Here is a 72,089-nt window from a genome sequence, read left to right on the forward strand (position 1 = left end):
CAAAGATGATTAAGTTTCCTGACCATAGACATGTGTTGTCATTTGATGAACGGGATCACATAATTAGAGAATGATGTGATGGACTAGACCCATCTGTTAGCTTAGCATAATGATCATTAAGTTTTACTGCTGTTGCTTTCTTCATGACTTATACATATTCCTTTGACTATGAGGTTATGCAACACCCGAATACCGGAGGAACACCTTTTGTGCTATCAAACGTCACAACGTAACTGGGTGATTATAAAGATGCTCTACATGTGTCTTCGGAGGTGTTTGTTGGGTTGGCATAGATCGAGATTAGGATTTGTCACTCCGAGTATCGAAGGGGTATCTCTGGGCCTTCTCGCTAATGCACATCTGATGAGGACATCCCTACTCCTTTACCATCATTTTCAAATAAAGATGATATTGCACAAGACAAGTCCAATGAAATCAGAATTGGAGCAATTACAATAGCACATGCAAAACTATTTGAACAACAGGTGAATTCACTTTTAGTTGAATCTGACATTTGTGTTAATCAGAATTTTATACTGCGTAAGTCTTTGCATATTTGTATGATCAAATTTGAAGGGAAGGCAGGCTTGGCACGTGGAGATGAAGAATTGCAGCAAGAAGAACTTCTACTGATGTCTAATATCAGCAAGTGCACGAGGGAGGAGAGGGAGACAGGTGCACAACATAAACAGAAGGAAAATCAGAACCGGACTCGGATTGACAGCCAGGAGGCCCGCAATTGATATACGTGCAGAATCCGTGTCCGTGCTCCAAATAAGGAGTTTAAATACAATTTGGAAAGCTTGACTCGTGTGCTTTCCAAATTGTATACTCGCAGCCCATGATTCGCGGTGACCGAGTCGCAGTCACCAAAACAATACGGCGGTTGTTTCTGCCAGTTTTTCCAGATAGATTCATTTAAGTTAGAAAAGTTAGAGATAAGTTGGATTTCGACCCCAACACTATGTTGGACGTCCAGGGGTCTTTATATACACTTGTAAGTCATTGCTTTTAGGGTTAGACCACGTTTTGATTAAACTCATATCAGACTGAATTGCTTTAAGCATTCCTCTGTACTCATATTCCTCTTTGCATCGATCAGGAATATTTACCTACACCAAATTTGTTTCGATAGGGTGTATTTGCTACTGAAAGTCATGTGCTATCTGTCGTTCCACTGGGAATTGGGAGATTGCAAAACCGCTTCATGGTCGGCGGCTACGTGCGCAAGTGTGTGGTGTTGCGAATATCCATAGGGTTGAAGATCTGTTGCATTGGCAACGGGGGAATAGCCGGAGAGTTCGAGAGCATCTCACAAGTTATCCTGCAAGTTCAACATCGACATCCTCCGCTCACTGAGAAGATCGGGCCACCCCCTTATCATCTTGGTATCAGATTTCCAGCGTTATCTCGGTGAGCATCCACCAATCCCTTAGATTAGTTTTTGTTTTCGTCCTACACAGAAAAAGCCATACAAAAATATTAGGGTTTAGAGTTTTTGCCATAGCCTAGATAGCATCGGTTCCAAGTTTTAGTTGCTGATCGTAGTCTTTTATTTGCGTAACTTACTTTCTGATCTGGGTCGTTGTAGATTGTCTTGGTTCTCCTTTTCTCACGTCGGAGTCGTTTGGTTGCTGTCAAGTCTGTTCGTCCGAGTCAGATTTCGTTTGGTTCGATTAACTATCTGAATCAGATTGTGTTTCATTTGATAACCATAGTCAGCCTTTCTTCTTTTGCGTAGTACTTTTCTATTGAGACTAGCATATCCTTTGCTCTACGGGCTGCTCATATAGGAATTTGGAGAGTGCATCTTTTCTTTTGGAAAAATCAGATTGGTTACTAATTGCTCAGGTTACTGATACAAAAAAAGAAAAAAAAAGAGAAAGAAAAAGAAAACAAAAAAAAGAGGAGGAAAAGAAAGCTATCATGGAAGTTGCATATATTTTTGGCGAGTTTGTCAGTTTTTCTACTACGTTCATTGCACTAGTAGATTGAGCAATCTCGTGCCCGTATAAATTGAGCAATTTGCTACCGTCTCTCCTGTGCATTTGCAACACGAGGATTACTCCGACATTCTAGAATTTTGAGCTCAGTTTCAGAGTTGCATTTGCCCCACTTATCTCCACCGTGTGTGTTTCCGTGGGTCTCTATCATACGATCAGCACTAGGATTTGTGAATTGGTGTTGATCTGTATTCCAACCAAGCCCCACCATATACCCTATTTGTTGTGTGATAGTTTTCACCCTCGGTATTCGCTACATCACATCCGTGCACGTTCTGCCCATACAAGTTGGTAAGCTTTTCTAATTCACTTTGGAACGGTAAGATACCTTGTTTCTTTCGGTTTTGAGTGAGTTGAGAGTTTTCCACATACACTATATTTTCTGTGAGTACTAATCACCTAATCATGTCCGACGAGTCTTTTGATATACAACAGAAAAAGGACCCTAAATCCATGGTGCATTGGAATGAATATGAAGCTCTTCGTGATCATCTTCAGCGACAAATTCAGTGTGCAACCGATCCTATAAATGAGAATGTGCAGAACATGGAGTTGGACCTCAAGGATGCCACAGAAACCATCACAGCTACACAACGTCAGGTTACTAAAATTCAGGGGACTCTAGTTAACTTGCAGCAAGCTATGGCTGCGTTGCAACAGTCCGTTGATCGCCAACATAATCAGCAGCGTGATGATGATGGTGAAGCTAGTGTTCATGGTGGTAATGAGGGTGTTGTAGCTGCTAATGCTGCCAATGTACAAGGGGCTGCAGCACATCGTGCATAATTACAACAAGCTAATCAGGACCAGCAAGCTCCACACGAACCAGTTGTTGCTGGTCAAGATGGTGGTCGTGGTAATTGAGGCCGTGGTGGCGGCCGTGCTGCTGCAACGCCCGTAGGTCGTGGATTTGCTCCTCTTGGTGCGCGCCGTCGATTTGATAATGATGCTTTTGCACAACCAGCCAACCGTGATGATGATGGTCTGGGCAAATCAAAGTTCACCGTCCCCAAGTTTGTTGGTTCTACTGATGTTGAAGAGTACCTCAATTGGGAGCTGAAGGTGGAAAAATTATGGCGCATGCATGAGTACACCGAGGACAGAAAAATAAAACTTGCATCTTCTGAATTTGATGACTATGCTTTGCTTTGGTGGGATAATATGGTACAGTCCAGAATTGAAGATGGTGAACGTCCCATTGTTACATGGAGAGCTATGAAGGAAGAGATGCATGCTCGCTTTGTTCCATGCAATTATATTCGTTCTCTCTATGACAAATTGCAGAATTTGAGGCAAGGTACTTCTTCCGTGGATGAATATTTTCAGGAGATGGAGCTTATTATGCAGTGTGCTAGAGTGCGTGAAGAGCCTGAACAAACAATGCAATGATTTCTCTCCGGTCTGAACTATAACATCAAGCGTATTGTTCGTCTTCACCAATATTATGACATGACATATTTGTTACACCAAGCACGTGAGGCTGAATTGCAAGTGGCTGAGGATGCTAAGTTTACATCTCGCACAACAATGAGTAGAGGACGTTTTACACCATGAACAACACCTAGTATGGAGCCTACTCCTAGTTCCACTTCTGGTTTTCGTGGTAATACTTCTTCCAAATCAGATTCGGTGATTTCTAATGCGAAGAAACCGGCGCAACCTGCTGCTAGTGCTGCTGGTTCTACTAATTCTACAGCAAGAAATAGGGACATGAGTTGTCATACATGTGGTGGAAGGGGTCATTTTAAGAGAGATTGTCCCAATAAAAAGGTTATGTTGATTAATGAGGATACAACAGAATATGAAATCGGTGATGATGCTGACCCTGATTCTAAAATTTGGGAGGAAGATGAAGATGGTTCAATAGATGCTTATGCTACACACTATCCTACAATTGTTTGCTCGCGCAAAGTGCTAAATGTTACGCCTAGTCCTGCAGAACAGCGGTGCAATTTGTTTCAAACAAAGGCCGTTGTTGGTCCTGGTAAGGCATGCAAGGTTATAATTGATGGTGGTAGTTGTCACAATTTGGCTAGTAAGGAGTTATGCCAAAAGCTGAAATTGAAATATTTACCGCACCCCAATCCATATTTTATTCAGTGGTTAAGTGATAGTGGAGAGATGAAGATCAGCCACATGGTGCGTGTGGAATTTCAGATCGGACCATATAAAGACACCATTGAGTGTGATGTGGTTCCTATGACCGTGTGTCACCTGTTGTTGGGACGCCCATGGCAGTATGATAGAGATGTCTGCCACAATGGGAGAGCCAACACATATCATTTAAATTGGCGTGGCAAGGAGGTTACTTTGAGGCCTATGACACCGTAGCAAATTGTAAATGAATCTCGTCAAAAAATTGAAGTGAATCTTGAAAAAGAGAGTGAGAGATTAGATGGGCGAGAGACTACACTTCCGGTGAGTGAGAGCCACAAGCCAAATCTAAGTGGTCAAAATAAAAGTGAGGGAGTGAATTCCTTAGTTATGTTAGCCACCAAATCTGATTTGAGAGAGTTTCGTGAGGATCCCACTGCTGTACCACTTGTGCTGTTGTGCAAGGGTCAAATTTTGGTTTCTAACGACATGACCCCTCTCTCAATTGCTGTTTCTAATGTATTGCAGGAATTTAGCGATGTGTTTCCGGAGGAGGTACGCGCTGGTTTACCACCATTGCGAGGTATAGAGCATCAAATTGATTTGATACCAGGAGCATCACTGCCCAATAGAGCTCCGTACCGCACCAACCCCGAGGAAACAAAGGAAATTCAGAAACAAGTACAAGAGCTTCTAGACAAAGGTTATATTCGCGTGAGCTTAAGTCCTTGTGCTGTTCCTGTAATTTTGGTTCCTAAGAAAGATGGTACATGGCGCATGTGCGTAGATTGTAGAGCTATAAATAACATCACTATTCGATATCGTCATCCTATTCCACGTTTAGAAGATATGTTAGATGAATTGAGTGGTGCTGCTGTTTTCTCCAAAATTGATTTGCGTAGTGGTTATCATCAAATTAGGATGAAAGAAGGGGATGAATGGAAGACAACCTTTAAAACAAAGTTTGGTTTATATGAGTGGTTAGTCATGTCTTTTGGGTTAACTAATGCACCTAGTACTTTCATGAGATTAATGAACCATGTTTTGAGGCATTTCATTGGTAAATTTGTGGTTGTATGTTTTGATGATATACTTATTTACAGCCGCAATGAATCTGAACATAGTGATCATATTCGATAAGTTTTGCAAGTGTTGCGTGATGCTCAGTTATATGGTAATCTTGATAAGTGCACATTTTGCAAAGATAAGGTCATATTTCTCGGATATGTTGTTTCTAAGCATGGAGTTGAGGTAGATGAATCAAAAATAGAAGCTATTAAAATTGGCCTACTCCTCTGAATGTTAGTCAAGTACGAAGCTTTCACGGTCTTGCTGGTTTCTATAGATGTTTTGTGAAAGATTTCATTACTATTGCTGCACCTTTGAATGAGCTCACAAAAAAGGGTGTTGATTTTGTGTGGGGCGTATCCCAAGATAATGCTTTTGATGAGCTGAAACGTCGTTTGACTATTGCACCTTTTGCTTATACTTTCTGATTTCACTAAACAATTTGAGATTGAATGTGATGCTAGTGGAATTGGTATTGGAGGTGTGTTGATGCAAGAGGGTAAACCGATTGCATATTTTTCTGAAAAACTTAATGGTGCACAATTGAACTATCCTGTTTATGATAAAGAATTGTATGCTCTAGTTTGTGTCCTTGAGGTTTGGCAACATTATTTGTGGCCAAAAGAATTTATCATACATTCTGATCATGAGGCTCTGAAATATTTGAAAAGCCAATCCAATTTGAAAAAACGTCATGCAAAATGGGTTGAATTTATTGAATCTTTCCCATACATCATTAAATACAAAAAGGGTAAAGATAATGCTGTTGCTAATGCTCTTTCTAGGAAAAACATGTTGTTGACACAATTGGATGTTCAAGTTCCTGGTTTAGAGAGTTTGCGTGATTTATATGCCACTGATCCTGATTTTTCAGCACCATATAAATTGTGTTCAGATGTAAAAGCATGGGAAAAATATCACATACATGATGGCTATTTATTTAGAGCTAACAAACTATGTGTTCCAGAATCGTCCGTGCGTTTGCTATTGTTGCAGGAATCACATGCCGGCGGTTTGATGGGTCATTTTGGATGTGAGAAGACTTTGCTTATGCTTGCTGATCACTTTTATTGGCCTAAGATGAGGCGTGATGTGGACAAATTTGTGAAGCGTTGCATTACTTGTAATAAGGCAAAGTCTAAGCTGAAACCTCACGGTTTGTATACTCCTCTCCCTGCTCCTACTACACCATGGGAAGACATAAGCATGGACTTTGTGTTAGGATTGCCTAGGACCAGGAGAGGACATGATTCAATTTTTGTGGTAGTTGATCGTTTTTCTAAGATGGCACATTTTATTGCCTGCCACAAAAGCGACGATGCGTCGCACATTGCTACTCTGTTTTTCAGGGACATCGTGCGCTTACATGGAGTACCAAAGACGTTTGTTTCTGATCGTGACATGAAGTTTATGAGCTATTTCTGGAAGACACTTTGGGGAAAGCTGGGGACAAAGTTACTATTCAGCACTACTTGTCATCCCCAAACAGATGGGCAAACAGAGGTGGTCAATCGCACACTATCCACGTTGTTGCGATCCATGATAGAGAAGAACCTGTGTGAAGGGGAGGAGTGTTTACCACATGTAGAGTTTGCATATAACATGGCGGTACATTCCCCAACTCAGTTTTGTCCATTTGAGGTGGTCTATGGTTTTAAGCCAATTACACCACTTGATTTGCTGCCCCTTTCAATTCAAGAGAGAGTGAACATGGATGCATCCAAGAGGGCAGATTTCGTGAGGACGATACACGAGAAGACCAAAGAAGCCATTGAAAAGAAGGGCAAGTACATGACCGATCGTGTTAATAAGAAGAGAAAGGAGGTGTTGTTTCAGCCGGGCGACATGGTGTGGGTACACTTGCGTAAAGATAGATTTCCTGAACGGCGCAAGTCCAAGTTGAAACCAAGAGGTGATGGGCCATATAAAGTTCTTGCCAAGATTAATAATAATGTATACAAAATTGATCTTCTGACTGAAGAGTTTGGCGTGAGTAATACGTTCAACGTCGCTGATTTGACGCCATATACTGGAGAAGACCTTGGTGCGTCGCGGTCGACGCCTTTTCAAGGGGGGCAGGATGATGAGGACATCCCTGCTCCTTTACCATCATTTTCAAATAAAGATGATATTGCACAAGACAAGTCCAATGATATCAGAATTGGACCAATTACAAGAGCACGTGCAAAACTACTTGAACAACATGTGAATTCACTCTTAGTTGAATCTGACATCCGTGTTAATTAGAATTTTATACTGCCTAAGTCTTTGCATATTTGTATGATCAGATTTGAAGGGAAGGCAAGCTTGGCACGTGGAGATGAAGAATTGCAGCAAGAAGAACTTCTACTGATGTCTAATATCAGCAAGTGCACGAGGGAGGAGAGGGAGGCAGGTGCACAACATGAACAGAAGGAAAATCAGAACCGGACTCGGATTGACAGCCAGTAGGCCCGCAATTGATATACGTGCAGAATCCGTGTCCGTGCTCCAAATAAGGTGTTTAAATACAATTTGGAAAGCTTGACTCGTGTGCTTTCCAAATTGTATACTCGCGGCCCGTGATTCGCGGTGACCGAGTCGCAGTCATCAAAACAATACGGCGGTTGTTTCTGCCAGTTTTTCCAGATAGATTCGTTTAAGTTAGGAAAGTTAGAGATAAGTTGGATTTCGACCCCAACACTATATTGGACGTCCAGGGGTCTTTATATGCCCTTGTAAGTCGTGGCTTTTAGGGTTAGACCACGTTTTGATTAAACTCATATTAGACTGAATTGCTTTAAGCATTCCTCTGTACTCATATTCCTCTTTGCATCGATCAGGAATATTTACCTACACCAAATTTGTTCCGATAGGGTGTATTTGCTACTGAAAGTCAAGTGCTATCTGTCGTTCCACTGGGAATTGGGGGATTGCAGAACCGCTTCGTGGTCGGTGGCTACGTTCGCAAGTGTGTGGTGTTGCGAATATCCATAGGGTTGAAGATCTGTTGCATTGGCAACGGGGGAATAGCCGGAGAGTTCGAGAGCATCTCACAAGTTATCCTGCAAGTTCAACATCGACATCCTCCGCTCACTGAGAAGATCGGGCCACCCCCTTATCAACATCACAATAAGCCTTACAAGCAATGTGACAAATGAGTTAGTTGCGGGATGATGCATTACAAAACGAATAAAGAGACTTGCCGGTAACGATATTGAACTAGGTATGGGGATACCGACGATCGAATATCGGGCAAGTAACATACCGATGACAAAGGGAATTATGTATGTTGTCATTACGGTTTGACCGATAAAGATCTTCGTAGAATATGTAGGAACCAATATGAGCATCCAGGTTCCGCTGTTGGTTATTTACCGAAGATATGTCTCGGTCATGTCTACATAGTTCTCGAACCCGTAGGGTCCGCACTCTTAACGCTCGATGACAATTTGTATTATGAGTTATGTTTTTTGGTGATCGAGCATTGTTTGAGTCCTGGATGAGATTGCAGACTTGACGAGGAGTCACAAAATGGTCGAGAGGTAAAGATTGATATATTGGACGATGGTATTCGGACACCGAAATGGTTTGGGTATTTTTCGGAGTACCAGGAGGTTACAGGAACCCCCCCCCCCGGGGAAGTAGTGGGCCTACGTGGGCCTTAGTGGAGAGAGAGGGGAGCCCGCAAGGGGTGGAGCCCCCCCAAGGGAGTCCGAATTGGATAAGGGGGAGGGGACACGACCCCCTTTCCTTCTCTCCCTCTCCCTCTCCTTCTCCTTCTCCTTCCCATTTCCCCCCTCTGTAAAAAGGAAAGGGGACCAACTAGGATTGGGAGTCCTAGTCGGTTTCCCCCCTATGGCGCGCCCCCTGGCCGGCCTCCTCCCTCTCCCTCCTTTATATAGGTGGGCAAGGAACCCCTTGGAGACACACCAATTGTTCCAAGCTGTGTGCGGCGTCTCTCTCCACGGTTTACTCCTCTAGTCATACTCACGTAGTGCTTAGGTGAAGCCATGTGCAGATCACATCACCATCACCACGGAGTCGTGCTGACGAAACTCTCCCTCGACACTTTGCTGGATCAAGAGTTCGAGGGACGTCATCGAGTTGAATGTGTGCTGAACTCGGAGGTGCCGTACGTTCGGTACTTGATCTGTTGGATCGCGAAGACGTTCCACTACATCAACCGCGTTAACCTAACACTTCTGCTTTCGGTCTACGAGGGTACATGGACACACTCTCCCCCTCTCATTGCTATGCATCTCCTAGATAAATCTTGCATGATCGTAGGATTTTTTTTTGAAATTGCAAGCTACGTTCGCAACAATAGTGTCCTAGCAACTCCGAAGGAATTTAGAAGTGAGTCCATCTGGCCCTAGTGCCTTGTCGGTGGGCATATCCTTGATCTCCCTCCAATCTTATCCTCGAAGAAGGACTCATCAAGGCAAGCAAGATCGAAGTGGATGGGGTGCAAACTGTCATGCAGGATCGAGAATGCATGCTCCTTGGATCCTAGGATGACGAAGAAGTGGTCATAGGCGGCTTTAGCAAGGTCAGTGTACTCGGAAACCACATATTGCAAACCTTCAATGCAAAGATGTGGTTTTATTTTTTGGTGGTGAGAAGTGCGAATATGGAAGGAGAAACTTGCATCCTCTATTTTTCAAGCAGACAAAACAGGGGCGATATCTGGCTACGGAATAGTCAAGTGAAGCAAAGGCCGAGGTATGTGGCTTTCAAGCGACAGCAAATCCAAGCTTTATAAGGCGATAGCACCTGATAGTCCTGGGCGGCATGGAATCGAAAAACCAGCTCACACATGACCATCACCTTCAGGGCGATGTGGCCGATGGATTTTGCGCTCCATCTTTGGAGGGGCCTGATGAGTCCCGTTGATGTAATAATTTGCCTCCTTATGTTTTGGAAATTGTTGTCATAAACAGCAAGGGACTGGTGTGTTTACTGGTGCACATAGAGTGACATGTCTCTAAAGTCATGAGGAGTTTGGCGCAAAATCCAAAGATAATCTCCTGCGTGGCAGCAAAGATTATCACCGAAGATTATGCTGTTGAGAGTGACCCCAAAAATTATTGACACAAAGCAATTGGTTCGTTGTTTGTCACTAGCCGAGAGGTTGAAAACGAAGAGACGAGGTAGCATTTATTTCGTTGTTGTTCTTTCTCTATTAAGTCATAGGACCACCGTGAAGGAAATATGTCCTAGAGGCAATAATATAGTTTTTATTTTATATTTCCTTATTCATGATAAAGGTTTATTATTCATGCTAGAATTTTATTGATCGGAAACTTAAATACATGTCCGAATACATAAACATATACTATGCCCCTAGTAAGTCTCTACTAGACTATCTCGTTGATCAAAGATGGTTAAGGTTTCTTACCCATAGACATGTGTTTTCATTTGATAACGGGATCACATCATTAGGAGAATGATGTGATGGACAAGACCCATCCGTTAGCTTAGCATGTTGATTGTTTAGCTTATTGCTATTGCTTTTCTTAATGTCCAACAGATATTCCTTTGACTATGAGATTATGCAACTCTCAGATACCGGAGGAATACCTTGTGTGCTATCAAATGTCACAACGTAACTGGGTGGTCATAAAGATGCTCTATAGGTATCTCCGAAGGTGTTTGTTGAGTTGGCATAGATCGAGATTAGGATTTGTCACTCCGAGTATCGGAGAGGTATCTCTGGGCCCTCATGGTAATACACATCATAAGAAGCCTTGCAAGCAAAGTGACTAATGAGTTAGTTATGAGATGATGTATTATGGAATGAGTAAAGAGACTTGCCGTTAACAAGATTGAACTAGGTATGAAGATACCAACGATCGAATCTCGGGCAAGTAACATACCGATGGACAAAGGTAATTACGTATGTTGTCATAAGGTTCGACCGATAAAGATCTTCGTAGAATATGTAGGAGCCAACATGGATATCTAGGTTCCGCTATTGGTTATTGACCGGAGAGGTGTCTTGCTACCTCTTGAGCACTGCGTTGGTTTTCCCCGAAGAGGAAGGGATGATGCAGCAAAGTAGCGTAAGTATTTCCCTCAGTTTTTGAGAACCAAGGTATCAATCCAGTAGGAGGCTACGCGCCAGGCCCTCGTACCTGCACAAAACAAATAAATCCGTGCAACCAACGCGATAAGGGGTTGTCAATCCCTACACGGCCACTTACGAGAGTGAGATATGATAGATATGATAAGATAATATTTTTGGTATTTTTATGATAAATATGCGAAGTAAAATAAAAGCAAAGTAAAAGCAATGGAAATAACTAAATATTGGGAGGTTAATATGATGAAGATAGACCCGGGGCCATAGGTTTCACTAGTGGCTTCTCTCGAGAGCATAAGTACTCTATGGTGGGTGAACAAATTACTATTGAGCAATTGACAGAATTGAGCATAGTTATGAGAATATCTAGGTATGAGCATGTATATAGGCATCATGTCCGAGACAAGTAGACCGACTCCTGCCTTCATCTTCTACTATTACTCCACTCATCGACCGCTATCCAGCATGCATCTAGAGTATTAAGTTAATGAAAACAGAGTAACGCCTTAAGCAAGATGACATGATGTAGAGGGATAAACTCATGCAATATGATGAAAACCCCATCTTGTTATCCTCGATGGCAACAATACAATACGTGCCTTGCTGCCCCTACTGTCACTGGGAAAGGACACTGCAAGATTGAACCCAAAGCTAAGCACTTCTCCCATTGCAAGAAAGATCAATCTAGTAGGCCAAACCAAACTGATAATTTGAAGAGACTTGCAAAGATGACCAATCATACATAAAAGAATTCAGAGAAGATTCAAATATTGTTCATAAATAGACCTGATCATAAACCCACAATTCATCAGTCGCAACAAACACACCGCAAAAAGAAGATTACATCGAATAGTTCTCCACAAGAGAAGGGGAGAACATTGTATTGAGATCCAAAAAGATAGAAGAAGCCATCTATATACTGACTATGGACCCGTAGGTCTGAGGTGAACTACTCACACTTCATCGGAGGGGCTATGGTGTTGATGTAGAAGCCCTCCGTGATTGATGCCCCCTCTGGTGGAGCTCCGAAACAGGCCCCAAGATGGTATCTCATGGATACAGAAAGTTACGGCGGTGGAATTAGGGTTTTGGCTCCATATCTGATCGTTTGGGGGTACGTAGGTATATATAGGAGGAAGGAGTACATCGGTGGAGCAACAGGGGGCCCACGAGGGTGGAGGGCGCGCCTGGGGGGGCGAGGCGCGCCCCTACCTCGTGGCCTCCTCTTTTGTGTATTGACGTAGGGTCCAAGTCTCTTGGGTCTTGTTCGTTGAGAAAATCACGTTCCTGAAGGTTTCATTCCGTTTGGACTCCGTTTGATATTCCTTTTCTTCGAAACCCTAAAACACGCAAAAACAACAATTCTGGGCTGGGCCTCCGGTTAATAGGTTAGTCCCAAAAATAATATAAAAGTAGATAATAAAGCCCAATAATGTCCAAAACAGTAGATATATAGCGTGGAGCAATCAAAAATTATAGATACATTGGAGACGTATCAAGCATCCCCAAGCTTAATTCCTGCTCGTCCTCGAGTAGGTAAATGATGAAACAGAATTTTTGATGCGGAGTGCTACTTGGCATAATTTTAATGTAATTCTTCTTAATTGTGGTATGAATATTCAGATCCGAAAGATTCAAGATAAAAGTTTAATATTGACATAAAAATAATAATACTTCAAGCATACTAACAAAGTAATCATGTTTTCTCAAAATAGCATGGCCAAAGAAAGTTATCCCTACAAAATCATATAGTCTGGCTATGCTCCATCTTCACCACACAAAATATTTAAATCATGCACAACCGCGATGACAAGCCAAGCAATTGTTTCATACTTTTGGTGTTCTCAAACTTTTTCAATCTTCACGCAATACATGAGCGTGAGCCATGGATATAGCACTATAAGTGGAATAGAATGATGGTTGTGGAGAAGACAAAAAGGGAGAAGATAGTCTCACATCAACTAGGCGTATCAACGGGCTATGGAGATGCCCATCAATAGATATCAATGCGAGTGAGTAGGGATTGCCATGCAACGGATGCACTAGAGCTATAAGTATATGAAAGCTCAACAAAAGAAACTAAGTGGGTGTGCATCCAACTTGCTTGCTCATGAAGACCTAGGGCATTTTGAGGAAGCCCATCATTGGAATATACAAGCCAAGTTCTATAATGAAAAATTCCCACTAGTATATGAAAGTGATAACATAGGAGACTCTCTATCATGAATATCATGGTTCTACTTTGAAGCACAAGTGTGGTAAAAGGATAGTAACATTGTCCCTTCTCTCTTTTTCTCTCATTTTTTCTTTTTTTATTTGGGCCTTTTCTCCTTTTTTTATGGCCTCTTTTCTTTCTCTTTTTTTATTTTTCGTCCGGAGTCTCATGCCGACTTGTGGGGGAATCATAGTCTCCATCATCATTTCCTCACTGGGAAAATGCTCTAATAATGATGATCATCACACTTTTATTTTTCTTACAACTCAACAATTACAACTCGATACTTAGAACAAATTATGACTCTATATGAATGCCTCTGGCGGTGTACCGGGATATGCAATGAATCAAGAGTGACATGTACGAAAGAATTATGAATGGTGGCTTTGCCACAAATACGATGTCAACTACATGATCATGCTAAGAAATATGACAGTGATGGAGTGTGTCATAATAAACGAAACGGTGGAAAGTTGCATGGCAATATATCTCGGAATGGCTATGGAAATTCCATAATAGGTAGGTATGGTGGCTATTTTGAGGAAGGTATATGGTGGGTGTATGATACCGGCGAAAGTGCGCGGTATTAGAGAGGCTAGCAAAGGTGGAAGGGTGAGAAAAGTGCGTATAATCCATGGACTCAACATTAGTCATAAAGAACTCATATACTTGTTGCAAAAATCTACAAGTTAGCAAAGCAAAGTATTACATGCATGCTCCTAGAGGGATATATTGGTAGGAAAATACCATCGCTCGTCCCCGACCGCCACTCATAAGGAAGACAATCAAAAAATAAATCATGCTCCGACTTCATCACATAACGGTTCACCATACGTGCATGCTACGGGAATCACAAACTTTAACACAAGTATTTCTCAAATTCACAACTACTCAACTAGCATAACTCTAATATCACCATCTTCATATCTCAAAACAATTATCAAGCATCAAACTTCTCATAGCATTCAACACACTCATAAGGAAGTTCTTTTACTATTCTTGAATTCCAAGCATATTAGAATTATTTAAGCAAATTACCATGCTATTTAAGACTCTGAAAATAATCTAAGTGAATCATGAGAGACCAATAGTTTCTATAAAACAAATCCACCACCGTGCTCTAAAAGATATAAGTGAAGTACTAGAGCAAAACTATATAACTCAAATGATATAAGTGAAGCACATAGAGTATTCTAACAAATTCCAAATCATGTATGGCTCTCTAAAAAGGTGTGTACAGCAAGGATGATTGTGGTAAACTAAAAGTTAAAGACTCAAATCATACAAGACGCTCCAAGCAAAACACATATCATGTGGCGAATAAAAATATAGCTCGAAGTAAAGTTACCGATAGAAGTAGACGAAAGAGAGGATGCCTTCCGGGGCATCCCCAAGCTTTGGCTTTTAGGTGTCCTTAGATTATCTTGGGGGTGCCATGGGCATCCCCAAGCTTAGGATCTTTCCACTCCTTGTTCCATAATCCATCAAATCTTTACCCAAAACTTGAAAACTTCACAACACAAAACTTAAAGTAGAAAATCTCGTGAGCTCCGTTAGCGAAAGAAAACAAAAGACCACTTCAAGGTACTGTAATGAAATAATTCTTTATTTATATTGGTGTTAAACTTACTGTATTCCAACTTCTCTATGGTTTATAAACTATTTTACTAGCCATAGATTCATCAAAATAAGCAAACAACACACGAAAAAGGGAATCTATCAAAAACAGAACAGTCTGTAGTAATCTGTAGCTAGCGCAAGATCTGGAACCCAAAAAATTCTAAAATAAATTGCTAGACGTGAGGACTTTATCTATTAATCATCTACAAAAAGAATTAACTAAATATCACTTCCCTAATAAAAATGGCAGCAGTTCTCGTGAGCGCTAATGTTTCTGTTTTTTACAGCAAGTGTAACAAGACTTTCCCCAAGTCTTCCCAACGGTTCTACTTGGCACAAACACTAATTAAACACAAAAAACACAACCAAAACAGAGGCTAGATAAATTATTGATGAGGACATCAATACCATTGTTACACCCACAGCCCCTGCTGCTATACATACTGGACCAATTACTAGAGCTCGCGCACGCCAATTGAATTATCAGGTACTTTCGTTTCTTGGTAACGATTCTAATGTGCATGAGAATATGATGCTGCCTAAATTGGATACATTTGTTTTGCTTACAAATGAAGGGCCTAGCTTGGACAAGAATGATGAACCTTGGAGCAAGTTCAAGCATGGAGATGATGGCATGCGCAAGGGGAACAAGAACGGAGTTACAAGTGATGATTCCAGGACTCTGAAGCCACCATAATGAGTGCATGAAACATGGGACAAAATATACAAGATGCCACTTCATAAATTTCGTCCAGAGGCTATTTTAGGTGCTGCGTCACCTTATTATTGGGCTAGGCCCATGTATTTTCGAAGTACTTAAGTATAGGCTGTTTTTAGAGTCCGTATGTGTGGGGAAACAAGAGTTAGGGTTGGTTTCGGACCCCTTCACCAAGGGCCACGAAATTCCTCCTCTATCCTCCATATATATAGCACTTAGGGCATCGTTTAGACTTTGGGTTTTGTTTAGATTAAAAGTTCGCCATAGCTGCAACTTCACGTACTTTGTTTGTGTCCAACGACCAGACCAAGATGTCACAGAACCCCACCTTGATCAATAAATCTTTCATCTTATATTCGCAATATCCAGATTGCAATCTCAGTTTCTTGCTTGTTCTTCGTTTGCTCGCAGGAAACAAACCCTCGTGGTCAGGTTGATCGTGCTCCGGCGTGGTCAATAACCCCTCGGAAGTTGGTTTAGCGACTGCTAAAGCATGACGTCTCGCACGTTCATAGTCGGATCACGCCATACTCCGAGTCGTGACAGAGTAGGACTCCCGAGATTACGTGCTACCCGCAGAAGAAAAATAGTTCCATACTAAAAAAAAACTAAGTCTGGAAAATTCTGGCTAGGCAGTTTTTAGACCATTTGTAGACTTTTTTGAAAAAATTTGTTGCGGAGCAAAAAAAGAGGAAAAAAGTGCAAAAAAAGTGAAAAAAAGAAAAAAAATTCAGAGTGTGCTCCTCCATTGTTCACGTGCGGCGCCGTGATTTTGTTAGTGTTCTTGGCTCGCGTCTCTAGCACGGTCTAGCCTAGGACCAGCACAATACCGTCGTTGAGCGTTTATTCAACTTTGCATCTCTGAATTAATTATTGCTGACCCTTTTTGCTACCATATTATAGGCCTTCCCAGCTCCACATACATCGACGTCGTGCGTTTGACTCTCCCTGGTAATCGCTCTATCCAAGCTTTGAGAGTTTTGACTACAACGGTTGCCGATCTCCGCCTGCTGCTGGGTAAGAACTGGTAAGAATTTGAGATTTGCTTGACAGATTTGTGACACCACCACCACCTCTTGTTAGTAGTTTGTAGGATCATATTCTTGTGTGTTTCTATTGTTGCTAACCATGGCAGGATCACAAGCCGACGAGACTGACTGGGAGAACATGACGAATAAGGAGTTGCATGATAAATTTCAGCACATGATGAGTGGACAGGTGCAAGATGTGCTAAACAGATTTGAAGAGGCCATGGAGAAGATAGATGGCATGGAGAAGACGTTCGAAACAAAGCTCGATAACAGGTTTAATGAATTGCTCGCGCGTCTTCCACCACCACCACCGGCTGCACCTAACGCACCTCTACAACAACAACAACGACTACCTACACATCGCGAAACAGCCCTCCGCCGAGCGAGCCGTCTCCCTCTTGCACCTGGCCAAACTGTTGGTGCTGCTGTTGATACTTCTATGGCTCCTGCTGCTGATGCGGAGAAGGATGATTTTGTGGGAGATTATGAGGATGAGGTTGATCAAAATCAGAACTACGTGCCACCACCAGCACAACAACCACCAGGTCGTCCACATGCAAATAATGGCAATGGTAGGGCTCACCCTCAGGTATGAGATCATGACCATCTCCCTAAACTAAAATTGAATATTCCACCATTTGAGGGTAGATATGTTCCTGATATATATCTTACTTGGGAGTTAGAAACTGAACAACGATTTACATGTTTACAATATCCCGAGGAGAGACGTGTTCCTCCTGCTGTTTGTGCTTTCACTAGTTTTGCATGTGTTTGGTGGTCTGAGCATTGTAGATTATATCCTATTCCGGCTACTTGGGCTGCTTTGAAAACTACTATGCGTACTCGTTGGGTTCCACCATATTATCAACGTGAATTACTTCAAAAATTGCAGCGCTTAAGACAGGGAAAAAATTCTGTAGAAGAATATTATCAGGAATTACAAACTGGCATGATTAGATGTGGTATTGTTGAGGAGAATGAAGCTATGCTTGCACGTTTTATGGGTGGATTAAATAGAGAGATTCAGACGATTCTAGAGTATAAGGAGTATACTAATATCACTCGTTTATTCCATCTTGCTTGTAAAGTTGAACGTGAAGTGCAGGATCGACAGGCATTGGCGCGAACTAACTTTTCTGCAGGTCGATCTTCATCATGGACACCACGTGCATCTTCTACTTCCACTCCACCAGCACCTCCATCACGTGCCACCTCCAGCCCTGATACAAGAAAGCAGGCACAACCACCACTATCTGCCAAGAGGACACCTCCCGGGCCTGCGCAGAGTTCTTGTTCTTCCATGGCATCAACTGGGCACACAAGTGATATTATTTGTCGTCATTGTAAGGGAAGAGGACATTTTGTGAGAGAATGCAAATCTCAGCGTGTGATGATTGCTACTGAGGATGGTGGGTATGAGTCCGCTAGTGACTATGATGAGGAGACTTTGGCTCTTATTACACGTGAAGAACACGGTGGAGATGATTCTGATCATGAGACGCAATACATGGCTCCTGAAGATGCTGACAGGTATGAATGTTTAGTTGCTCAATGTGTTTTGAGTGTGCAGGTCACACAAGCTGAGCAAAATCAGAGGCATAATTTGTTCCATACAAAGGGAGTTGTGAAGGAACGTTCTGTTTGCATCATCATAGATGGAGGGAGCTGCAATAACTTGGCTAGCATGGAAATGGTGGAGAAGCTCTCACTCACCACAAGACCACATCCACATCCTTACTACATCCAATGGTTCAACAACAGTGGCAAGGTTAAGGTAACACGTACTGTTCGTGTGCATTTTAGTATCTCTACATTTGTTGATTATGTTGATTGTGATGTGGTACCTATGCAAGCATGTTCCTTATTACTTGGTAGACCATGGCAATTTGATAAAAATTCTGTACACCATGGTAGAAACAATCAGTATACTCTTGTTCATAAGGATAAAAATATTACTTTGCTTCCTATGACTCCTGATTCCATTTTGAAAAATGATATTAATAGAGCTAATAAAGCAAAACAGGAGAAAAATAAAAGTGAAAATCAGATTGTGGTAAAAGAATTTGAGCCACAAATGCAGCCTAATAATAAACCATCTAGTGTTGCTTCTGAAATTAAATTGAAAAGTACATGTTTACTTGCTATGCTTTTGTGTGCAAAGAGGCATTATTTTCATTCGAGGACGTGCCTTCCTCTTTGCCTCCTGCTGTCACTAACATTTCGCAGGAGTTCGCTGACGTCCTTCCACAAGACGTGCCACCGGGATTACCACCGATTTGAGGGATTGAGCATCAAATTGACTTAATTCCCGGTGCATCATTACCCAACCGTGCACCATACCGTACCAATCTAGAGGAGACGAAGGAGATTATGTATCAAGTACAAGAACTGCTCGACAAAGGTTATATATGTGAATCCCTTAGTCCTTGTGCTGTTCCTATCATTTTAGTGCCGAAAAAGGATGGTGCGTCGCGTATGTGTGTTGATTGTAGAGGCATTAATAATATTACTATTCGTTATCGTCATCCTATTCCTAGGCTAGATGACATGCTTGATGAATTGAGTGGCTCTACAATATTCTCCAAAGTTGATTTGCGTAGTGCATACCATCAAATTCGTATGAAATTGGGAGATGAATGGAAAATGACATTTAAAACTAAGTTTGGTTTATATGAGTGGTTAGTCATGCCTTTTGGGTTAACTAATGCACCTAGTACTTTCATGAGACTAATTAACGAAGTTTTACGTGATTTCATTGGACGATTTGTGGTAGTCTATTTTGATGATATACTGATTTATAGCAAATCTTTGGAGGAACATTTGGAACATTTACGTGCTGTTTTTATTGCTCTACGTGATGCACGTTTGTTTGGTAACCTTGGAAAGTGCACCTTTTGCACCGACCGAGTATCTTTTCTTGGCTATGTTGTTACTCCACAGGGAATTCAAGTTGATAAAGCCAAGATTGAAGCTATTGAGAGTTGGCCGCAGCCCAAAACAGTCACACAAGTGAGGAGTTTCCTTGGCCTTGCTGGTTTCTATAGGCGTTTTGTGAGAGATTTTAGCACCATTGCTGCACCTCTCAACGAGCTTACCAAGAAGGATGCGCCTTTTGTTTGGAGTACCGCACAGGAAGAAGCCTTCACGGTATTGAAAGATAAGTTGACACATGCTCCTTTACTCCAACTTCCTGATTTCAATAAGACTTTTGAGCTTGAATGTGATGCTAGTGGAATTGGATTAGGAGGTGTGTTATTACAAGATGGCAAACCCGTTGCATACTTTTATGAAAAATTGAGTGGGCCTAGTCTGAACTATTCTACTTATGATAAAGAATTATATGCTCTTGTTCGGACCTTAGAAACATGGCAACATTATTTATGGCCAAAGGAATTTGTTATACATTCTGATCATGAATCTTTGAAACACATTAAAAGTCAAGCAAAACTGAACCGTAGACATGCTAAATGGGTTGAATTCATTGAGACTTTCCGTTATGTCATTAACCACAAGAAGGGTAAAGAAAATGTTATTGCTGATGCATTGTCTCGTCGTTATACTATGCTTTCACAACTTGACTTTAAAATATTTGGTTTGGAGACCATCAAAGATCAATATGTGCATGATGCTGAATTTAAAGATGTATTGCATAATTGTATGGAAGGGAGAACTTGGCGTTCGTTCTTAACGATGGATTTGTGTTTCGTGCTAACAAGCTATGCATTCCAGCTAGCTCTGTTCGTCTTTTGTTGTTGCAGGAGGTGCATGGAGGAGGACTAATGGGACACTTTGGCGTGAAGAAGACGAAGGATGTACTTGCTACACATTTCTTTTGGCCAAAGATGAGAAGGGATGTTGAGCGTTTTGTTGCTCGCTGCACTACATGTCAAAAAGCTAAGTCATGACACAATCCTCATGGTTTATATATGCCTTTTCCTGTATCTAGTGTTCCTTGGGAAGGTATATCTACGGACTTTGTTTTAGGTTTACCTCGAAAATATACAAGATGCCACTTCATAAATTTCGTCCAGAGGCTATTCTAGGTGCTGCGTCACCTTATTATTGGGCCAGGCCCATGTATTTTCAAAGTACTTAAGTATAGGCTGTTTTTAGAGTCCGTATGTGTGGGGAAACAAGAGTTAGGGTTGGTTTCGGACCCCTTCACCAAGGGCCACGAAATTCCTCCTCTATCCTCCATATATATAGCCCTTAGGGCATCGTTTAGACTTTGGGTTTTGTTTAGATTAAAAGTTCGCCATAGCTCCAACTTCGCGTACTTCGTTTGTGTCCAACGACCTGACCAAGACGCCACAGAACCCCACCTTGATCAATAAAGCTTTCATCTTATATTCGCAATATCCAGATTGCAATCTCAGTTTCTTGCTTGTTCTTCGTTTGCTCGCCGGAAACAGACCCTCGTGGTCAGGTTGATCGTGCTCAGCCATGGTCAATAACCCCTCGGAAGTTGGTTTAGCGATTGCTAAGGTGCGACGTCTCGCACGTTCGTAGTCGGATCGTCAAGGTCGACTCCCACAGAAACGATAGCCACCATCTCATCGAAACATCGGTACACCTTTGCCTCTATCAATTATTTATTACTAAAAAGGAGCAAAAAGCAAGGAATAAAAATAAAATTGGGTTGCCTCCCAACAAGCGTTATCGTTTAACGCCCCTAGCTGGGCATAACAAGCAAGGATAGATCTAGGTATTGCCATCTTTGGTTGGCAATTCTTCAATGAGGCATCTACTATCCTTAGGAATTTCTTTCTTTTTATTGATTATCAAACTTTTAGGCACAAGATCGAAAAATTCATTTGTAACAAATGGTTCCTTAATGATAGCAAAGAGATTGGGATGAATACTTATAGATTTTAGATCCGCAGTTTCCTTACTAGAGGATTCACCCTTATTTTTAGGAACATACATAAGCTTGGCAATTTTAGTGGGAGGACTTGGAGTATTCTTTACGGAAGAAAAAGCGGTTCCCAAGTTGGTAATAATATCCTCAAGTTTACCGATCCTAGTGGAATCGTGATTTAATTTCTCATTAACTATGGGTTCCTTCTCTTTAATATTTTTCAAAGTGCCTCCTACTTTAGATCCATATTGAGAGATTCAGTTGTGGATCTTTTTATCCAAATTTTCAGCTAACTCTACGGTAGCAACCTTATTTTCAATAATTTCGAGCCTTTGCATTACATGCTCCAAAGTTAATATAGTTCCGTTAACCAAAAGAGGGGGTGAGCCAAACAAATCTATCATAGCATTATAAGAATCAAAAGTATGGCTACCCAAGAAGTTCCCTCCAGTAATAGTATCAAGGACATATCTGTGCCAAGGAGTAATGCCTACATAAAAATTGTGAAGAAGAACAGAAGTAGATTGCTTCCTGGTAGATCTATTTTGAGCATTGCAAATTCTATACCAACCGTCTTTTAGATTTTCCCCTCCCTTTGCTTAAAATTTAGAATTTCGTTCTCGGGAGACAACGGAGAAGATAAGGGACTAGCCATAACGACAAGCAAACGAACTAACACACAAGCAAACAAAAAGCAAGCGGGCAAAAAGAGGCAAATAGAGAAAGAGAGGGAGGATAGAGAGAGAGAGGGCGAATAAAACGGCAAGGGTGAAGTGGGGGAGAGGAAAACGAGAGGCAAATGGCAAATAATGTAATGCGGGAGATAAGGGTATGTGATGGGTACTTGGTATATTGACTTTTGCGTAGACCTCCCCGGCAACGGCGCCAGAAATCCTTCTTGCTACCTCTTGAGCACTGCGTTGGTTTTCCTCGAAGAGGAATGTATGATGCAGCAAAGTAGCGTAAGTATTTCCCTCAGTTTTTGAGAACCAAGGTATCAATCCAGTAGGAGGCTACGCGCCAGTCCCTTGTACCTGCACAAAACAAATAAATCCTCGCAACCAATGCGATAAGGGGTTGTCAATCCCTATACGGCCACTTACGAGAGTGAGATCTAATAAGATAATATTTTTGGTATTTTTATGATAAAGATGCCAAGTAAAATAAAAGCAAAGTAAAAGCAATGGAAATAACTAAATATTGGGAGATTAATATGATGAAGATAGACCCGGGACCATAGGTTTCACTAGTGGCTTCTCTCGAGAGCATGAGTATTCTACGGTGGGTGAACAAATTACTGTTGAGCAATTGACAGAATTGAGCATAGTTATGAGAATATCTAGGTATGAGCATGTATATAGGCATCACGTCCGAGACAAGTAGACCGACTCCTACCTGCATCTACTACTATTACTCCACTCATCGACCGCTATCCAGCATGCATCTAGAGTATTAAGTTAATGAAAACAGAGTAACGCCTTAAGAAGATGACATGATGTAGAGGGATAAACTCATGCAATATGATGAAAACCCCATATTTTTATCCTCGATGGCAACAATACAATACGTGCCTTGCTGCCCCTACTGTCACTGGGAAAGGACACCGCAAGATTGAACCCAAAGCTAAGCACTTCTCCCATTGCAAGAAAGATCAATCTAGTAGGCTAAACCAAACTGATAATTTGAAGAGACTTGCAAAGATAACCAATCATACATAAAAGAATCCAGAGAAGATTCAAATATTGTTCATAGATAGACTTGATCATAAACCCACAATTCATCGGTCTCAACAAACACACCGCAAAAAGAAGATTACATCGAATAGTTCTCCACAAGAGAGGGGGAGAGCATTGTATTGAGATCCAAAAAGATAGAAGAAGCCATCTAGCTACTAACTATGGACCCGTAGGTCTGAGGTGAACTACTCACACTTCATCGGAGGGGCTATGGTGTTGATGTAGAAGCCCTCCGTGATCGATGCCCCCTCCGGTGGAGCTCCGGAACAGGCCCCAAGATGGTATCTCGTGGATACAGAAAGTTACAGCGGTGGAATTAGGGTTTTGGCTCTGTATCTGATCGTTTGGGGGTACGTAGGTATATATAGGAGGAATGAGTACGTCGGTGGAGCAACAGGGGGCCCACGAGGGTGGAGGGCGCGCCTGGGAGGGGGGGGTAGGCGCGCTCCTACCTCGTGGCCTCCTCTTTTGTGTCTTGACATAGGGTCCAAGTCTCCTGGGTCTTGTTCGTTGAGAAAATCACGTTCCCAAAGGTTTCATTCTGTTTGGACTCCGTTTGATATTCCTTTTCTTCGAAACCCTAAAACGGGCAAAAACAGCAATTCTGGGCTGGGCCTCCGGTTAATAGGTTAGTCCCAAAAATAATATAAAAGTGGATAATAAAGCGCAATAATGTCCAAAATAGTAGATAATATAGCATGGAGCAATGAAAAATTATAGATAAGTTGAAGACGTATCATGTCTCGGTCGTGTATACATAGTTCCCGAACCCATAGGGTCCGCACGCTTAACGTTCGTTGATGATATCTCTACTCCTAATGTCTGAGTTGGTAGGATTGCGTCCACGGCTTTTTTTCGTCCCACCACTTTCGTCTGGTTTTTTTCGTCCCCTCACCCCCACACCCACCCACCCAACCCCACCCACGCACGTAGCCCAAAGAAACAGCGCCGCCTGAGTCCAGCGGGATCGCCCTGCTGCCAATCCCCAGACCCCGCCGGATCTCGCCACCTGATTCCATCTGGATCGCCACCGTCGTGCGATCTGCGCACTCGACAGCGCCGCCGCCAGACGGATCTCGCATCCACGTTTCTGGATCGCCGCCACAGACGTAGGAGCTCCCGTCGGCGCCGCTGGGGACGCAGGGTGGTTTCAACCCTAGGTATGCTATACGGTTTCAACCCCAGGTATGAACATGGGTTTTGTTTGTAAGGTCTTCGTGTACAAATTAGGGCGATCCTGATGGACTCATGTTCAATACCTGCTAAAAGATCTACGAGACTACTCATGTTTCTAGGGTATTCGTGTACAGATCTGCGCTTCAAACAAATGACTGAAGTTCTTTCTGACGCCCATATAGTTGCTTAACAGCAAGTTTTTTCCATGACTTCTCTGAGTTTTGTATATGCAGATGTATGTCAGACTGCAAATAGCTGCTATATAGTTTAGTACAGGTCACAGAAACAAACTACAAACAACCAAACATACCAACAAAGTTGTAGGCAAATCGCAATATGAGAGTTTGAGCACCTTGCAACCCAACCGTGCCTTCATGATTTCGCCCCCTTACCATTGCCAACATCATGAGTTTCTGTAAAATGTAACAAGCTGCCCTTATGTGTTGAAATCATGTACAATAGCAAGCTGCCCTTGTGATCTTCGACGGCCTTCATCTGGCTGCAATCAGATGAACAGTTCATCTTAGCATATTGAATTTTTAACATGTAAATCAACATAGTCAGTTTACAAAAAATTGAAAGGTAGCAAAGTCTGTTGGACATGTCTTTTTATTTTGATATGTATAGCAAAACTCATAAATCTGTAACAAGCTGCCCTTATGGACTGAATTTCTGTACAATGGGAACGGGCCTTTAGTACTGTTGGTATTTCACGTGATCTGCTTGCAAAGTCAGTTTACATGTATTTGCGGGATACCTGAGTCTGTTGGACATGTCTTTTTTTAATAGTTCCACACGGGGACTCCACACAGCAAGCCAACGGAACAGACGACCTCATCACATGTACCTCCAGGTATATGTTCACCTATAAATTGTGCTACACAAGTCAAACACCATCCCAGGAGACTGAATGTGTTGCAGGCCCGATGGAGGGGACAAATGTTGACGACTCTAACGAAGGGATCATACCCGTAGCCGATGATGTTGACAAAATTTACCCACGTAGTCCAGGTATAAGGCTGTGCAAATATACAGAGCTTAATTTTATCCTTTTTATGTGATAAATCATACCTAATAGACTTGGGCACAACCAATTCTAATGTATCAAGCGTGTGACTTGTAGGAGTCCATATTACTCCCTCGGAACGGATGATATTTGAGACCGATGGTGATAGCACATATGATACACCAGGTATATATGTACCTCCATGTATATGTTCAGCTACATATTTTCTTATACATGTCAAACACCATCACAGGAGATGTTGCAGGCCCGATGGAGGGGACAAATGTTGACGACTCTAACAAAGGGGTTATACATGTAGCCGACGATGTTCACAAGATTTACCCAAGTAGTCCAGGTATTAAGGCTATGCATATATACAGAGCTTACATTTGTGCTTTTTATGTGATAAATCATACCTAACAGACTTGGGCAGAACCAATTCTAATGGATCAAGCGTGTGACTTGTAGGAGTCCATATTACTCCCTCGGCATGGATGATACTTGAACAGACCGATTGTGAAAGGACATATGTTCATCAACCTTCCCATCTGATTACGGGTAAGTATTATGTTGCTGAAAGGTTAACACCATGTGCCTACAACTTTGCCTTATTTCGGTCCAATATTTTGTTATGTTTACATGATACAGACAGCCACCCAATCTCATTCCTATATACTGTAGATTCATTGCCGGCTCTCAGTAATCTGACAAAAGAACTAGCTACACGCCCAAGACAAAAAGGAAATCCACAGATTGCCCAACCACAACAAGGAACAAAACATCTTCTCCTCGAGAGGAAAAGGCAGGGGGGAAAGGTAGGCAGAGCATCGAGATGAATCGATTCTTCTAGCCGACGAGCTAGCGAGCCAGCCAGTCCATTCGGAACAGAGCCCGCATGCACCCGCAGAAGAAGCGCGGAGTGAGGGAGGGGGGAGGGAGGTGGTAGCAGGAAGGGGGAGGCGTACCCGCACTTGTCGCAGAGCACGGCGAAGCCGCCGGATCGTAGCGGTCAGTCCTTCCTCCACTCGCCCACCCCGCCGCCGTCGGGGCGGGCGCGCCGCACACCGCGTTCATGCACCTCGCCGCCACCTCCGCGGGAGATGAGGGTGCGCGCACCTGATCGACGTCGGATGAGTGGAGGGGAAGGGATGAGAGGGGGCGGCGGTGGGAGATGAAGTCGCGGTTGTGGGGGGGAGCGGAGGGAGTGGAGTGGGTGAGATCTAAGGACTGTGCGGGAATGGAGAGAGTGAGGGAGACTGGTGCTGGTTGGTTTTTTTTGGAGTAATACTATTTTTTAGGGGTTTTGAGTAATACTGTTTTTTCTTTATAACTTGGAGTAATACTGCTGGGTTGGGTGCTGGTTGGCCGTGCTGGTTAGCCAATTTGGGCCTTTGACGTTTTCTCTTCGAAGGAAAAATACACTAAAGTATATACATTGGATCATATGAATAAATGTTTTTTATACTTATTACATATATTCAGAGTATCACAAAAAAATCAAAATTTTGAGAAAAGAAACCGAATATACTTGGTTTATGTTGGATTGCTTGCATGTTTTTAAGTTTTGTCAGACAATTTTCCTTAGCCTATAAAAAATAATTAAAAATTATCAAAAGAATATATAAATAGATTAAAATGATTTAAGAAATTTCAGATGACATATTATTTATATATGAACATTATAGTTGGTTGTTTGCTCCGAAAGAAATGCAACATCTTTTTTGTAATAATATGAAAAATAGTTTTTCTTTTTACAAAATAAAACAGTTGTGTTTGTTTCACTCTTAATTTTATTATACTCCCTCCGACCGAAAATACTTGTCCTAGAAATGATTGTATCTAGACTTATTTTAGTTATAGATACATCCATTTTATCCATTTCTAGGACAAGTATTCCGAACGGAGGGAGTATATTATATTGAGTCTTATTTCGTGCAGTAGCAAATATCATTTATATTTCATCACAGATAAAAAGTGATGGGTTCCGACATACACATTGATCTAACGATGACAGGCCGGACTGAAACACGACGAGAAGAGGTATATAGCTAATCATTCTTTGTCTGTGCCTTATACATGATAACACAAAATGTTTATTTTTTACATATTATTATTTTTCAGAATATAGGAGACATAGATATGGATTTTGGAGATGCACAAAAAGAATGCATCAACAAGGGTTCCGAAGCGGTGACGCTGAAAGGGGCCGAAAATTCACCAAGTTTTTCACAACAAAATGATGTGGAGGCGGTGATATCTCATAAAAAACAGAAAAGGATGCCAATTTACATGTTATCGCACAAGGTATTCTTTTCAATGTTTTGGAACGAAGGTAGTATATAATATAGTAAAACATAGATATAATCTAAATGCGGAATTATAGGTGATAAATGCTTTACATGTATTGCATGCTGGCTCACAACTATCTACGAGATAGGGCGGGTGAAAAGTTACATATTATTAGCACGTTCGTTTCTGGCCAGATGAGAGAAGACGGAGAAAAAGACATAGACCCATCAAAATATCGTCACTTCTTACAACATGTTAATACTTATCTACAACAAGATATTGTTAGTATCGCCTCATTATCCATGCATATCATGATGTATTTTTTTAATTAATCCATGTGTATAATAATTTATTATTTTTTATATCTAATTGTGACTACGACTTATATGATATTTACACCAGTTGTTCATGCCAATTAACATGCCTTGGACTCATTGGTATCTGGCAATCGTCAATGCCAAAAAACGTGAGATTATCAGAAGAGGACTCACTTGGTTCTCGGATCGAACGGAGTGAGCTTACTACTACGGTAACTATTGTTTTTTGGTCCTCTTAACATATGTTTTGTTTGCCTTAACCCCTATTATTTTCCATATATAAATTAGTTACGAGGACTTGAAAAGCATTTGAAACTTGGAGAACAGAGTCCAGAGTTTAACAGAGATCATAAGTGGCTCAATCTCAATGTTACAAAATGGAATGTCGTAGAATAGTTTCATGAGGCAATACAAACGGATCGGTAAACACTTGTCACAAATTGAAAAATATTGTGTTTGATACTCTCATGAACACAAAAAATATCATACAGTAGAAAATATTGATAGTAAAATGTCGTACTGTATCTATTAGTTGATGAAGCAGTTTTTATTATACTTGCTCAAACATTGTGCAAATGAAGGTAAAGACAACTTGTTTGATATTGTGAGACAATTTTTTAAGTGCATCAAGTAGTTCTCAATACTTTGTAATAGATTTTTAGTTGGATCATTACTTTATATGTATATATTGTTATTGTGCTATTTTGTTATCACCTTACATTACAAGTTAAGCGGACTTCAATTATTATGCAATTGTGACCCTGATATATTGTCTCTATCTGTGACTATTTCAAAAGCCCGTGGCAACGCACGGGCATTCTACTAGTAATTGTATATGAGTTACATGATTTGGTGACCGAATGTTGTTCGGAGTCCCGGATGAGATCACAGACATTACGAGGAGTCTCGAAATGGTCGAGAGGTAAAGATTGATATATAGGACGGTGGTTTTCGGACTACGGAAGAGTTTCGGAGTGCACCAGGTAGTCATCGGGTCACTAGAAGGGGTTCCGGACACCCCTGGTAAGTGCACTGTTCAAGATATATTCCGATATTTCGATAAATCTGCCGATTTATCGCTTACCGGTGTCTGATCGATAAGATAAATTGGCCGATAAATCATCTGATATGGCGATAAATTGGCCGATATACCGATAAACTGTCCAATTTACCCCTTATCATGGGTCGGCCGATAAGTTCCCGATAAGCGATATCCCCAACATTGGGTAAGTGTATGGGCCTAATGGGCTAAAGGGGTGGGGGACAAACCAGCCCACTAGGGGGCTGGTGTGCCCTTCTACATGGCCGGCCGGCCCTAGGGGAAGTAAAGGGGAGGAGTGCCCCCTCCTGCCTTTCCCTCCTCAGGAGATAAAGGAACGGGGGGTGGGAGCGCCACCTCCTCCTTCCTTCCTGAGGATGTGGTTGTACTAGGCACCCCTTCCCACATATATATAGGTGGGGGAGGAGGGAGCAGCCAGGAGGCACCTCCAAGTAGGTCAAATCCTATTTGGGTTCTGCCCCAAGTGGCGCCCCTTTTCCTTATTGGAGTGCGGGAGGAAGGAAGGAGGAGGTGGCGCTCCCACCCCCTTTCCTCCACCTCAGCTGGGAGTTGAACTTCTAGTTGATAGTGTTATTGATAGAGTTCTTCAATCACGGCCACCAAGCTACAAAGGCTTTGTAATGAAGTATAAATATGCAATGGATGAATAAAACGATTCCTGAGCTCTTCACAATGCTTAAGGCCACAGAGGTAGAAATCAAGAAGGAACATCAAGTGTTGATGGTTAACAAGACCACTAGTTTCAAGAAAAAGGGAAAGGGAAAGAAAGGGAACTTCAAGAAGAATGGCAAGCAAGTTGCAACTCCCGGGAACAAACCCAAAGCTGGACCCGACCCTGAAATTGAGTGCTTCTACTGCAAAGGGACTGGCCACTAGAAGCGGAACTGCCCCAAATACTTGGCATATAAGAAGGATGGCAAAGTGAACAAAGGTATATTTGATATACATGTTGTGACGTGTTCCTTACTAATGCTCGTAGCAGCGCCTGTGTATTTGATACTGGTTTGGTTGCTCATATTTGTAACTCGAAATAGGAGATGTGGAATAAACGAAGATTGGCTAAGGACGAGGTGACGATGCGCGTCGGGAATGGTTCCAAGGTTCGGCATGCTACCTCTATATCGACCTTCGAGATTAGTTTTAGATCTGAATAATTGTTATTTGGTGCCAGTGTTGAGCATGAACATTATATCTGGATCTTTTTTATTGTGAGATGGTTATTCATTTAAATCGGAGAATAATGGTTATTCTATTTATATGAGTAATATCTTTTATGGTCATGCACCCTCGATGAATAGTCTATTCTTGTTGAATCTCGATAGTGATACACATATTCATAATATTGATGCCAAAAGATGCAAAGTTGATAATGATAGTGCAACATATTTGTGGCACTTCCGTTTAGGTCATATTGGTGTAAAGCGCATGAAGAAACTCCATGTGGATGGACTTTTGGAATCACTTGATTATGATTTATTTGATACTTGTGAACCTTGCCTCATGGGAAAGATGACTCAAACTCCGTTCTCTGAAACAATGGAGCGAGCTAATGACTTACTGGAAATAATACATACAGATGTATGCGGTCCGATGAGTGTTGAGGCACATGGCGGGTATCGTTATTTTCTGACCTTCACAGACGATTAGAGTAGGTATGGGTATATCTACTTGATGAAACACAAGTCTGAAACATTTGAAAAGTTCAAAGAATTTCAGAGTGAAGTAGAGAATCATTATAACAAGAAAATTAAGTTTTTACGATCTGATCGCGGAGGCGAATATTTGAGTTACGAGTTTGGCCTCCATTTAAAACAATGTGGAATTGTTTCACAACTCACGCCTCCTGGAACACCACAGCGTAATGGTGTGTCTGAACGTCGTAACCTTACTTTATTGGATATGGTGTGTTCTATGATGTCTCTTACCGATTTACCACTATCATTTTGGGGTTATGCATTAGAGACAACCGCATTCACATTAAATAGGGCATCGTCTAAATCCATTGAGACGACACCGTATGAACTTTGGTTTGGCAAGAAACCTAAGCTGTCGTTTCTTAAAGTTTGGGGTTGCGACACTTATGTTAAAAGGCTTCAGCCTGATAAGCTCAAACCAAATAGTAGAAGTGTGTCTTTATAGGATACCCTAAGGAAACAATTGGGTGCACCTTCTACCATAGATCCGAAGTCAAGATCTTTGTTGCCAAGAATGGAACCTTTCTAGAGAAGGAGTTTCTCTCGAAAGAAGTGAGTGGGAGGAAAGTAGAACTTGATGAGGTAATTGTACCTTCTCTCAATTTGGAAAGTAGCACATCAGAGAAATCCGTTCCTGTGAGGCCTACACCCACTAGAGAGGAAGCTAATGATGATGATCATGAAACTTCAGATCAAGTTACTACTGGACCTCGTAGGTCTAACAAAGCATGTTTCGAACTAGAGTGGTAGGGTAATCCTGTCCTGGAAATCATGTTACTAGACCATGGCAAACCTATGAACTATGAAGAAGCTATGATGAGCCCAGATTCCGATAAAATGGCTTGAGGCCATGAAATTCGAGATAGGATCCATGTATGAGAACAAAGTGTGGACTTTGGTGGACTTGCCTGATGATCGGCAAGCCATTGAGAATAAATGGATCTTCAAGAAGAAGACTGACGCTCATGGTAATGTCACCATCTACAAAGCTCGACTTGTCGCAAAATGTTTTCGACAAGTTCAAGGGGATGACTACGATGAGACCTTCTCACCCGCAGTGATGCTTAAGTCAGTCCGAATCATGTTAGCAATTGCCACATTTTATAATTATGAAATTTGGCAAATGGACATCAAAACTACATTCCTTAATAAATTTATTAAAGATGAGTTGTATATGATGCAACCAGAAGGTTTTGTCGATCCTAAAGGTGCTAACATAGTGTGCAAGCTCTAGCGATCCATCTATGGACTGGTGCAAGCATCTCGGAGTTAGAATATACTTTTTGATGATGATGAGCACATCAATACCATTGTTACACCCACCGCCCCTACTACTACATATACTGGACCAATTACTAGAGCTCACGCACGCCAATTAAATTATCAGGTACTTCCGTTTCTTGGTAATGATTCTAATGTTCATGAGAATACGATACTGCCTAAATTGGATACATTTGTTTTGCTTACAAATGAAGGGCCTGTCATGGATAAGAGGGATGAACACTGGAGCAAGACCAAGCATGCAGATGATGGCATGCGCAAGGGGAACAAGAACGGGGTTGCAAGTGATGATTTCAGGACTTTGAAGCCACCATAAGGAGTGCATGAAGCCTTGGACGAAATATACAAGATGCCACTTCATAAATTTTGTCCAGAGGCTATTCTAGGTGTCGTGTCACCTTATTATTGGGCCAGGCCCATGTAATTTCGAAATACTTAAGTATAGGCTGTTTTTAGAGTCCGTATGTGTGGGGAAACAAGAGTTAGGGTAGGTTTTGTACCCCTCCTCCAAGGGCCACGAAATTTCCTTCTCTTTCCTCCATATATACAGCCCTTAGGGCATCATTTAGACTTTGGGTTTTGTTTAGATCAAAAGTTCGCCATAGCTGCAACTTCGTGTACTTCGTTTGTGTTCAACGACCAGACCAAGGCATCACATAACCCCACCTTGATCAATAAAGCTTTCATCTTATATTCGCAATATCCAGATTGCAATCTCAGTTTCTTGCTTGTTCTTCATTTGCTCGCAGGAAACAGACCCTCATGGTCAGGTTGATCGTGCTTCGGCATGGACAATAACCCCTCGGAAGTTGGTTTAGCAATTGCTAAGGCGCGACGTCTCGCACGTTCATAGTCGGATCGTCAAGGTCGACTCCCACAGAAAATGATAGCCACCATCTCATCGAAACATCGGGACACCTTCGCCTCTATCAGATGAGGTGATCCAAGCATATGGTTTTATAAAGACTTATGGTGAAGTATGTACTTACAAGAAAGTGAGTGGTAGCTCTGTAGCATTTCTGATATTATATTTGGATGGCATATCATTGATCCGGAATGATATAGAATTTCTTGATAGAATAGAAGGATACTTGAATAAGAATTTTTCAATGAAAGACCTCGGCGAAGCTACTTATATATTGGGCATCAAGATCTATAGGGATAGATCAAGACGCTTAATAGGACTTTCACAAAGCACATACTTGATAAAGTTTTGAAGAAGTTCAAAATGGATCCATCAAAGAAAGGGTTCTTGCCTACGGTACAAGGTGTGAAATTGATTCACACTCAAAGCCCGACCATGTATGCTACGCCGTGTACTGGACCTGATGTGTGCCTTGCCATAAGTTTGGTGGGGAGGTACCAAAGTAATCCATGTGTGGAGCACTGGACAATGGTCAAGAACATCCTGAAGCACCTAAAGAGGAACAAGGATATGTTTCTCGTTTATGGAGGTGACGAAGAGCTTGCCGTAAATGGTTACGTCGATGCTAGCTTCGACACTGGTCCGGATGACTCTAAGTCATAAACCGGATATGTATTTTTATTGAATGGTGGAGCGGTCAATTGGTGCAGTTCCAAGAAGAGCATCGTGGCAGGATCTACGTGTGCAGCGGAGTACATAGCTACTTCGGAAGCAGCACATGAAGAGCCTGGATGAAGGATTTCATATCTGATTTGGGTGTAATACCTAGTGCATTGGGTTCAATGAAAATCTTTTGTGATTACACTGGAGCAATTGCCTTGGCGAAGGAATCCAGGTTTCACAAGAGAACCAAACACATCAAGAGATGCTTCAACTCCATTCGTGAAAAGGTCAAGGATCGAGACATAGATATTTGCAAAATACATATGGATATGAATGTGGCAGACCCGTTGACTAAGCCTCTTCTACAATAAAACGTGATCAACACCAAGACTCCATTGGTGTTAGGTTCATTACAATGAACTCTAGATTACTGACTCTAGTGCAAGTGGGATACTGAAGGAAATATGCCCTAGAGGCAATAACAAAGTTGTTATTTATATTTCCTTATTCATGATAAAGGTTTATTATTCATGCTAGAATTGTATTGATCGGAAACTTAAATACATGTGTGAATACATAAACATATATACCGTGTCCCTAGTAAGCCTCTATGATAGAGGCAAAGGTGTCTCGATGTTTCGATGAGATGGTGGCTAACGTTTTCTGTGGGAGTCGACCTTGACGATCCGACTACGAACGTGCGAGACGTCGTGCCTTAGCAATCGCTAAACCAACTTCCGAGGGTTATTGACCACGCAGGAGCACGATCAACCTGACCACGAGGGTCTGTTTCCTACGAGCAAACGAAGAACAAGCAAGAAACTGAGATTGCAATCTGGATATTGCGAATATAAGATGAAAGCTTTATTGATCAAGGTGGGGTTCTATGACGTCTTGGTCTGGTTGTTGGACACAAATGAAGTACGCGAAGTTGCAGCTGTGGCAAACTTTTAGTCTAAACAAAACCCAAAGTCTAAATAATGCCCTAAGGGCTGTATATATAGAGGAAGAGGGGGGGATTTTGTGGCCCTTGGAGAGGGGTCCGAAACCAACCCTAACTCTTGTTTCCCCACACATACAGACTCTAGAAACAACCTATACTTAAGTATTTCGAAAATACATGGGCCTGGCCCAATAATAAGGTGACGCAGCACCTAAAATAGCCTCTGGACAAAATTTATGATGTGGCATCTTGTGTATTTCGTCCAAGGCTTCATGCACTCCTTATGGTGGCTTCAAAGTCCTGAAATCATCACTTGTAACTCCGTTCTGGATCCCCTTGCGCATGCCATCATCTCCATACTTGAACTTGTTCCAAGGTTCATCTTTCTTGTCCAAGCTAGGCCCTTCATTTGTAAGCAAAACAAACGTATCCAATTTAGGCAGCATCATATTCTCATGAACATTAGAATCGTTACCAAGAAACGAAAGTACCTGATAATTCAATTGGCGTGCGTGAGCTCTAGTAACTGGTACAGTATGTATAGCAGCAGGGGCTGTAGGTGTAACAATGGTATTGATGTCCTCATCATCCTCCCCTTCTTGAAATGAAGTTGTCCTCGATAAAAGTTCATCGTCCTCACCCAAATTAGGCTTCAAATCTGCAATTTTAAAAGTGGGACTAACCCCAAAATCTGCAGGCAGCTCAAGTTTATATGCATTATCATTTATTTTCTCTAACACCTTAAAAGGACCATCAGCACGTGGCATTAGCTTTGATTTGCGCAAAATAGGAAATCTATCCTTACGCAAATGTAACCAAACAAGATCTCCAGGTGCAAACACAACATGTTTTCTACCCTTATCTCCAGCAAGTTTATATTTAGCATTCATACACTCAATGTTTTCGTTAGTTAACTCATGCATTTTTAAAATCAATTCAGCACGTTCTTTAGCATCAAAATTAACCTTCTCCGAAGATGGAATAGGCAACGAATCAATAGGTGCACGAGGTAGGAAAGCATACACAATTTCAAAAGGGCACATCTTAGTAGTAGAATGCAATGAACGATTATAAGCAAATTCAATATGAGGCAAGCATTCTTCCCACATTTTCTTGCTATTCTTCAAAACAGCCCTAAGCATAGTAGACAATGTTCTATTGACTACTTCAGTTTGTCCATCAGTTTGGGGGTGACAAGTAGTACTGAAAAGCAGTTTTGTCCCCAACTTAGCCCATAAACATCTCCAAAAGTGGCTAAGAAATTTAGTATCATGATCTGAAACAATAGTATTCGGCACACCATGCAAGCAAATAATTTCACGAAAGAACAAATCAGCAACATTAACAGCATCATCGCTTTTATGACATGGTATAAAGTGTGCCATTTTCGAGAACCTATCCACGACAACATATATGCTATCCCTCCCCTTCTTTGTTCGAGCTAAACCTAAAACAAAGTCCATAGATATATCCTCCCAAGGAACACTAGGTACAGGCAAAGGCATATATAAACCATGAGGATTGAGTCATGACTTAGCTTTTTGACATGTAGTGCAGCAAGCAACAAAATGCTCAACATCCCGTCTCATCTTTGGCCAAAAGAAATGTGTAGCAAGTATATCCTCCATCTTCTTGACGCCAAAGTGTCCCATTAATCCTCCTCCATGCGCCTACTGCAACAACAAAAGACGAACGGAGCTAGCTGGAATGCATAGCTTATTAGCACGAAACACAAATCCATCATTAAGAACGAACTTGTTCCAAGTTCTCCCTTCCTTACAATTCTGCAATACATCTTTAAATCCAGCATCATGCATATATTGATCTTTGATGGTCTCCAAACCAAATATTTTAAAGTCAAGTTGTGAAAGCATGGTATAACGATGAGACAAAGCATCAACAATAACATTTTCTTTACCCTTCTTGTGTTTAATGACATAAGGGAAAATCTCAATGAATTCAACCCATTTAGCATGTCTACGGTTCAGTTTTGCTTGACTTTTAATGTGTTTCAAAGATTCATGATCAGAATGTATAACAAATTCCTTGGGCCATAAATAATGTTGCCATGTTTCTAAGGTCCGAACAAGAGCATATAATTCTTTGTCATAAGTACAATAGTTCGGACTAGGCCCACTCAATTTTTCAGAAAAGTATGCAACAGGTTTGCCATCTTGTAATAACACACCTAATCCAATTCCACTAGCATCACAGTCAAGCTCAAAAGTCTTATTAAAATCAGGAAGTTGGAGTAAAGGAGCATGTGTCAACTTATCTTTCAATACCATGAAGGCTTCTTCCTATGCGGTACCCCAAACAAAAGGCACATCCTTCTTTGTAATAACAGCCAAAGTCTCCTCATCATAGTCACTAGCGGACTCATACCCACCATCCTCAGTAGCAATCATCACACGCTGAGATTTGCATTCTCTCGCAAAATGTCCTCTTCCCTTACAACGACGACAAATAATATCACTTGTGTGCCCTGTTGATGCCATGGAAGAAGAAGAACTCTGCGCAGGCCCGGGAGGTGTCCTCTTGGCAGATAGTGGTGGTTGTGCCTGCTTTCTTGTATCACGGCTGGAGGTGGCACCTGATGGAGGTGCTGGTGTAGTGTAAGTAGAGGATGCATGTGGTATCCATGATGAAGATCGACCAACAGAAAAGTTAGTTTGCGCCAATGCCTGTCGATCCTGCACTTCACGTTCAGCTTTACAAGCAAGATGGAATAAACGAGTGATATTAGTATACTCCTTATACTCTAGAATGGTCTGAATCTCTCTATTTAATCCACCCATAAAACGTGCAAGCATAGCTTCATTCTCCTCAACAATACCACATCTAATCATGCCAGTTTGTAATTCCTGATAATATTCTTATACATAATTTTTTTCCTTGTCTTAAGTGATGCAATTTTTGAAGTAATTCACATTGATAATATGGTGGAACCCAACGAGTACGCATAGCAGTTTTCAAAGCAGCCCAAGTAGCTGGAATAGGATATAATCTACAATGTTCAGACCGCCACACACATGCAAAGCTAGTGAAAGCACAAACAGCAGCAGGAACACGTCTCTCCTCAGGATATTGTAAACATGTAAATCGTTGTTCAGTTTCTAACTCCCAAGTAAGATATATATCAGGAACATATCTACCCTCAAATGGTGAAATATTCAATTTTGGTTTAGGAAGATGGTCATGTACCTCAGGCGGTGGTGCAGCCCTACCATTGCGATGATATGCATGAGGACGACCTGGTGGTGGTGGTGCTGGTGGTTGCATGTAGTTCTGATTTTGGTCAACCTCATCCTCGTAATGGTCCTCCACCTCTGCAGTAGCAGCAGGAGCGGCAGAAGCATCAACAGCTGCACCAGAATTTTGCCCAGGGTCAATGGGAACGCGCTGTGCTCGTCCCACTTGATTTGGAAAGCGACGTTGTTGTTGTTGTTGTGGAGGTGCGTTAGGGGCAGCCGGTGGTGGTGGTGGAAGACGCGCGAGCAATTCATTAAACTTGTTATCGAGCTTTGTTTCGAACGTGTTCTCCATGCCATCTATCTTCTCCATGGCCTCTTCATATCTGTTTAGCACATCTTGCACCTGTCCACTCATCATTTGCTGAAATTTGTCATGCAACTCCTTATTTGTCATGTTCTCCCAGTCAGTCTCGTCGGCTTGTGATCCTGCCATGGTTAGCAGCAATAGAAACACACAAGAATATGATCCTATAGACTACTAACAAGAAGTGGTGGTGGATGTCACAAATCCGTCAAGCAAATCACAAATACTTACCAGTTCTTACCCAGCAGCAGGCAGTGATCGGCAACCGTCGTAGTCAAAACTCTCAAAGCTTGGATAGAGCGATTACCAGGGAGAGTCAAACGCACGACATAGATGTATGTGGAGCTGGGAAGGCTTATGATATGGTAGCAAAAAGGCTCAGCAATAATCAATTCAGAGATGCAAAGTTGAATAAATGTTCAACGACGGTACTTTGCTGGTCCTAGGCTAGACCGTACTAGAGACGCGAGCCTAGAACACGAACAAAATCACGGCACGACACGTAAACAAGGGAGGAGCACTCTCTGATTTTTTTCCTTTTTTCCACTTTTTTTGCACTTTTTTTCCTCTTTTTTTGCTCCGCAACAATATTTTTCGAAAAAGTCTACAAATGGTCTAAAAACTGCCTAGCCAGAATTTTCCAGACTTAGTTTTTTTAGTTTTGGAACTGATGAGGACATCCATACCATTGTTACACCCACAGCCCCTACTGTTACATATACTGGACCAATTACTAGAGCTCGCGCACGCCAATTAAATTACCAGGTCCTTTCGTTTCTTGGTAATGATTCTAATGTTCATGAGATTATGATGCTGCCTAAATTGGATACATTTGTTTTGCTTTCAAATGAAGGGCCTAGCTTGGAGAAGGATGAACATTGGAGCAAGAACACGCATGAAGTTGATGGCATGCGCAAGGGGATCAAGAACGGAGTTACAAGTGATGATTTCAGGACATTGAAACCGCCATAAGGAGTGCATGAAGCCATGGACGAAATATACAAGATGCCACTTCATAATATTCGTCCATAGGCTATTCTAGGTGCTGCGTCACCTTATTAGTGGGCCAGGCCCATGTAATTTCGAAATACTTAAGTATAGGCTATTTTTAGAGTCCGTATGTGTGGGGAAACAAGAGTTAGGGTTGGTTTCGGACCCCACCCTCAAGGGCCACGAAATTCCCCTCTCTTCCTCCATATATACAGCCCTTAGGGCGTCGTTTAGACTTTGGGTTTTGTTTAGATTAAAAGTTCGCCATAGCTGCAACTTCGCGTACTTCGTTTGTGTCCAACGACCAGACCAAGACGTCACAGAACCCCACCTTGATCAATAAAGCTTTCATCTTATATTCGCAATATCCAGATTGCAATCTCAGTTTCTTGCTTGTTCTTCGTTTGCTCGCAGGAAATAGGCCCTCGTGGTCAGGTTGATCGTGCTCCGGCATGGTCAATAACCCCTCGGAAGTTGGTTTAGCGATTGCTAAGGCGCGACGTCTCACACGTTCGTAGTCGGATCGTCAAGGTCGACTCCCACAGAAAACGATAGCCTCCATCTCATCGAAACATCGGGACACCCTCGTCTCTATCAAGTGGTATCAGATTTCCAGGTTGCTCGGTGAGATTTTTACAGTTTTTCGTAGATTAGATCGAGTTTGTTCTTCATACCTACAGTCCACGAAAAAGCCACAAAAAAAATTAGGGTTAGTTCATCATATCCGAACCAATCTGAGCCTTTGCATAATCTTTTTAGGGTTTTTGCTTTGTTGAATTTGCGGTTGCATCGTCGTGTCAAGTTGCTGGTCTTAGAGTCTAGTCTTTTAGAGTTTCGAGTTCTGGTCATAAGTTGTCACGCCGCCGCCGCACCATCATCATCGCCCATCTACCACCATTGCTTATCTGCCACCGTTCTGAATCCGTATCCATATACCACCACCAATCCGTATCCATATACCACCACCAATCTGTATCCATATACCACCACCAATCTGTAACCATATATCCACCACCAATCCAAGTTCTTCTCATATTAGGTTTGCTCTTGAGATCAATCTCAATTCGGATTCGTGTTTCCTTGCCTGCGTAGGTCTCGGAAAAAAAAGAGTTTTGAGACACTCGCCATTATAGTAATTTTTCGCAAAAAAAAGAGGAGCGCAAAAAAAAGCGAAAAAAAAGTTGCAGAGTGTGCTTTTCCCTTATTTACGTGCAGCGCCGTGATTTTGTTAGTGTTCTAGGCTCGCGTCTCTAGCACGGTCTAGCCTAGGACCAGCACAGTACCGTCGTTGAGCGTTTATTCAACTTTGCATCTCTGAATTGATTATTGCTGACCCTTTTTGCTACCATACTATAAGCCTTCCCAGCTCCACATACCTCTACGTCGTGCGTTTGACTCTCCCTGGCAATCGCTCTATCCAAGCTTTTGAGAGTTTTGACTACAACAGTTGCCGATCACCGCCTGCTGCTGGGTAAGAACTGGTAAGAATTTGAGTTTTGCTTGATGGATTTGTGACACCCGCCACCACCACCTCTTGTTAGTATTCTGTAGGATCATATTCTTGTGTGTTTTCTATTGTTGCTAACCATGGCAGGATCACAAGCCGACGAGACTGACTGGGAGAACATGACGAATCAGGAGTTGCATGATAAATTTCAGCAAATGATGAATGGACAGGTGCAGGATGTGCTAAACAGATTTGAAGAGGCCATGGAGAAGATAGATGACATGGAGAAGACGTTCGAAACAAAGCTCGATGACAGGTTTAATGAATTGCTCGCGCGTCTTCCACCACCACCACCGGCTGCACCTAACGCACCTCTACAACAACAACAACGACGACTACCTACACATCGTGAAACAGCCCTCCGCCGAGCGAGCCGTCTCCCTCTTGCACCTGGCCAAACTGTAGGTGCTGCTGTTGCTACTTCTGTGGCTCCTGCTGCTGATGCGGAGGAGGATGATTTTGCTGGCGATTACGAGGATGAGGTTGATCAAAATCAGAACTACGTGCCACCACCAGCACAGCAACCATCAGGTCGTCCACATGCAAATAATGGCAATGGTAGGGCTCACCTTCAGGTACGAGATCATGACCATCTCCCTAAACTAAAATTGAATATTCCACCATTTGAGGGTAGATATGTTCCTGATATATATCTTACTTGGGAGTTAGAAACTGAACAACGATTTACATGTTTACAATATCCCGAGGAGAGACGTGTTCCTGCTGCTGTTTGTGCATTCACTAGTTTTGCATGTGTTTGGTGGTCTGAGCATTGTAGATTATATCCCATTCCTGCTACTTGGGCTGCTTTGAAAACTGCTATGCGTACTCGTTGGGTTCCACCATATTATCAACGTGAATTACTTCAAAAATTGCAGCGCTTAAGACAGGGAAAAAATTCTGTAGAAGAATATTATCAGGAATTACAAACTGGCATGATTAGATGTGGTATTGTTGAGGAGAATGAAGCTATGCTTGCACGTTTTATGGGTGGATTAAATAGAGAGATTCAGACGATTCTAGAGTATAAGGAGTATACTAATATCACTCGTTTATTCCATCTTGCTTGTAAAGCTGAACGTGAAGTGCAGGATCGACAGGCATTGGCGCGGACTAACTTTTCTGCAGGTCGACCTTCTTCGTGGACACCACGTGCATCATCTACTTCCACACGTTCTGTTACACCGGCGCCTCCGTCGGCTGCCACCTCCAACCGTGATACAATAAAGCAGGCACAATCACCACTATTTGCCAAGAGCACACCTTCTGGGCCTGCAAAGAGCTCTGCTTCATCCATGGCATCAACAGGGCAAACACATGATATTATTTGTCGACGTTGCAAGGGTGGAGGTCATTATGCGAGAGAATGCCCATCTAAGCGTGTGATGATTGTTACTGAGGATGGTGGGTATGAGTCCGCTAGTGACTATGATGAGGAGACTTTGGCTCTTATTACATGTGACGAACACGGTGGAGACGATTCTGATCATGAGACGCAATACATGGCTCCTGAAGATGCTGACAGGTATGAATGTTTAGTTGCTCAACGTGTTTTGAGTGTGCAGGTTACACAAGCTGAGCAAAATCAGAGGCATAATTTGTTCCATACAAAGGGAGTTGTGAAGGAACGTTCTGTTCGCGTGATCATAGATGGAGGGAGTTGCAACAACTTGGCTAGCATCGAGATGGTGGAGAAGCTATCTCTCACCACAAGACCACATCCACATCCTTACTACATCCAATGGTTCAACAACAGCGGCAAGGTTAAGGTAACACGTACTGTTCGTGTGCATTTTAGTATCTCTACATATGCTGATTATGTTGATTGTGATGTGGTACCTATGCAAGCATGTTCCTTATTACTTGGTAGACCATGGCAATTTGATAAAAATTCTATTCACCATGGTAGAAACAATCAGTATACTCTTGTTCATAAGGATAAAAATATTACTTTGCTTCCTATGACTCCTGATTCCATTTTGAAAGATGATATTAATAGAGCTAATAAAGCAAAACAGGAAAAAACTAAGAGTGAAAATCAGATTGTGGCAAAAGAATTTGAGCAACAAATGCAGCCTAATAATAATAAACAATCTAGTGTTGCTTCTGAAATTAAATTGAAAAGTGCATGTTTACTTGCCACCAAATCTGATATTGATGATCTAGATTTTAGCAAATCTGTTTGCTATGCTTTTGTGTGCAAAGAGGCATTATTTTCATTCGAGGATGTGCCTTCCTCTTTGCCTCCTGCTGTCACTAACATTTTGCAGGAGTTCGCCGACGTCTTTCCACAAGACGTGCCACCGGGATTACCACCTATTCGCGGGATTGAGCATCAAATTGACTTAATTCCCGGTGCATCATTACCCAACCGTGCACCATACCGTACCAATCCAGAGGAGACGAAGGAGATTATGCGTCAAGTACAAGAACTGCTCGACAAAGGTTATATACGCGAATCCCTTAGTCCTTGTGCTGTTCCTATCATTTTAGTGCCGAAAAAGGATGGTACGTCGCGTATGTGCGTTGATTGTAGAGGCATTAATAATATTACTATTCGTTATCGGCATCCTATTCCTAGGCTAGATGATATGCTTGATGAATTGAGTGGCTCTACAATATTCTCCAAAGTTGATTTGCGTAGTGGTTACCATCAAATTCGTATGAAATTGGGAGATGAATGGAAAACGGCATTTAAAACTAAGTTTGGATTATATGAGTGGTTAGTCATGCCTTTTGGGTTAACTAATGCACCTAGTACTTTCATGAGGTTAATGAACGAAGTTTTACGTGCTTTCATTGGACGATTTGTGGTAGTTTACTTTGATGACATATTGATTTATAGCAAATCTTTGGAGGAACATTTGGAACATTTACGTGCTGTTTTTATTGCTCTACGTGATGCACGTTTGTTTGGTAACCTTGGAAAGTGCACCTTTTGCACCGACCGAGTATCTTTTCTTGGCTATGTTGTTACTCCACAGGGAATTGAAGTTGATAAAGCCAAGATTGAAGCTATTGAGAGTTGGCCGCAGCCCAAAACGGTCACACAAGTGAGGAGTTTCCTTGGCCTCGCTGTTTTCTATAGGCGTTTTGTGAGAGATTTCAGCACCATTGTTGCACCTCTCAACGAGCTTACAAAGAAGGATGTGCCTTTTGTTTGGGGTACCGCACAGGAAGAAGCCTTCACGGTATTGAAAGATAAGTTAACACATGCTCCTTTACTCCAACTTCCTAATTTCAATAAGACTTTTGAGCTTGAATGTGATGCTAGTGGAATTGGATTAGGAGGTGTGTTATTACAAGATGGAAAACCTGTTGCATACTTTTCTGAAAAATTGAGTGGGCCTAGTCTGAACTATTCTACTTATGATAAAGAATTATATGCTCTTGTTCGGACCTTAGAAACATGGCAACATTATTTATGGCCCAAGGAATTTGTTATACATTCTGATCATGAATCTTTGAAACATATTAAAAGTCAAGCAAAACTGAACCGTCGACATGCTAAATGGGTTGAATTCATTGAGACTTTCCCTTATGTCATTAAACACAAGAAGGGTAAAGAAAATGTTATTGCTGATGCCTTGTCTCGTCGTTATACTATGCTTTCACAACTTGACTTTAAAATATTTGGTTTGGAGACCATCAAGGATCAATATGTTAATGATGCTGAATTTAAAGATGTATTGCAGAATTGTAAGGAAGGGAGAACTTGGAACAAGTTCGTTCTTTACGATGGATTTGTGTTTCGTGCTAATAAGCTATGCATTCCAGCTAGCTCCGTTCGTCTTTTGTTGTTGCAGGAGGCGCATGGAGGAGGATTAATGGGACACTTTGGCGTCAAGAAGACGGAGGATATACTTGCTACACATTTCTTTTGGCCAAAGATGAGACGGGATGTTGAGCGTTTTGTTGCTCGCTGCACTACATGTCAAAGAGCTAAGTCACGACTCAATCCTCATGGTTTATATATGCCTTTGCCTGTACCTAGTGTTCCTTGGGAGGATATATCTATGGACTTTGTTTTAGGTTTACCTAGAACAAAGAAGGGGAGGGATAGCATATTTGTTGTCGTGGATAGGTTCTCGAAAATGGCACACTTTATACCATGTCATAAAAGCGATGATGCTATTAATGTTGCTGATTTGTTCTTTCATGAAATTATTCGCTTACATGGTGTGCCAAATACTATTGTTTCAGATCGTGATACTAAATTTCTTAGCCACTTTTGGAGATGTTTATGGGCTAAGTTGGGGACTAAGCTGCTTTTTAGTACTACTTGTCACCCCCAAACTGATGGACAAACTGAAGTAGTCAATAGAACATTGTCTACTATGCTTAGGGCTGTTTTGAAGAATAACAAGAAAATGTGGGAAGAATGCTTGCCTCATATTGAATTTGCTTATAATCGTTCATTGCATTCTACTACTAAGATGTGCCCTTTTGAAATTGTGTATGGTTTCCTACCTCGTGCACCTATTGATTTGTTGCCTCTTCCATCTTCGGAGAAGGTTAATTTTGATGCTAAAGAACGTTCTGAATTGATTTTAAAAATGCATGAGTTAACTAAGGAAAACATTGAGCGTATGAATGCTAAATATAAACTTGCTGGAGATAAGGGTAGAAAACATGTTGTGTTTGCACCTGGAGGTCTTGTTTGGTTACATTTGCGTAAAGATAGATTTCCTAATCTGCGCAAATCAAAGCTAATGCCACGTGCTGATGGTCCTTTTAAGGTTTTAGAGAAAATAAATGATAATGCATATAAACTTGAGCTACCTGCAGATTTTGGGGTTAGTCCCACTTTTAATGTTGCAGATTTGAAGCCTTATTTGGGTGAGGAAGATGAGCTTCCGTCGAGGACGACTTCATTTCAAGAAGGGGAGGATGATGAGGACATCCATACCATTGTTACACCCACAGCCCCTACTGTTACATATACTGGACCAATTACTAGAGCTCGCGCACGCCAATTAAATTACCAGGTACTTTCGTTTCTTGGTAATGATTCTAATGTTCATGAGATTATGATGCTGCCTAAATTGGATACATTTGTTTTGCTTTCAAATGAAGGGCCTAGCTTGGAGAAGGATGAACATTGGAGCAAGAACACGCATGAAGTTGATGGCATGCGCAAGGGGATCAAGAACGGAGTTACAAGTGATGATTTCAGGACTTTGAAGCCGCCATAAGGAGTGCATGAAGCCATGGACGAAATATACAAGATGCCACTTCATAATATTCGTCCATAGGCTATTCTAGGTGCTGCGTCACCTTATTAATGGGCCAGGCCCATGTAATTTCAAAATACTTAAGTATAGGCTATTTTTAGAGTCCGTATGTGTGGGGAAACAAGAGTTAGGGTTGGTTTCGGACCCCACCCTCAAGGGCCACGAAATTCCCCTCTCTTCCTCCATATATACAGCCCTTAGGGCGTCGTTTAGACTTTGGGTTTTGTTTAGATTAAAAGTTCGCCATAGCTGCAACTTCGCATACTTCGTTTGTGTCCAACGACCAGACCAAGACGTCACAGAACCCCACCTTGATCAATAAATCTTTCATCTTATATTCGCAATATCCAGATTGCAATCTCAGTTTCTTGCTTGTTCTTCGTTTGCTCGCAGGAAACAGGCCCTCGTGGTCAGGTTGATCGTGCTCCGGCGTGGTCAATAACCCCTCGGAAGTTGGTTTAGCGATTGCTAAGGCGCGACGTCTCGCACGTTCGTAGTCGGATCGTCAAGGTCGACTCCCATAGAAAACGATAGCCTCCATCTCATCGAAACATCGGGACACCCTCGCCTCTATCAGGAACTATTTTTCTTTTGCGGGTAGCATGGAATCTCAGGAGTCCAACTATGTCACGACTCGAAGTATCGCGTGATCTGGAACTCGAAAACAAAGCAACAAATACTGGACTCGGACTGGTAGCGGAGATGAATCTGGTGGAACTCGGACTGGTGGCGGCGATGAATCTGGTGGAACTTGGACTCGTGGTTGTATATGGTGATGGTATCGCTGGACTCGAATTGGTGGTTGTATATGGCGATGGTATATGTTGACTCAGATTGGTGGTTGTATATGGCAGCGGCGATGTATATGATGGAGTGGTGGTATATGGCAATGATGATGATGATGGTGCGGCGGCGGCGTGACAACCTGTGAACAGAACTCAAAACTTTAAGGGACTAGACGCTAAGACCAGCAACTCGACACGACGATGCAACCGAAAATTCAACAAAGCAAAACTCTAAAAAGACTATGCAAAGGCTCAGATTGGTTCGGATATGATGAACTAACCCTAATTTTTTTGGCTTTTTTATTGTGGACTATAGGTATGAAGAACAGACTCGATCTAAACTATGAAAAAGGGTAAAATCTCACCGAGCAACCTAAAAATCTGATACCACTTGATAGAGGCAAAGGTGTCCCGATGTTTCGATGAGATGGTGGCTATCGTTTCTGTGGGAGTCGACCTTGACGATCCGACTACGAATGTGCGAGACGTCGCGCCTTAGCAGTCGCTAAACCAACTTCCGAGGGGTTATTGACCACGCCGGAGCACGATCAACCTGACCACGAGGGTCTGTTTCCTGCGAGCAAACGAAGAACAAGCAAGAAACTGAGATTGCAATCTGGATATTGCGAATATAAGATGAAAGCTTTATTGATCAAGGTGGGGTTCTGTGACGTCTTGGTCTGGTCGTTGGACACAAACGAAGTACGCGAAGTTGCAGCTATGGCGAACTTTTAATCTAAACAAAACCCAAAGTCTAAACGATGCCCTAAGGGCTGTATATATGGAGGAGAGAGGGGGAATTTCGTGGCCCTTGGTGTAGGGGGTCCGAAACCAACCCTAACTCTTGTTTCCACACACATACGGACTCTAAAAACAGCCTATACTTAAGTACTTCGAAAATACATGGGCCTGGCCCAATAATAAGGTGACGCAGCACCTAAAATAGCCTTTGGACAAAATTTATGAAGTGGCATCTTGTATATTTTTTCCAAGGCTTCAGGCACTCATTATGGTGGCTTCAAAGTCCTGGAATCATCACTTGTAACTCCGTTCTTGTTCCCCTTGCGCATGCCATCATCTCCATGCTTGAACTTGCTCCAAGGTTCATCTTTCTTGTGCAAGCGAGGCCCTTCATTTGTAAGCAAAACAAATGTATTCAATTTAGGCAGCATCATATTCTTATGAACATTAGAATCGTTACCAAGAAACGAAAGTACCTGATAATTCAATTGGCGTGCGCCGAGCTCTAGTAATTGGTACAGTATGTATAACAGCATGGGCTGTGGGTGTAACAATGGTATTGATGTCCTCATCAGCACATCTTGCACCTGTCCTCTCATCATTTGCTGAAATTTATCATGCAACTCCTTATCCGTCATGTTCTCCCAGTCACTCTCATCGGCTTGTGATCCTGCCATGGTTAGCAGCAATAGAAACACACAAGAATATCATCCTACAGACTACTAACAAGAGGTGGTGGTGGATGTCACAAATCCATCAAGCAAATCTCAAATTCTTACCAGTTCTTACCCAGCAGCAAGCGGTGATCGGCAACCGTCGTAGTCAGAACTCTCAAAGCTTGGATAGAGCGAGTACCAGGGAGAGTCAAAATGCACGACGTAGATGTATGTGGAGCTGGGAAGGCTTATAGTATGGTAGCAAAAAGGGTCAGCAATAATCAATTGAGAGATGCAAAGTTGAATAAACGCTCAACGACGGTACTGTGCTGGTCCTAGGATAGACCGTGCTAGAGCCGCGAGCCTAGAACACTAACAAAATCACGGTGTTGCTGATGAGGACATCAATACCATTGTTACACCCACAGCCCCTACTGTTACATATACTGGACCAATTACTAGAGCTCGTGCACGCCAATTAAATTACCAGGTACTTTCGTTTCTTGGCAATGATTCTAATGTTCATGAGATTATGATGCTGCCTAAATTGGATACATTTGTTTTGCTTTCAAATGAAGGGCCTAGCTTGGAGAAGGATGAACATTGGAGCAAGAACACGCATGAAGTTGATGGCATGCACAAGGGGATCAAGAACGGAGTTACAAGTGATGATTTCAGGACTTTGAAGCCGCCATAAGGAGTGCATGAAGCCATGGACGAAATATACAAGATGCCACTTCATAATATTCGTCCATAGGCTATTCTAGGTGCTGCGTCACCTTATTAATGGGCCAGGCCCATGTAATTTCGAAATACTTAAGTATAGGCTATTTTTAGAGTCCGTATGTGTGGGGAAACAAGAGTTAGGGTTGGTTTCGGACCCCACCCTCAAGGGCCACGAAATTCCCCTCTCTTCCTCCATATATACAGCCCTTAGGGCGTCGTTTAGACTTTGGGTTTTGTTTAGATTAAAAGTTCGCCATAGCTGCAACTTCGCGTACTTTGTTTGTGTCCAACGACCAGACCAAGACGTCACAGAACCCCACCTTGATCAATAAAGCTTTCATCTTATATTCACAATATCCAGATTGCAATCTCAGTTTCTTGCTTGTTCTTCGTTTGCTCGCAGGAAACAGGCCCTCGTGGTCAGGTTGATCGTGCTCCGGCGTGGTCAATAACCCCTCGGAAGTTGGTTTAGCGATTGCTAAGGCGGGACGTCTCGCACGTTCGTAGTCGGATCGTCAAGGTCAACTCCCACAGAAAACGATAGCCACCATCTCATCGAAACATCGGGACACCTTTGCTTCTATCAGTTGCACGTAAACAATGGAGGAGCACGCTCTGAATTTTTTTCTTTGTATTCACTTTTTTTTGTACTTTTTTTCCTCTTTTTTTTGCTCCGCAACAATTTTTTTCGAAAAAGTCTACAAATGGTCTAAAAACTTCCTAGCCAGAATTTTCCAGACTTAGTTTTTTTTGAGTTTGGAACTATTTTTCTTCTGCGGGTAGCACGTAATCTCGGGAGTCCTACTCTGTCACAATGCGGAGTATGGCGTGATCTGGAACTCGAAAACAAAGCAACAAATACTGGACTCGGACTGGTGGCGGAGATGAATCTGGTGGAACTCGGACTGTGGTGGTATATCTGGACTCGGATTGGTGGTGGTATATGGCAATGGTATATCTGGACTCAGATTGGTGGTGGTATATGGCGATGGTATATGTGGACCCGGATTGGTGGTTGTATATGGCAGCGGCAATGTATATGGTGGGGTGGTGGTATATGGTAATGATGATGACGATGGTGCGGCGGCGGCGTGACAACCTATGAACAGAACTCGAAACTCTAAGAGACTAGACGCTAAGACCAGCAACTCGACACGACGATGCAACCGCAAATTCAACAAAGCAAAACTCTAAAAAGAGTATGCAAAGGCTCAGATTGGTTCGGATATGATGACCTAACCCTAATTTTTTTTGGCTTTTTCGTGGACTATAGGTATGAAGAACAGACTCGACCTAAACTACGAAAAAGGGTAAAATCTCACCGAGCAACCTGGAAATCTAATACCACTTGATAGAGGCAAAGGTGTCCCGATGTTTCGGTTAGATGGTGGCTATCATTTTCTGTGGGAGTCGACCTTGACGATCCGAGTACGAACGTGCGAGACGTCGCGCCTTAGCAATCGCTAAACCAACTTCCGAGGGTTATTGACCACACAGGAGCACGATCAACCTGACCACGAGGGTCTGTTTCCTGCGAGCAAATGAAGAACAAGCAAGAAAATGAGATTGCAATCTGGATATTGCGAATATAAGATGAAAGCTTTATTGATCAAGGTGGGGTTCTGTGACTTCTTGGTCTGGTCGTTGGACACAAACGAAGTACGCGAAGTTGCAGCTATGGCGAACTTTTAGTCTAAACAAAACTCAAAGTCTAAACGACGCCCTAAGGGCTGTATATATGGAGGAAGAGGGGGCGATTTCGTGGCCCTTGGAGGAGGGGTCCGAAACCAACCCTAACTCTTGTTTCCCCACACATACAGACTCTAAAAACAGCCTATACTTAAGTATTTCGAAAATACATGGGCCTGGCCCAATAATAAGGTGACGCGGCACCTAAAATAGCCTATGGACGAAATTTATGACATGGCATCTTGTGTATTTCGTCCAAGGCTTCATGCACTCCTTATGGTGGCTTCAAAGTCTTGAAATCATCACTTGTAACTCCATTCTGGATCCCCTTGCGCATGCTATCATCTCCATGCTTGAACTTGTTCCAAGGTTCATCTTTCTTGTCCAAGCTAGGCCCTTCATTTGTAAGCAAAACAAATGTATCCAATTTAGGCAGCATCATATTCTCATGAACATTAGAATCGTTACCAAGAAACGAAAGTACCTGATAATTCAATTGGCGTGCGCGAGCTCTAGTAATTGGTCCCGTATGTATAGCAGCAGGGGCTGTGGGTGTAACAATGGTATTGATGTCCTCATCACTCTACTAGACTAGCTCATTGATCAAAGATGGTTAAGGTTTACTAACCATAGACATGTGTTGTCATTTCATAATGGGATCACATCATTAGGAGAATGATGTGATGGACAAGACTCGTCCGTTAGCTTAGCATCTTGATCGTTCAGTTTATTGCTATTGCTTTCTTAATGTCAAACACATATTCCTTCTACTATGAGATTAAGCAACTCCCGGATACCGGAGGAATACCTTGTGTGCTATCAAACATCTCAACGTAACTGGGTGATCATAAAGATGTTCTACAGGTATATCCGAAGGTGTTTGTTGAGTTGGCATAGATTGAGATTAGGATTTTGTCACTCCAAGTATCGGAGAGGTATCATTGGGCCCTCTCGGTAATACGCATCATAAGAAGTGTTACAAGAAAAGTGACTAATGAGTTAGTTACGAGATGATGTATTATGGAACGAGTAAAGAGACTTGCCGGTAACAAGATTGAACTAGGTATGAAGATACCCATGATCGAATCTCGGGCAAGTGACATACCGATGGACAAAGGGAATTACGTATGTTGTCATAAGGTTCGACCGATAAAGATCTTCGTAGAATATGTAGGAGCCAATATGGGCATCCAGGTTCTACTATTGGTTATTGACCGGGGAGGTGTCTCGGTCATGTCTACATAGTTCTTGAACCAGTAGGGTCCACACGCTTAACGTTCATTGACGATATAGTGTTATACGAGTTACATGATTTGGTGACCAAATGTTGTTTGGAGTCCCGGATGAGATCACAGACATGACGAGGAGTCTCGAAATGGTTGAGAGGTAAAGATTGATATATAGGACGATGGTATTCAGACACCAGAAGAGTTTCAGAGTGCATCAGGTAGTCATCGGGTCACCAGAAGGGGTTCCGTACACCCCCGGTAAGTGTATGGGCCTAATGGGCCAACGGGGGGACAGAACAGCCCACCAGGAGGCTGGTGCGCCCCTCTACATGGTCGGACGGCCCTAGGGGAAGGAAAGGGGAGGGGTGGCCCCTCCTGCCTTTGTCTCCTCAGGAGTGAAAGGAACGGGGGGGGGGGACCTCCTCCTTCCTTCCTCCCGCACTCCAATAAGGAAAAGGGGACGCCACTTGGGGGAGACCCCATGTAGGATTCGGACTACTTGGGGTGCCTCCAGGCTGCTCCCTCCTCCCCCCACCTATATATATATGTGGGAGGGGCCCCCCTATCACAATCACATCAATTGTTTAGCCGTGTGTGGTGCCCCCCTCCACCGTTTACACCCTCGGTCATATTTTCGTAGTGCTTAGGCGAAGCCCTGCAAAGATAACTTTACCATCACCATCACCATGCTGTCGTGCTGCCGAAAGTCATGCACTACTTCACCGTGTTGCTGGATCAAGAAGGCGAGGACGTCACCGAGCTGAACGTGTGCAGAATGCGGAGGTGCCGTACGTTCGATACTTGATCGGTTGGAGCATGAAGAAGTTCGACTACATCAACCATGTTAACAAATGCTTCTGCTTAAGGTTTATGAGGGTACGCAGACACACTCTCCCCTCTCGTTTCTATGCATCTCCTTGATAGATCTTGCGTGTGCATAGATTTTTTTTGTTTTCCATGCAATGTTTCCCAACACACTGTACTATTAAGAGGAGTATAGTGTTTGAAGCTTGGATTCTCTGATGCTAAACCCAAATCCTATGTGAGTTGAGAGAGAAATCTCTTTGTTTTCCAAGCAAATACTTGCCAGGAAGAGACTGTGATCTTCTTCGCTGTGAGAGATTTGTCTCAGATCGAAGAGTTAGCATTACTTGTTCCTCAAGTAATGTTACCGTTGCTTCCAAAATCCGACCGTTGATAATGTGTCGGTTGGCCATTGGCTGGATCGTGTTTCCAAAATGGTCATTTCCCATCTTTGTCAGGTGGCTATAAATAGCCGCCCCACACCAGCTTTGTCAGGTGGCTGCTCTGTTTGATCCCGAGAAGTTTGTGTGAGCAACCCTCTATTCTGAGTGATTTGATTTTAAAATCTATCGAGAGAGAAAAAATTGAGTCAAAAAATTTGATAGTGTTTTAGAATCACTCGAATCTAAGTCTAGTATGCTCCACCTATTACTCTTGAGAGATGCAAACTCTCTAGACGGTTAGGTGACAATGATTGTGATTTTCGAAAAAGAATTCTATAAAGGTTCAAAGACCACCTCAAGTATCTACCATGAGTGATTCGCATTGGTTGATGAACCAATTGTCGAGGATAATAGGGTGATGGGAGTTTATCTTCCGTGTTGAATCACAACCCCACCAACCAGACATAGTCCTTTTGCAGAAGGGCGAAGTGGTCTTCCAAACACCTTGTCACCATTGAGCATAACTTGTCACTCCCACCTCTCCTCTTTACTTTCGCTCTGTGTTGTATGATATGTTTCAATCATGTCACTCCCTTTGATGCATGTGTTTAATTCTTGTTCGCTAGTTTGTTCTCGCTCATTGTAGTTTGTTTTCATTAGATCCGCTGCTAGGTTCCAAGAGTTTTGAAGTTTCCGAAGAAATTTTAAAATCCCATTCACCCCTCGGTAGACATACATCGTTCCTATAATTTGTATTAGAGCAAGGTACTCCTTGACTCTGCTCATTTTGGTTTAACAACCTTGGAGTTTAAGTATGTCTTCAATGAGCTACATTTTGCACCTCAAGATCCCCATATTCTATGGGATGGACTATCCCTTCTGGAAGGAGAAGATGAAGATCCGTCTCCGAGCTATACATGATAAGATGTGGAACTTGGTGCAGAATGGTTATGCGGGTGAAGTGCCTCAAGTCCCTTCTGACCATGAGAAGAAACTTATCCAGATGTGAAAGCATCGAGAAGAGGGGTCTAGGTGGGTGATTAGACCCTCAACAAGTAAAAGTGGCAGTTTTTTAGTTCTTCCAGTTAAGGTGGAGTTTTAGCACAAGTTCAAACATTCACAATACATTTCAAGCAAGCATGACAAGAGTATAAGCAGCGGAAAGAGTAAAGCATGCTAATTGCAAGAAAGTAAAGGGATGGGATTGGAGTGTGCAAACGCACTGAAGACACGGAGATTTTTGGCGTGCTTCTGATAGGTGGAGATAACGTACATCCACGTTGATGGAGACTTCAACCCACGAAGGGTAACATTTGCGTGAGTCCATAGAGGGCTCCACCCATGAAGGGTCCATGAAGAAGCAACCTTGTCTATCCCACCATGGCTATCGCCCACGAAGGACTTGCCTCACTCGGGTAGATCTTCACGAAGTAGGCGATCTCCTTGGCCTTACAAACTTCTTGGTTCAACTCCACAATCTTGTCGGAGGCTCCCAAGAGGCACCTAACCAACCTAGGAGACACCACTCTCCAAAAGGTAATATATGTTGTGTTGATGATGAACTCCTTGCTCTTGTGCTTGAAATGACAGTTTCCCTAACACTCAACTCTCTCTCACAGATTTGGATATGGTGGATAGATGATTTGAGTGGAAAGCAACTTGGGGAAGGCTAGAAATCAAGAATCTTGTGGTAGGATTGGAATATCTTGATCTCAACACATGAGTACGTGGTTCTCTCTTAGAAAATGTAAGTTGGAAGTGTAGGCACACTCTGATGGCCCTCTCACATATGGTGATAGAGGCGAGGATGTCCTGGTCTTTCGATGAGATGATAACTATTGATTTGGTGGAGACGACTTTGACGATCCGACTACAAACATTCATTGATGTTACGCATTAGCAATCGCTAAACCAACTCTAGGAGGTTATTGGCCACGCTGGAGTATGATCAACCTGACCACGATGGTCTATTCCTGCAAGCAATCGAAGAACAAGCAAGAATATGATTAAGCAATCTGAATATTGTGAATATGGATGAAGTACTGATAAAAGTGGGGTTTCATAAGTGGTCTTGGTCTGGTCGTTGGACACAAACGAAGTACACAAAGTTGCAGCGATGGATACCTTTTATCTAAATAAAACCCAAGTCTAAACGATGCCTTAAGGGTTGTATTTATAGGGGAAAAGAGAGGGTATTTTGTCCACCCTTGGCAAGGTGGGACTAAAAGACCTCCTGAGTCGTTTCCCCTATAATACGGATTCTAAAGATAGCTTATGAAGTAGTATTTCGAAATTACATGGGACTAGCCCACAAATAAGGGGACTCGGCACCAATAATAAGCTATGGACAAAAATTATGAAAAGCTATCTTGTATATTTCGTCCATCTTCCTGATGTCAATATGGTGGCTTCAAAGTGCGGAAATCTCCACTGGCACCTCCGTTCTTTTTCTCTTCGCACACGCCTTCATCTACATGCTTGATCATGCTCCAATGTTCATCCTTCTTGTCCATGCTAGGCCCTTCAATTGTAAGCAACACAAATGTATCTAAGTTAGGCAGTATCATATTCTCATGAATATTAGAAACATTACGAAGAAACGAAAGCACGTGATAATTTAACTGGCATGCATGAGCTCTAGTAATTAGTCCAATAGGTATAGTAGCAGGGGTTGTGGGTGTAACTGTGGTAGCCATGTCCTCAGCATCCTCCCCTTCTTGAAAACAAAGCCATCCTTGGTGTTGCTTAATATGAAATGTGTCTTGCAAAATAGACAAGGTGTACATATTGTATATGTATATGTCATTCATTTTTACTGATCTCAGTTATGGCACATGTGACACAGTTATACAAAAGCACTCTTCAAATGTCATGAGATATAAAGCATAAATATTACCCCAAGAAGTCAAAGGTATGAATATATTGCAACTCAATTTGCACATATAAGTGAAGCTCTTATTCATGTCACAAGATTGACAATGCTTATCATTAAACCATCCCAACATTGGTGAATGAACTTTAATTGTTTCAAAATTACATGCTACAACATGCTTCAATAAGCAAACATGCAACAAGGTATTCGACACGGAATCATCACCAAGATTGTAGGTCATATGAAAATGATTAAACATTGGCACAATTATTTTTAAACGTATTTGATCCAAATCTAAGTTATTCCCTGATTCACATGGTTCTTTCGCATCAACCATTAATTCAACGAGTGCACTCCATATTGTTCTTATTGCATTCGTTTGATCACATGGCGAAGTCAAATCATGAACATAGTACTCTAAAATAGGTGGTGTGATCAAAGTAGTGGATAGCTCATCACATGGTGCATTTAAATTGACAAGGCATTCATCATACTCATGTGGAGGTGGAAGATTAGTACCTTTGTCATTACCTCTTATGGTCAACTCAGATGATGTAGGCACACTAGGTGGCGCTAGGTCACTTGGTGGAGGTGATGTAGTGCTCTCAACAATGGATGTTGTTGTCATAGTACGCCTAGTAGTTGAAGGAACAACCATATCATCTCTTGGAATGTGCACCATGCACTTATTCTCCATGTGGACAACACGTCGTTTTATTTCCTGTTCAACTTTGCAAACAAGGCGTAACAAACGGTCCATAGGATAACACTCTTCATGAATTGGTATTTCCTGAATATCACGGCTTAATCCTCCCCAAAATTTATCCATAAAATGTTCTTCACTTTCCTCTAAAAAAGAGTGCAACAAGGTAGTTCATAAACAATCATAATATTTTAAGTCTCACTACCCTGTTTTAAATGTTTTAGTTTTTTAATCATGCCACGAGTATAATAAACATCGACAAATCGATCTCTCATGACAAGTTTTAAATCATCCCAAGTGGTAGGTACATAATCAAGGTATAACCGACAATGTTCACTCCACCAAACAGTAGCAAAACCAGTGAATGTACCAACCGCGACCTTAACTTCTTTATGTTGAACAAATTTATGGGAAGAAAATATAGCCTTTATTTCAAACTCCCATTCAAAATATAAATCAGGCTTAAAATGACCATTAAAAGGTGGCATGGAAACAAGAATCTGATTGTGCGCATTGTGATGTCTCTGCACCTCTTGTGACGGTGGTTGTATTTTCGGAGGTGGTGGCATGTCTCCCACAATCGACAAAGCCCATGAATTGACTCTGCATGCTGTCATGATTAGTAGAAACAAGAAACGAAAGCCAAAAATAGTGTTCCTCTAAACTACTAGGGTGTGATGGTAAAACGCTCCCGGTATAGCAAATATCAAAGTCTTACAAGTTCTTACCATGCAGATGGTGGTGACAGGTAACCAGCACGATCAAATAACTCTCAAAGTTGATAAAGCGACTGTCAGGTGAACGGATGTATGCATGGTGTACAAATATGTGAAGCTAGGTTGGCTTCACGTATGTGAAAAAAATGCTACAACCACATGAATTAATGGAAGCTGAAAATCCGTCCAAAGTGATTCAGTTCTTCTATATATCACAAAAAATGCTACAACCACATGAATTAATGCAAGCTGACGATCACACGGTTTGCCTGCTGCGCTGTGTGGGCGAACTGCTTTTCGCCCACATGACACTCGTACGTTGTTGGATGGCAACTTCAGTTACGCGTACGTGACAACTAGGTAAACACACATGGCAACTATGATTCGTTGCTAGACGGCAACTGCAGTTGCGCGTACATGGCAACAAGATAAACACATGGCAACTGTGATTAATCATGCATGGCAACTATGGTTGGACCACACGTGGCAACTAGGTAAACACACATGGCAACTATTGTTTGACCATATGTGACAAGTAGTTAATCACAAACGACAACTATGGTTTGATTACACTCGGCATTTTTTTCTAGACATGGCAGCTATAGTTAACCAAAACAGATAGAGTTGCCATGCTTTTACAACTACATTTGCCATCCCAGATAACTACATCTGCTATTCCCGATGGCAACTAAATCATCATCCAGTGGGTACCTAACGTAGCTACGCCAGGACCTGTGGGCGTTTTTGCTTCATGCCACATGCGCGGGATGGAAATGAGTAGTACTTGTTGGGTGTGTGGCACAAAGTAGTGGCACCCACATGTGTGGGAAATTCTAATGTTCGCCCATGCACAGCCCATGTGGGCTGCCTCCTGCTCACACCACACGGTGTGTGGGCGGATGTCTAGTATGCCATACGTGTGGCCGTTATCAAGACCCTATTTTTTTAACTTTCCGTATTTCTTTTGGACTTCACAACGTGCTAGCAAATTTCGAAAAACAATCTGCTGGATGCCAACTACCAAATGCCCTATGCCTTTTGTTTTTTTCGTGAAATACTTCCTTCAAAATAGCACAAAATCCTACTAAAAAACAGATCCGCAACTTCCCTTTTTTCTTTCTTTCCAAACGAAACTTGCCCAACAAAACCCGCCGCAAACCAATCTGTACTTGCCTTTTTTGGGGCATGGATCCCAAAGAAAATGTTGGTAGGTATCTTTTCATGATTTCTTTCCTTTTGACACGTCCAAACTTTCCTCGATGAAAAGATCCCTTGATAGAGGCGAAGGTGTCCCGTCTTTTGATGACATGACAGATATCGTTTATGGTGGAGTAGACTTTGACGATCCGACTATGAACGTCTGAGGACATCGCGCCTTCGCAATCGCTAAACCAACTCCGAGAGGTTATTGACCACGCCGAAACACGTTCAACCTGACCACGAGGGTCTATTTCGTGCAAGCAAATGAAAAACAAGCAAAAAACTAAGATTCCAATCTCAGTATTGCGAATATAAGATGAAAGCTTTATTGATCAAGGTGGGGTTCGGTGACGCCTTGGTCGTGTCGTTGAACACAAACGAAGTACGCGAAGTTGCAGCTATGGCGAACTTTTAATCTAAATAAAACCCAAAGTCTAAACGACGCCCTAAGGGCTGTATATATGGAGGAAGAGGGGGGAATTTCGTGGCCCTTAGAGGAGGGTTCCGAAACCAACCCTAGCTCTTATTTCCCCACACATACGGACTCTAAAAACATCCTATACTTAAGTATATCGAAATTACATGGGCCTGGCCCAATAATTAGGTGACGCAGCACCTAGAATAGCCTCTAGACGAAATTTATGAAGTGGCATCTTGTATATTTCATGCAAGGCTTCGTGCACTCATTATGGTGGCTTCAAAGTCCTGAAATCATCACTTGTAACTCTGTTCTTGTTCCCTTTGCGCATGCCATCATCTCTATGCTTGGTTTTGCTCCAGTGTTCATCCCTCTTATCCAAGCTAGGCCCTTCATTTGTAAGCAAAACAAATGTATCCAATTTAGGCAGCATCATATTCTCATGAACATGAGAATCATTACCAAGAAACGAAAGTACTTGATAATTTAATTGGCGCGCGCGAGCGCTAGTAATTGGTCCAGTATATGTAGCAGTAGGGGTTGTGGGTGTAACAATGGTGTTGATGTCCTCATCATCCCAAATCAGCAGCTAATCGAACTTTCCAAAATATCAGTAGTTTCTTTTTCTCAATGTGAACTCTCCAACCGAAAACCAGATCTGCACTTGTTTTTTTTTAAACCGGTCCAAACCTGCCAATCATAGAAAGATGCCCTGCTGGATTTCCTTTTAACTTCAACCATTGACACAATGTATTATTTCCCTTCCTTGTTGATTTCCAAAAAGCAAGGGATGTACCAAAGAGAGCAGCACTTGCCTTTTTACGGCCAATCCCTACTTTCCTTCTATCTCTTTACCAAAAATCTGCACGACTTTTTTATTTCCCTTAGGAAACGCAACCAAATCAGCCAACTACTACTACTAGTACAATTATTTCTTTTTGATCATGCATGCATGTGGATAGACCAAAACTGTTTCCTTTTTATTCTCTTCTGTCCGATTGCTCACTTGATCTTCTTCCAATCAAAACTAGTACAGGGTTTTCAAACCCAATCTCACGATTCCTTCTATTTTCAGCCGCTTTGTTTTATCTCTAATATTTTGTTTGGCTGATCGAAACTCCCACTTCAGTTTTTTTTCTTTTGGATCTATTCTCAACATTTTCTCTTCACAAGATGATTATGCTTCAAGACAACGACGAACTATAGCAGCGGATGGATGGTGGCAGCGGCGGTGAAAAAATTTGAGTGACAACAAAAGATGACGATGAACTAGATGATGGTGTTGGGGAAAGCGGTGTGAACAAAACATGACTAGATCTCAAAACTCTGAAAGTCTACACTAAAACCAGCAACTCGACATAGGATGCAACCGAAAATTCAACAATGCAAAAACTAAGTGATAATAGTGAAAGGCACAGACTGTGTGGGACACAGATGAACTAATCAATCTTTTTTTGGCTTTTTCATGGACTATAGGTAAAAGGGCAAATGCGATCTAAACTATGAAAAACTGTAAAATTTCACCGAGCAACCTGAAAACTGATACCACTTGATAGAGGAAAGGGTGTCCCAATCTTTCGATGAGATGATAACTATCGATTTGGTGGAGACGACTTTGATGATCCGACTACAAACGTGCAATGGCATTGCGCCTTAGCAATCGCTAAACCAACTCTGAGAGGTTATTGACCATGCCGGAGCACGATCAACCTAACCACGAAGGTCTATTCCTGCAAGCAATCAAAGAACAAGCAAGTATATTATTAAGCAACCTGGATATTGCGAATATGGATGAAGTACTGACAAAAGTGGGGTTTCATAAGCGGTCCTGGTCTGGTCGTTGGACACAAACGAAGTACACGAAGTTGGGCGATGGCTAAATTTTAACTGAATAAAACTCTAGTCTAAAGGATGCCTTAAGGGTTGTATTTATAGGGGAAAAGCGAGGGGATTTTGTCCACCCGTTGCAAGGTGGGACTAAAACACTTCCTGAGTCATTCCCCATATAATACGGACTCTAAAAATAGCCCTATGAAGTAGTATTTTGAAATTACATGGGCCTGGCCCACAAATAAGGTGACTCAGCACCAATAATAAGCGATGGACGAAAATTATGGAAGGCCATCCTGTATATTTCGTCCATCTTCCTGATGTCATCATGGTAGCTTCAAAGTGCGGAAATCTCCACTGGCACCTTCGTTCTTTTTCTCCTCGCACACGCTTTCATCTCCATGCTTGATCATACTCTAATGTCCATCCGTATTGTCCATTCTAGGCCCTTCATTGTAAGCAACACAAATGTATCTAAGTTAGGCAGTGTGATATTCTCATGAACATTAGAAACATTAAGAAGAGACGAAAGTACCTGATAATTTAACTGACGTGCATGAGCTCTAGTAATTAGTCCAATAGCTCTAGTAGCTGGGGTTGTTGGTCTAACTATGGTAGCCATGTCATCATCATATGGAGAAGGGGGTGGAGGGGTATATATAGCCTCCACACAAAATCCAACCATTACACACATTTGACCCAACTCGGTCAGACCGAATGGAAGAACTCGGTGAGACCGATTTAGTTTAAAATGTGAACATTAGGAATATTGGTGGGACCAACTAGAACAACTCGGTGTGACCGATGTGCTAGGGCTTAGGGCAAACATCAACTCGGTGGCACCGATTGCATCAACTCGATTAGACTAAAGTGAAGCAATGAGGCAAAAGAGAAAATGTCAAGCCAACTCGGTCTGACCGATCATAAATTCGATGAGACCGAAATAATTGCAACAGGCAACAGAGAGTTTGCAAGGCCATCTCGGTGAGACCGAGATCCGTGTTGATGTGATCGAACTGTTAGGGTTTCTGGAAGTGGCTATGTCAAATGAACTCAGTGGCGCCGAATAGAAGATATCGGTGGGCCGAGTGTTACTTTGGGTTTTGGAAATATTTGGAATGAGAAAATGGTTGAGGGCTTTGGAGTAATATCACTAATCATTTTGATCAAGTAGACCATTAAGCAATACCTCATCCCCTTTTAATGGTATTGGCTTTCCTATGGACTCAATGTGATGTTGGATCACTAAAATATAAATGAAGAGTCTTGAGCTTTTGCCAATATGTGTCCTTAGCATTTTGAAGGGGTTCCACATCCTATTGTCCTTTCCACGCCGTTGTTGAACTTGTCTGAAATACACCAGGTAAGAGCATTAGTCCAACAAGAGGTCTGTTGACATTAATTACCAAAATCACCCAGGGAGCACTTGTGCTTTCAATCTCCCCCTTTTTGGTAATTGATGACAACATACATCAAGGCTTTAGGTAAGTGATATGAAGACAACAAGTCAAGCTTTGGAAAAACATGTAACATGCATAAGCTCCCCCTACATATATGGAATCGGGTGAAGATAGAATATGAGAACATGTGAATGCATAGTTATGACAGAGCAAGCAAAGAGTTACATGTATCTTGGCTATATGCATCAGAGCAAATGATGTGGTTAAGGAGTGCACCTCCATGTTTATGAATCTTCTTGCAAATAATATGTACATCAGCAAGAGATCATAATGCACATGAGTGTGATGCATATACTTACCTTGAGGTCTTGAGCTAGCTTTGGAAAAAGTGGACTTGAGAAAATAGGGTTAGGTAACACAAGAACACTCCTAAGTAACGCAGTTTCAGAAAACCACAAAAGTACCAAGACTAGGATGACATGTAATGGGTGAGTACTTCATTAAGATGTAGACATGTCCCCAACGAATCCAAAGATTTTCTCCCCTTAGACATAAACTCTTTCTCCCCTTGAATCTGATATTGGATAATGGGAGAAGGTAGGGTGAGAGAAAATCAGAGCAAGAAAGGGTAATATCAACCAAAATCAGAGCAACAAGAAGGATCAAACATATTGACATGTCTTTCCCCTCTTAAAGACATGTGACTTCTCTCCTCTTTGATAACAAGCATTTGTCGAAGAGCTTAGATGTGCTCATTTGATACGCTTTGATGGTCTCTCTCTCCCCCTTTGACATCAATTTCCAAGAAGGGCAATTCTTGATTATGAGCCAAAAAGGTGTGGTCCTCGTGATTTGATACGTCTCCAACATATCTATAATTTTTGATTGTTCCGTGCTATTATATTATCTATATTGGATGTTTTATATGCTATTTTATATGATTTTTGGGACTAACCTATTAACCTAGAGCTGAGTGCCAGTTTGTGTTTTTCCTTGTTTTTGAGTTTTGCAGAAAAGGAATATCAAACGGAGTCCAAATGAGCTGAAAATTTAAGGTGATTTTTATGGACCAGAAAAAGCCCCTAAAGCAAAAGAGTTGGGCCAGAAGAGCCACGAGGCCTCCACAAGGGTGGAGGGCGCGCCCCCTGTCTTGCCGTCGCCTTGTGGACCCCCCTGATTGTTCCCGACGCCAAAAATTCCTATAAATATAGAAACCCCCAGAAATAAACCTAGATCGGGAGTTCCGCCGCCGCCAAGCCTCTTTAGACATGAAAAACCAATTGGGAGCCTATTCTGGCACCCAGCCCGAGGAGGAAACCATCACCAGTGGCCATCTTCATCATCCCGGTGGTCTCCATGACGAGGAGGGTGTAGTTCACCCTCGGGGCTGAGGGTATGTACCAGTAGCTATGTGTCTGATCTCTCTCTCTCTCTCTCTCTCTCTCTTGTGTTCTTGATATGGCACGATCTTGATGTACCGCGAGCTTTCTTATTATAGTTGGACCATATGGTGTTTCGTTCCCTCTACCTTCTTGTGATGAATTGAGTTTTACCTTTGAGGTTTCACTATTATAGTATTGAATACTATTATGGATTTGAGAACACTTGATGCATGTCTTGCGTGGGATACCTATGCTGACAATGGGGTATTCTATTGATTCACTTGATGTATGTTTTGGCACTCAACTCGCGGATTCCCGAGGTGACATTGGGGTAATCTATGCATAGGGGTTGATGCACGTTTTCATCCTTGTTTCTCCGGTAGGAATCTTGGGGCAACCTTTGAGGTTCTTTGTGTTAGATTGAATATTATGAATCTGAAGTTGTTTGATGCAAATCGTATAATTGACCCACGAATACTTGTGGTGAGATTGGAGTATCTAGGTGACATTAGGGTTGATTGATGTAACACCCCGGATGTAATTTACCTTATTTGTATTCCAACTCTTGCTGTTTCTGGCACTAAGTTATTCTATTTCCTCGTTGTCGGGTTTTTGTCTCCGTGTGTTTTGTCTTTGTCATGCATCTCATATCATGTCATCATGTGCATTGCATTTGCATACATGTTTGTCTCATGCATCCGAGCATTTTCCCCGTTGTCCGTTTTGCATTCTGGCGCTCCTATGTCCACCGGTGCCCCTTTTTACCTATTTTCGTGTGCGGGCATTAAACATTTCCAGATTGGACCGAGATTTGCCATAGGCCTTGGTTTACTACCGGCAGACCGCCTGTCAAGTTTCGTGCCATTTGGACTTTGTTTGATACTCCAACGGTTAACCGAGGGACCAAAAAGGCTTCGTGTGTGTTGCAGCCCAACACCCCTCCAAAGTGCCCCAAAACCCACCTATACCTCCTCCATCATCTAGAGCGTTCGATCACGATCGCGTGGCCGCAAACCGCACCTCATTTGGAGCTTCCTAGCTCCTCCTACCTCTATAAATAGATCCCTCCTCGAAATCCCGGGTCTCCTCCCCCCTAACCCTAGCAATTTCCCCTGCAGCGCGCCGGACAACGTCCGGGCACGCCGGACATCACCGCCGCCGCCAATCGGGGACTGCCACGTGTCCCGAGCCGGCCCCCACTTCGTTGCCGACCCCGCGGGCCCACGAGGCCCAGCGCCGGCCCTCCCGGCCCGACTCCTCCCACCGCTCGACGCCGCCCGCTCCTCGGATCCCCGCCGCCATCGCCCTCGGTGCCGGCGCGCTTCGCCGCTCCCTCCGCCGTAGGCCACCGCGCCAGCCGCCGCGTCCCTCGCCGGCGTCGACGACAGCGACCGCCGCCTCCTCACCGGACGGCGCCGCCCCGCTCCGGCTTCCCCGAGCTCCGCCGCCCTCGCCGTCGTACGCCCTCGCCGCCCGGCGCCCCGGCGAGCCCCTCCTCTCCTCGGCAAGTCCGACCACCGCCGCGGCCATTTCTGGCGAACCTCGTCGCGCGAAGCTACAGTGCCCGATCTGGATCTGAGATCCGCGCGGTCGACTTTTTCCCTCCTAACCCTAATTATTTTCCAATCTTTAACGCATCATAACTTCCTCATCGTGGCTCCGATTCGTGCGTGTAGCATATCAAAATGTTCGTCTTGACGAGTACATCATTTCATCTCATTGCCTCATTTTCATTTGAGCTCATCTTGATGCCCAGAATGTTGTTGGAAGAGGGCTATGTGATGATAGTTTCTGATCTGTTTCAGCAAATGCACTTTTGTCATTTTTGCCATGATTAATGTGTGCATGCTACGATCCTCAGCTCTACATGTGTTTTGTAGAATGCCGTGCCATCTTTACAGGGGTGTATGCCATGTATTTTTGTGATCTTTGTGGTGACCAGCACAAGCATGCAAAGTAGCTTACTCAATGATGCTGATTTCAGGGACTTAGAATTTCACCAAGTCCTTGCCCTGTCATTTTTATGCCATATGTTCATGTTGTTTCCTAGTGACCGTGCCTCTTTTGAGCATGATCAGTAAGGATGTTTTGTAGATAATGTGGTGCTCTATCCATCCATGTCTTTGTTTCCAATTATGGAGAACCCTAGCTTGAGTAAATCGAGCTCTACTTTTGCTATAAGATGTTCCTGGCAGATTGTTAACATGTTTAGCACTTTTGCCGAGCTTGTTCTAGTTGATCCATGCATGCTATGTTGTTGTTCTTGCCATGTCTAGCTTCTATGCCATGTCTATTTGCTGGGTGTATGCTTAGTTTTTCATGAAATGCCTCATAGTGAGTGCATCAAGCTCGTAAACATGCCTACTTGATGTCTGTTTTGCCATGCTCCAGTTTTTCACTAAGTCTGAAACCTATAATCTTTTGCACTTTTGCCATGCTTGTTCGAACCTGTTAATGAGTGAATTAGCCGTAGCTCAGTGTTCATCTTTTGTCAAGCATCATGAGTGGATCCCTGCCATGTATTGTGTTGCCATGTTTGAATGCAGTAGCTTATTTATCTTGATGCTTTCAGAAGGCTACTTGCTGTTTATCGCAGACCGGTGCCATATTTGTTTTGCTTGTCATTTCCAAACCGTGCATCCGATTCCGGTGATCTTTATATCGATTTCAACCAAAATCAACTCACCTTGCAGTGGCACTCTTTGTTTTCCAAGTTGAAGCCAGGTTCAATCATTCCTTTCCAAATCACGCATCTGCATCTCATACCTCATCCCACTTATCATACCATGTTTGCATCATGTTGTTTGAGCATTGCACGTCGTTGATTGTGTTCCTTTTTGCTTGTTGTTATTGCTTGGGTAGAGCCGAGAGACGAGTACGTGAACGAGGAGCCCATTGAGTATGCTTACGAGGATCAAGGCAACTCTGAGAACTTTGCAGGCAAGATGACCATACCCTCGAAATCACTTCTATCTTTACTTGCTAGATGCTCGCTCTTTTGCTATGCCTATGCTACGATACCTACCACTTGTTTATCATGCCTCCCATTTTGCCATGTCAAACCTCTAACCCACCTTGTCCTAGCAAACCGTTGTTTGGCTATGTTACCGCTTTGCTCAGTCCCTCTTATAGCGTTGCTAGTTGCAGGTGAAGATTGGAGATCGTTCCTTGTTGGAACTTGTTTATTATTGCGATATCATCATATTATCTTGTTTATATTAATGCACCTATATACTTGGTAAAGGGTGGAAGGCTCGGCCTTATGCCTAGTGTTTTGTTCCACTCTTGCCGCCCTAGTTTCTGTCATATCGGTGTTATGTTCCCGGATTTTGCGTTCCTTACACGGTTGGGTTATAATGGGAGCCCCTTGACAGTTCGCCTTGAATAAAACTCCTCCAGCAATGCCCAACCTTGGTTTTACCATTCGCCACCTAGCCTCTTTTTCCCTTGGGTTTTCGGAGCCTAAGGGTCATCTTTATTTAAACCCCCCCAGGCCAGTGCTCCTCTGAGTGTTGGTCCAAACTGAGCTGCCTGCGGGGCCACCTCGGGGAAACTTGAGGGTTTGTTTTACTCATAGCTAGTCTCATCTGAGTGTGCCCTGAGAATGAGATATGTGCAGCTCCTATCGGGATTTGTCGGCACATTCGGGCGGTGTTGCTGGACTTGTTTTACCATTGTCGAGGATGTCTTGTAACCGGGATGCCGAGTCTGATCGGATTGTCTTGGGCGAAGGAATATCCTTCGTTGACCGTGAGAGCTTGTGATGGGCTAAGTTGGGACTCCCCTGCAGGGATTTGAACTTTCCAAAGTCGTGCCTGCAGTTATGGGCAGATGGGAATTTGTTAATGTCCGGTTGTAGATAACCTGAAACTTAACTTAATTAAAATGCGTCAACCACGTGTGTAACCATGATGGTCTCTTCTCGGCAGAGTCCGGGAAGCGAACACGGTGTTGGAGAAATGCTTTCCGTAGGTTGTTATAGGATCACTTCTCGATCATAGTTTGTCGCTCATGCCTTTGCCTTCTCTTCTCTCTCTCTTTTGCGAATATGTTAGCCACCATATATGCTAGTCGCTTGCTGCAGCTCCACATCATACCTTTACCCTTCCTATAAGCTTAAATAGTCTTGATCGCGAGGGTGTGAGATTACTAAGTCCCCGTCACTCACAGATTCTTTCCAAAACCAGATGCAGGGACTGATGATACCACTCCAGGTGATTCAACTGAGCTCAAGTGGCTGTTCGATGAGGACTCAGGACGATACTACGTGTCTTTCCCAGATGATCAATAGTGGTGCCCAGTTGGGGCGATTGGGGACTATGTTGCATTTGGGGTTTATCTTCATTTTGGTTCCGTAGTCGGACCTTGAGTGTATTTGGATGAATGTAATGTTATTTATGCTATTTGTGTGACGTGGCGAGTGTAAGACAACTATGTATCTTTTCCCTTATTGTATTACATGGGTTGTTTGCGAAGATTACCTCACTTGCGACATTGCTTTCAATGCGGTTATGCCTCTAAGTCATGCTTCGACACGTGGGAGATATAGCCGCATCGAGGGCATTACAAGTTGGTAATCAGAGCCTTCCCCGACCTTAGGAGCCCCCTGCTTGATCGAACCGTTGGCGTTGTTGAGTCTAAAAAAATGTTTTGAGTCATTTAGGATTATATATATCGGAGAGTTAGGAATTCTTTTTACTCCTCAGCCCCTTCGTTGCTCTGGTGGGGCATCCTGACGTAGAGTTTTGACTCTTCTCTTCTCAAATTTCACTACATTTTTTTAGGATCACGCGGGTATCTTGGAATCGTTCCGATGGTTTTGTGATGAGAACATTGTTCTTGGTGCCTCCTGACATTTAGGGGTTGTGGCAGTGTCCCGGGGAGTTGAGCTCCGAGGTGTTGTCATCACAATTTTATCATTGCAATTCTGGAATACCTGAGTTTCGCCGACATCGAAAATCTCTTTTATGCAGTTGTTGGTGAGATAACCTCGACGCCACCCAGTACTAGGGCGGGAGTTCGGGAGTATCGCCATAACTCGTATAACGGATGCTTTTCGAAGGTTGAGGTAAATGATTTCCGAAGTTTTTCTTGGTTATGTGTTGAAGGATGGATACATCTGGATGTAGGATTTGCTAGCTTTGGGTGAGATATTATGCTTCCCCTGTATCCCCAACACCTGATTGCATAACCGGAAAGGTTCGGGAGTTTCATAGGTGGGAATTCTTGTAGCTCTAGTTCTTCTTCCGCGGATATTTGGTTTGGGATTGGGTAATCCTCACCAAGTATTTGTTCTTGTTCGTACCTTGTTGTTTTATTCTTCTACCTCTATCTAAGTGGCTTCTCAATTTATGGAAATGTGACCATTTCAATTGGAATGCATTCGTTCATTGTGTTCGGATGTGAAGACTTTATGTTGCAATTTCAATCCATTTGATTCAGCTTAAATATTTGTCTGTCAAGATGCTAACGGATGTCACCCCCTTTAGGATGGCTCCTGCTAAGGGTCAGAAACAGAATCAGGATCTGCCACTTGTAACGCCCTCGATGCGGCTATATCTTCCACATGTCGAAGCACGACTTAGAGGCATAACCGCATTGAAAGCAATGTCGCAAGTGAGGTAATCTTCGCAAACAACCCATGTAATACAATAAGGGAAAAGATAGATAGTTGGCTTACACTCGCCACGTCACACAAATAGCATATTCATCCAAATACACTCAAGGTCCGACTACGGAACCAAAATGAAGATAAACCCCAAATGCAACATAGTCCCCGATCGCCCTAACTGGGCACCACTACTGATCATCTGGGAAAGACACGTAGTATCGTCCTGAGTCCTCATCGAACAGCCACTTGAGCTCAGTTGAATCACCTGGAGCGGTATCATCGGTCCTTGTATCTGGTTTTGGAAGGAATCTGTGAGTCACGGGGACTCAGCAATCTCACAGCCTCGCGATCAAGACTATTTAAGCTTATAGGAAGGGTAAAGGCATGATGTGGAGCTGCAGCAAGCGACTAGCATATATGGTGTCTAACATATTCGCAAAAGAGAGCAAGAAGAGAAGGCAAAGGCACGAGCGACAAACTATGATCAAGAAGTGATCCTAGAACAACCTACGTCAAGCATTACTCCAACACTGTGTTCGCTTCCCGGACTCTGCCGAGAAGAGACCATCACGGTTACACACGCGGTTGATGCATTTTAATTAAGTTAAGTTTTAGGTTATCTACAACCAGACATTAACAAATTCCCATCTGCCCATAACCGCGGGCACGACTTTCGAAAGTCCAAATCCCTGCAGGGGAGTCCCAACTTAGCCCATCACAAGCTCTCATGGTCAACGAAGGATATTCCTTCTCCCAAGACAATCCGATCAAACTCGGCATCCCGGTTACAAGACATCCTCGACAATGGTAAAACAAGTCCAGCAACACCACCTGAATGTGCCGACAAATCCCGATAGGAGCTGCACATATCTCGTTCTCATGGCACACTTAGATGAGACTCGCTACGAGTAAAACCAACCCTCAAGTTTCCCCGAGGTGGCCCCGCAGGCAGCTCAGTTTGGACCAACACTCAGAGGAGCACTGGCCCGGGGGGGTTTAAATAAAGATAACCCTTGGGCTCCGGAAACCTAAGGGAAAAAGAGGCTAGGTGGCGAATGGTAAAACCAAGGTTGGGCATTTCTGGAGGAGTTTTATTCAAGGCGAACTGTCAAGGGGTTCCCATTATAACCCAACCATGTAAGGAACACAAAATCCGGGAACATAACACCGATATGACGGAAACTAGGGCGGCAAGAGTGGAACAAAACACTAGGCATAAGGTCGAGCCTTCCACCCTTTACCAATTATATAGGTGCATTAAGATAAACAAGATAATATGACGATATCCCAACAATAAACAAGTTCCAACAAGGAACAATCTCCAATCTTCACCTGCAACTAGCAATGCTATAAGAGGGGCTGAGCAAAGCGGTAACATAGCCAAACAACGGTTTGCTAGGACAAGGTGGGTTAGAGGTTTGACATGGCAAAATGGGAGGCATGATAAACAAGTGGTAGGTATCGTAGCATAGGCATAGCAAAAGAGCGAGCATCTAGCAAGTAAAGATAGAAGTGATTTCGAGGGTATGGTCATCTTGCCTGCAAAGTTCTCATAGTTGCCTTGATCCTCGTAAGCGTACTCAACGGGCTCCTCGTTCACGTACTCGTCTCCCGTCTCTACCCAAGCAAGAACAACAAGCAAAAAGGAACACAATCAACCACGTGTAATGCTCAAACAACATGATGCAAACATGGTATGATAAGCGGGATGGGGTATGAGATGCATATGCGTGATTTGGAAAGGAATGATTGAACCTGGTATCAACTTTGAAAACCAAGAGTGCCACTAGAAAGGTGAGTTGATTTCGGTTGAAATCGATATAAAGATCACCGGAATCGGATGCACGGTTTGGAAATGACAAGCAAAACAAATATGGCACCGGTCTGCGATAAACAGCAAGTAGCCTTCTAAAAGCATCAAGATAAATAAGCTACTGCATTCAAACATGGCAACACAATACATGGCAGGGATCCACTCATGATGCTTGACAAAAGATGAACACTGAGCTACGGCTAATTCACTCATTAACAGGTTCGAACAAGCATGGCAAAAGTGCAAAAGATTATAGGTTTCAGACTTAGTGAAAAACTGGAGCATGGCAAAACATACATCAAGTAGGCATGTTTACGAGCTCGATGCATTCACTACGAGGCATTTCATGACAAAATAAGCATACACCCAGCAAATAGACATGGCATAGAAGCTTTACATGGCAAGAACAACAACATAGCATGCATGGATCAACTAGAACAAGCTCGGCAAAAGTGCTAAACATGTTAACAATCTGCCAGGAACATCTTATAGCAAAAGTAGAGCTCGATTGACTCAAGCTAGGGTGCTCCATAATTGCAAACAAAGACATGGATGGATGGAGCACAACATTATCTACAAAACATCCTTACTGATCATGCTCAAAAGAGGCACAGATCACTAGGAAACAACATGAACATATGGCATAAAAATAATGACATGACAAGGACTTAGTGAAACTGTCCCTGAAATCAGCATCATTGAGTAAGCTACTTTGCATGCTTGTTCTAGTCACCACAAAGATCACAAAAATACATGGCATACACCCCTGTAAAGATGGCACGGCATTCTACAAAACACATGTAGAGCTGAGGATCGTAGCATGCACACATTAATCATGGCAAAAATGACAAAAGTGCATTTGCTGAAATAGATCTGAAACTATCATCACATAGCCCTATTCCAATAGCATTTCGGGCAAATGAAAATGATGCAATGAGATGAAATGATGTACTCGTCGAGGCGAACATTTTGATATGCTACACGCACAAATCAGAGCCATGATGAGGAAGTTATGATGCGTCAAAGATTGCAAAATAATTAGGGTTAGGAGGGAAAAAGTCGACAGCGCGGATCTCAAATCCAGATCGGGCACTGTAGCATCGCGCGACGATGTTTCCGAAAATGGCCGCGGCGGTGGTCG

General features: G+C 42.6%; 1 protein-coding gene, 1 long non-coding RNA gene and 1 pseudogene across 2 annotated transcripts; 2 read left to right on the top strand and 1 right to left on the bottom strand.

Moving 5' to 3' along the window:
- Positions 1-2,408: 2,408 nt before the first annotated feature.
- On the top strand, positions 2,409-4,110 carry LOC147965002 (uncharacterized; annotated as a pseudogene).
- Positions 4,111-23,386: 19,276 nt separating this feature from the next.
- Positions 23,387-26,861, bottom strand: LOC125516792 (uncharacterized). The gene is made up of 2 exons (XR_015608096.1): positions 26,555-26,861; positions 23,387-25,082 (listed from the first exon to the last, which is right to left on the bottom strand). It is a non-coding gene; the product is annotated as an uncharacterized LOC125516792 (long non-coding RNA).
- Positions 25,462-26,542, top strand: LOC147965003 (uncharacterized). Its single transcript, XM_087527831.1, has 4 exons — positions 25,462-25,594; positions 25,707-25,775; positions 25,843-25,944; positions 26,058-26,542. Exons 1-4 carry the CDS (start codon positions 25,510-25,512, stop codon positions 26,423-26,425), a joined length of 624 nt encoding a protein of 207 aa, XP_087383957.1. The 5' UTR covers positions 25,462-25,509; the 3' UTR covers positions 26,426-26,542.
- Positions 26,862-72,089: the final 45,228 nt, after the last annotated feature.

The sequence above is a fragment of the Triticum urartu genome, chromosome 6A (genome assembly GCF_056163025.1).
Source record: "Triticum urartu cultivar PI428250 chromosome 6A, HENAU_Tu73, whole genome shotgun sequence".
Classification (NCBI taxonomy): Eukaryota; Viridiplantae; Streptophyta; class Magnoliopsida; order Poales; family Poaceae; genus Triticum; species Triticum urartu.

Bases quoted from the DNA above. Each gene is read 5' to 3' on its own strand.
- LOC147965003 (XM_087527831.1), top strand. From the start codon at position 25,510: ATGGAGGGGACAAATGTTGACGACTCTAACGAAGGGATCATACCCGTA. The intron at 25,595-25,706 runs GTATAAGGCTGT...TGTGACTTGTAG, and splicing joins AATTTACCCACGTAGTCCAG to GAGTCCATATTACTCCCTCG. The intron at 25,776-25,842 runs GTATATATGTAC...ACACCATCACAG, and splicing joins TAGCACATATGATACACCAG to GAGATGTTGCAGGCCCGATG.